Genomic DNA, 70,322 nt, shown 5'->3' on the forward strand with positions numbered 1-70,322 from the left:
CAGACATCCCCAGGGCTCCCTCCGCCTCCTCAGAGACATTTGGGCCATGAGCCGCAGGATTCGCCTTGCCTTTTGATTTTAATCTGATAGACCCAAATCAACACTCGACCCTGGACATCACCCGCTTATTAATAACATTTTATTGTATCATATTACTATATTGTCGCTATCACATGTTATTGTAAATTGTTCTCAGTGCTGCCACTTACCTCGCTGACTTCACCATGACCCCACCTCCTCCCATCTACCCTCCCAATCTTCCCCTTCCCCTTCCCCTCTCCCGCCCAGCGCTTTCCCGCACTCTCCTCTGCCTCCTCCCCTCCTCCCCTCCCCCTCTCTAGAATCCCACTTTACCAGCGCCATCCCGCATCCCCCTCCCCTTGCACCTTTCTCCACCGAACCCCCTCCTCCCACCCCCTTCCCTTCCCTCTTCCCCGCCCACGTCCCGTCCCAGTTCTCCTGTCCCATCGCCACCCCTCATCCCCCTCTCCCCGCCCAGCTCCCCGCCACCTCATCCCCATCCAAACCCTGCCCTCCCCCTGCTCCCTTCCCCCTCCCTCCGCCGCCCCCATAGCTGCTGCCAAGTGTGGCCTATGGAATCCCCGCTCCTTGATAGGTAAGCTCCCTTTCATCCTTGACCTTTTCCTTTCCCACTCTCTCCTCCTCCTCGCCCTTGGGGAGGCAGGGCTCACCCCTGAAGACACGGTCTCTTCTGCTGCTCTCTCCAGCGGAGGCCTCTCCTTCTCCCACTCCCCCCACAGACTCAACGGGAAAGGAGGAGGCGTCGGCGTCCTTCTCGCACCCCAATGCCGCTTCCGCACTATTCCTCCTCCCCTTTCCCTCTCCTTCCCCACCTTTGAAGCCCATATAATTCGCCTCTATCACCCCCTCCAGATTCTTGTAGCTGTCATCTACCGCCCCCCTGGTCCCACCTCCAACTTCTTTAACCACCTTGACCCCTTTATCGCCTTCCCTCTCTCCTTCTCCCTGCCCACTCTGATCCTCAGAGACTTCAACACCCACATGAATGTACCCGGGGACCCCTCTGCCGCCCGCCTGCTATCACTCCTTGACTCTGCCAACCTCCTGCTCCACCACACCTCATCCATTCTCCAACTTGGTCACACCCTCCATCTCATCATCTCTCACCGCTACACTGTCGCCACCCTCACCAACTCTCAAATCCCTCTCTCGGACCATAACCTTCTCACCTCCCTCCTCTCTCACACTCCCTCCCCCTGCACATCTGTATGACTCCCCCACAGAGACCTCCGCTCTCTTGACCCCATCCATCTCTCCCAAAGCCTGACACCCCACCTTGCCTCCCTGTCCTCGCTTCACACTCTCGATGATCAGGTTACCGCTCTCAACTCCACCCTCTCTACTCAACTCAACTCGCTCGCTCCCCTTTCCCTCCGCCGCCCTCGCTCCACTAGCCCGCAGTCCTGGATCTCTGCCTCTGTCCTCCTCCTTCGCACTTATGCTCGTGCTGCTGAGTGCTGCTGGTGAAAGTCTAAGCACCAAGCCAACCTTATTCACTTCCAATTTATCCTTTCCTGCCTTACCTCTGCCCTCTCCTCTGCCAGGCAAAGCTACTTTTCTTGCCTCATTGACGCCCATGCCTGTCACCCCGCCAATCGTTCTGGACTTTTAACTCTCTCCTCAGGCCCCCTGCTCCTCCCCCTCCCCCCTCCCTCACCCCCAACGATCTGGCCACCTACTTCGTTACGAAAATGGACACCATCAGGTCTGAGCTCTCCAAAGTCACCCCTGCCCCTTCTCCATCCCCCCCGCTCCCAACCCTCTCCCCTACTTTCCCATCCTTCCCTGCAGCGTCCACAGAAGAGAACTCCTCCCTCCTCGCAAGTGCCACCCCTTCCACCTGTGCTTCGGACCCCATTCCCGCTCACCTTATAAAAATTATCGCCCCTGCCCTCCTCCCCTCCTTAACTTCAATCTTAAACCACTCACTCTCCAATGGCTTCTTCCCCTCTGCCTTCAAACAGGCCCATGTATTCCCCATCCTAAAAAAAACCTCTCTCGACCCCACTTGCCCTTCCAGTTATCATCCTATCTCCCTCCTACCCTTCCTTTCCAAACTCCTAGAATGAGTCGTCTACACTCGCTGTCCTGAAGTCCTCAACTCCAACTCTCTCCTGGACCCCCTCCAATCTGGCTTTCGTCCCCTCCACTCCACCGAGACTCCCCTCTCAAGGGTCACCCATGACCTCCTTCTTGCCAAATCCAATGGCTCCTACTCTATCCTGATCCTCCTCGACCTCTCAGCTGCCTTTGACACTGTCAACCATCCCCTTCTCCTCCACACCTTATCTCACCTTGGCTTCACCAACTTCGTCCTCTCCTGGTTCTCCTCTTATCTTTCCAGCCGTTCATTCTTGGTCTCCTTCGCGGGCTCCTCCTCCCCCTCCCATCCACTAACTGTAGGGGCTCCTCAAGGATCAGTTCTTGGCCCTCTTCTGTTCTCCATCTCTACTCACTCCCTTGGTGAACTCATTCGCTCCCACGGCTTCAACTATCATCTCTAGGCAGATGACACCCAAATCTACATCTTCTGTCCTGTTCTCTGCTCCTCCCTCCAGGCTCGTATCTCCTCCTGCCTCCAGGACGTCTCCACTTGGATGCCTGCCCACCACCTAAAACTCAACGTGTTTAAAACTGAGCTCCTTATCTTCCCTCCCAAACCCTGTCCTCTCCCTGACTTCCCCGTCACTGTGGCTGGCACTACCATCCTTCCCGCAACCTTGGAGTCATCCTTGACTCAGCTCTCTCATTCACCCCACACATCCAATCTGTCACCAACACCTGCCGGTCTCACCTTGACAATATTGCCAAGATTCGCCTTTTCCTCTCCATCCAAACGGCTATCGTGCTGGTACAAGCTATCGTAATATCCTGACTGGATTATTGTGTCAGCCTCCTCTCTGATCTCCCTTCTTCCTGTCTCTCCCCACTCCAGTCTGTTCTTCATTCCGCTGCCCGGATCATCTTCCTACAGAAACGCTCTGGGCATGTCACTCCCCTCCTCAAAAACTTCCAGTAGTTGCCTATCAACCTCCGCATGAAACAAAAACTCCTCACTCTTGGCTTCAAAGCTCTTCCATCACCTTGCCCCCTCCTACCTCACCTCCCTTCTTTCTTTCTACTGCCCACCCCGTACACTCCGCTCCTCTGCCGCTCACCTCCTTACCGTCCCCCGTTCACGCCTATCCCACCGTCGACCCCTGGCCCATGTCCTACCACTGTCCTGGAATGCCCTTCCTCCTCACGTCTGCCAAACTAACTCTCTTCCCCTCTTCAAAGCCCTTCTGAGTGCTCACCTCCTCCAGGAGGCCTTCCCAGACTGAGCCCCCCTTTCCCTTTGCTCCCCCTCCCCTCCAACCCTCTGCTCTTCCCCCTTACCCTCCCTTCAGCACTGTGCTCATTTGTATATATGATTTATTACTCTATTTATTTTGTTAATGAGGTGTATATCTCCTTGATTCTATTTATCTTGATGATGTTGTCTTGTTTTGTTTTGTTCTGTTTTGCTTTGCTGTCTGTCTCCCCCGTTTAGACTGTGAGCCCGTCACTGGGCAGGGATCGTCTCTATCTGTTGCCAAATTGTACATTCCAAGCACTTAGTACAGTGCTCTGCACATAGTAAGCGCTCAATAAATACTATTGAATGAATAAGATGAGGTAACTGAGGCACAGAGAAGTTAGGTGACTTGCCCAAAGTCACACAGCTGATAAGTGGCTTAGCCGGGAGTAGAACCCATGACTCCTGACTCCCAAGGCCGGGCTCTTTCCACTAAGCCACGCTGCTTCTCTAGTAGACCCAATCTCTGCCCTCAAGTCGCTCACAGTTTCGTGGAAGAAACATGATAGTAATAATAATACTGGGAGTTCTGTGCTTTCTCTGTGCTAAGCATGGTAGAAGGTCCCAGATAATCAGAGCGGTAGAAGAGGAAGGGAAAACTGCTACTTATATATCATTTATTTGTATCGTTTATTCTGTGAGGGAAGAGGCCTTCCCGACTAAGTCCTCATTTCCTCTTTTCTCACTCCTTTTTTGGTACCCTGACTCGTTCCCTTTCTTCACCACCCCGCCTCCCATCTCCACAGCACTTATGTACATATCCACGATTTACTTATCTGTCTTAATGTCTGTCACCCCCTCTAGACCTTACGCTCTTTCGGGGCTGGGAAAGTGCCCATTCTATTGCCATGTTATACTCTCCCAAGTGCTTTAGTACAGTGCCCTATGCACCGTAAGCACTCAGTAAATCCAGGTGATTGATATCAATGACTTCTAAGCCATTTATTTACATCAGTGTCTTAAACGATTTATTTCTAAGTTTGTTGTGGGAAAGGAACCTGTCTACCGGCTATTTTATATTTAACTCTCCCAAGTGCTTAGTATCGATCCATCGCATTTATTGAGCGCTTACTATGGGCAGAGCACCGTACTGAGTGCTTGGGAGAATACCATGCAACAGAATTAGCAGACACGTTCCCTTCCCATAACGAGCTTAGCGTCTAGAGGGAGAGGCAGAAGTGACTATGAGTAAGTCATTTATAATATATAATTTAAAGATATGTACGTGGATGGGGTTGGGGGTGGGGAGAGTATCAGGTGTCCCAAGGTCACAATTTGAAGTGCACAGACGAGGCAGAAGGGAGAGCGAGGTGGGGAAAAGAGGACTTAATCAGGGAAGGCCACTTGGAGGAGATGTTCAGTCATTCATTCACTCAATCCTGTTTCTGAAGCGCTTACTGTATGCAAAGCACTGTACTAAGCGCTTGGGAAAGTACGGTACAACAACAAGCAGACATATTTCCTGCCCACGACGAGCTCACAGTTCAGAGGCGGAGACAGATGTTAATATAAATAAATAAATTACCGGTAAATACCTATGTGCTGTGGGGATGGGAGGGAGGATGAATGAAGGCAGCAAGTCAGGGCAAGGCAGAAGGGAGTGGGAGAAGAAGAGAGCAGGGCTTAGTCAGGGAAGGCTTCTTGGAAGAGATGGGCCTTCGATTAGGTTTTGAAGTGGGGGAGAGCAATAATCTGCCTGATATGAGGAGGGAGAGCGTTCCAGGCCAGAGGGAGGATGTGGGCGAGAGCTCGGGGGCGAGATAGACGAGATGGAGGTAGAGTGAGACGCTTGGCGTTGGAGGAGCAAAGTGAGCCAGCTGGGTTGGAGTAGGACGTTAGCGAGGTGAGGTAGGAGGGGGCAAAGTGATTGACTGCTTTAAAGCCAATGGTGAGGAGTTTTTGTTTGAGGATGTGACCTTAGTAATGTTTTGAGGGCGAAGAGAGTTGGGGTCTGGCATATATGGAGGGGGAGGGAATCCCAAGCCAGGGGGAGGATGTGGGAAAGGGGTCGGTGGCGAGATGGACGAGATCGGGGCGCAGTGAGTAAGCTGGCGCCAGAGGAGCCAGAGTGTGTGGGCTGGGCTGGAGTAGGAGATCAGTGAGGCGAGGTAGGATGGGGCGAACCGATGGAGTGCTTTAAAGCCGATGGTAAGAAGTTTCTGTTCGATGAGGAGGTGGATGGGTACTCATTCACTCATTCATTCAATAGTATTTATTGAGTGCTTACTATGTGCAGAGCACTGTACTAAGCGCTTGGAATGTACACCATTGGAGGCTCTTGAGGAGTTTGGAGACATGGACTGAACGTTTCTGTTGATGAGTGATTCGGGCAGCAGAGTGAAGTAAGGATCAAAGTGGGGAGAGACAAGAGGACGGGAGATCAACAAGGAGGCAGATGCAGTAGTCAAGGTGGGATTATTAAGGTCACATCTCCTCCTCCAAGACGCCTTCCTCGATGAAACCCTAGTTTCCCCAGATATCTTTCTCTCCTCTGGGCCATCTAAAGCACTGGGTTCTGGGACATTTGGGCAGTTGGTATCCGCCTCACTCTCGACAATCGTATTTATGAGCGCTTACTATGTGCAGAACACCATAGTAAGCACTCGAGAAAGTACAATACAGCAATAAAGAGAGTTGACCACCCCCTTCTCCTCCAGACGTTGTCCAACCTTGGCTTCCCTGACTCTGTCCTCTCCTGGTTCTCCTCTTATCTCTCTGGCCGTTCATTCTCAGTCTCCTTCGAGGGCTCCTCCTTTCCCTCCGGTCCCCTAACTGTGGGGGTCCCTCAAGGTTCAGTTCTTGGTCCCCTTCTAGGCTCCATCTACACTCTCTCCCTGGGAGAACTCATTCGCTCCTACGGCTTCAACTACCATCTCGATGTGGCTGAAACCCAAATATCTCTCTCCTCCCCTGTTCTCTCTCCCTCTCTCAAGGCTCACATCTCCTCCTGCCTTCAGGACATCGCCAGTTGGTTGTCCTCCCGCCACCTCAAACTCAACATGTCCAAGATGGAGCTCCTTATCTTCTTTCCCAAACCCTGTCCTCTCCCATCCTTCCCATCTCGCAAGCCTGTACCTTGGTGTTCCCTTTGACTCTGCTCTCTCATTCACCCCACATATCCAATGTCACCAAATCCTGCCGGTCTCACCTTTGCAATATCGCCAAGATCCGCCCTTTCCTCTCCATCCAAGCTGCTACTGCTTTAGTACAATCACTCATCCCATCCCGACTGGATTACTGCATCAGCCTCCTTTCTGACCTCCCAACCTCCTGCCTCCCCCGATTTGAATCCACACTTCATTCCGTTACCCAGATCATCTTTCTACAGAAACATTCAGGGTGTGTCACCTCCATTCCTCAAAAATCTCCAGTGGTTGCCCCATCCACCTCCGTATCAAACAACCACCCCTCTATTGGCTTACAGCCCTCCATCACCTTGACCCCTCCTACCTCACCTCCCTCCTCTCCTTCTCCATCCCAGCCCGCACACTCCACTCCTCTGGTGCTAACCTTCTCACTGGGCCTCCATCTCACCTGTCTCGCCGCCGACCCCTGGCCCGCATCCTACCTCTCGCCTGGAACTCCTCAAATCAGCCAATCACCCTTCTCCACTTCAAAGCCCTACTGAAGGTGCACCTCTTCCAAGAGACCTTACCAGACTAAGCCCCACTTTTCCTCAGCTCCCCCTCCCTTCCACGTCATGACTCGCTCCCTTGCTCTTCGCCTGCCCCCTCCCCGCCCCCCCGTCTGCCCCACACCACTTATGTATATGTGTATAGCTCTATGATTCTATTGATTTATATTGATGCCTGTTTACTTGTATTGATGTCTGCCCACCCCACCACCCCACTCTGGACTGTCAGGCCCTCATGGGCACGGATTGTCTCTCTTCATTTGCTGTACTGCACTTTCCAAGTGCTTAGTACAGTGCTCTGCACACAGTAAGTGTTCAATAAATATGATTGAGTGAATGAATGAACCATCCCTGCCCACAACGAGTTCATGGTCTAGAAGGGGGGAGGCAGACATCAGTACAAGTAAACAGGCATCAATATAAATAAATTTACAGATACATGCCCAAGTGCTGAGGGGTGGGGAGAGGGGGGAAGAGCAAAGGGAGAGAGTCAGGGTGACACAGAGGGGAGTGGAAGATGCATATCTTTATTTGGCTTTCAGTTGAGATTGATTAAGAGACTGGGAACGACAGCACAGCTATTGCCTGTGGAGGTGGACAACAAATGTGGAGACACTGAAGAGTGCAGGCTTAAGTTAAAAGGCGAACTGGCCAACAATGTGACTACCTGACTCACGTCGTATCCATGTCTCTAATAATAATAATAATGTTGGTATTTGTTAAGAGCTTACTATGTGCAGAGCACTGTTCTAAGTGCTGGGGTAGATACAGGGTAATCAGGTTGAGCCACGTGAGGCTCAGAGTCTTAATCCCCATTTTACAGATGAGGTAACTGAGGCACAGAGACGTTAAGGGACTTGCCCACAGTCACACAGCTGACAAGTGCTTGTAAGCCCGTCAAAGGGCAGGGACTGTCTCTATCTGTTGCCGACTTGCACATTCCAAGCGCTTAGTACAGTGCTCTGCACATAGTAAACGCTCAATAAATACTATTGAATGAATGAAGTGGCAGAGCCGGGATACGAACCCATGACCTCTGACTCCCAAGCCCGTGCTCTTTCCACTGAGCCACGCTGCTTCTCTAATAATAATAATAATAATGTTGGTATTTGTTAAGCGTTTACTATGTGCCGAGCACTGTTCTAAGCGCTGGGGTAGACATAGGGGAATCAGGTTGTCCCACGTGGGGCTCACAGTCTTAATCCCCATTTGACAGATGAGGGAACTGAGGCACAGAGAAGTTAAGTGACTTGCCCACAGTCACACAGCCGACAAGTGGCAGAGCTGGGATTCGAACTCATGAGCCCTGACTCCAAAGCCCGTGCTCTTTCCACCGAGCCACGCTGCTTCTCAGGAACCACACCATCAGATTCTTGATCTTCAACTGACTGTGGAGTTCTCCTTTCACTCCAATGCCTTTAGACTTCACACATGCTCCATTAGAGGGAGGTGGTGGCTACCATTTTGGTCGTTTTAGCCAGAAGCTCATAATCAGGTCAAACCTCATGTGCAACCTAAGAGCCAAAGATGTGCCCCCTTACATTCCTCAGGGAAGTGGAACACCTGGGAATTTGTGTGCCGTTCTTCAGAGAAATAACTGGGTTTCCCACACCATCTTTCCAAGAGGGCCGTAATTGGGTGAATCATGTATACAAAGTCAGTTGTGTTTTTGATGGGGGTTTTGGATCTCGTGAAACTTTTAATTCGAGGTTTAAGAGCCCTGAGGGTAGTAAAGTCAGAAAAGTAGGTAATGCCATATGTACATATTTCCAAATTTAAGGCAGGATGGTAGGCTGTTGAATAAAAGAATCAAGAACATAAAAATTTAAGAGAACTGGCAATGTATAATTCTGGCGGGGGAGGGGAGGGCAAGTAGCGCAAGTGTAGTTTCGCAAGCCAGAAATGTTTCATGAATGAAGATACTCAAAAAGACTACTCGGATAGCACTTTCAGAACAGAAAAAAACCTTTATATTTAATAGTAGCAACTCATTTAACTTACTTAAGATAATTGACTTAGTTGGTCAAAAGTGTTTTCCATTTCTCTGTCATACATCAAGCTAGAAACTAAGCAAATGTGTCTGAACCATGGGCTACCTTTTCCCCTAGAATATAACTCATTCTTAGGTAGTAAGTTTGGTTCTTAAATGACTTAGGCAAAAGGACATTTTTAACATTCAACAAACTACTTCGTTCACTAAGAATATTGTTTAACCATCAATTCGACTAATACATCAAAAAGGCTATTTAAACATTTACTGGCTTCTGCCCTTCTTAGTTGTTGTCTTTGGAAAAACCAGAAGGCAAATTCTCAAAGAAACATTTAAAAGGAGCGCACACTAGTGTGTTTTTTCCTTTTCGGCAGGCTTCTTGAACAAGCTCAGCAAAGGTCTCTAGAACTCATGCTACCACAAACCCCTTTAAGGAACAGTATGACTGGGCCCCCATCTGAATATCATGCCGTGAAACTAATCGCGAACGGCAGGACAGCTTTTGCTTAAAACAAAGAACAGTTACATTTTAAAAAAATTCTCTACCAAAAAAACTCTTTCAAGAATTACATATCATTCAATTTTTCTAACTTGCAGATTTTAGGGGACAGATCCACTGAAGTCTTCCTTCCTGGGTAAGCCCATGAAGTTGAATTCCAGTGGTTTCCCGGTTTTTTTTTTACTGTAGTTCAGCTGTTGGCTTTTTCTTCTGCACCTTCTTGGCCAATTTTTTGGTTGTTCTGCAATCATTACATATGTGAGATGAATGGTTTTCTCAGTCTCTGTATCTGCAGGACCTATCGAGCCTTGTGTCCGTCCATCCATCCCTCCGTCCACCTGCCCGCCCGCTCCCCCCAACCCCCGCCTTACTAGAACAGTCATGATGGGCGAGAGACTTGCCCCCACATAGCAGGTGTCAGGAGGGGCAATGTCTTCCCCACGGAGCAGCGTGCAGACAACCCTCTGGAGCACCTTCTTCTGGTGCCGTGGCTAGAAACAAGCCAGCTGGGGGATGGGGAATAGGGACCGCCAACAATTCTGCAACCAGCATAGCTGCCCACGCTCCATTTCCTTCAACGGTTTACCAGTACGCGTGAGAGAAATGTGTAAGGGAGTGCAGAGCACCGGGCAAGGAAGGAGGTGGTTTTCACCTCCTCTAATGTTCAAGGGTGGGGTGTAGCATGCTTGACGGTTCAGGCAGGAGACTAGGGCTCCTTAGGACTAATATTTACTACCTGAGAATAAGTAGGGCCCTCTTAGAAGAAGTGCTTATGTTCATCCCATGTTACTCTACCACTTCCTCGTACCAATAATATTTTTTAGGGTCTGTCCCCACAGCCCCGCTTGATTTAAAGTTCCTTGAGGGCAAGGGTCACATTTACTAACCCTAGCGTGCTCCCCCAAATGCTCAGTTCAGTGCCTTTGTACCCAACAGAAAATGTTAACGCTGCTGCTGCTGAATCCTAATTTCACTTCTTCTCAGTGTAATGAGTTCTCAGTTCCCTGTAACTCTTTGCTGTAATTTTCATATGAACCGAAGTAGCTCAAATTTCCAAGATCTTACAGCTAAGCCAAGCGGGTGGAATGAACTTAACCAAAACTGTGAGGGGGCTTCACGAGAAGGATTTAGAAGATGAAATTGAACTCCACAGCTACAGCTATGCTTCCGAATCCAACCAGGTATCTGGGAAACTCGCTGGCTTATTTGATCCCATCCAGAATGATGGTCTGGAGATTTCCTAGGCCTGAACATTTTTCTGCTTGGAAAGGGATTCGCTATTTCAAATGGATTTACAATGCTTGTCACAATCATAAAACCACAGAGCTGGAAGGGAATTCAAGAGAACATTTGATTCAGCTCCTTGTCCCTAGAAGCTTGTGACGAAGGGGATAGTTCAGTGAGTAGTTAGGGGAGAAAAGCTTAAGATGACAAAGTTACTCGATTCGTTTTAGAATTAGTATAGATGGGTCCATTCTCTTCAAGGGTGTTGCTGCTCCGGACTGTAATGGACAGTGAGAACGAGGAACTCTGACTGTAGCATGACCCAGCAGAAAGAGCCCGGGCCTGGGAGTCAGAAGACCTGGGTTATAATCCTGGCTCCACCACTTGTCTGCTGTGTGACCTTGGGCAAGTCACTTAACTTCTCTGTGCCTCAGTGACCTCATATGTAAAATGGGGACCGAGACTGTGAGCCCCATGTGGGACAGGGACCATGTCCACTCCGATGATCTCGGATCTAACCCAGTACTTAGTACACCGTCCGGCACACACTAAGTCCTTTAATGAATACCATAAAAAATTCTGACTGGATCCACTGCTTGGCTGTCACATCACTGAACTAAAACGTGGAAAGACCTCACCAGTATGATCCTAAATTACGGTCTGCAATTACCACCTGGGAAGATCGGGGTGAAACAGAGCAGTGAAGACACAAGGTCAGTCATACAACGTAAGTGTACCCAGTTTTTTGAGACCACAAGGGTCATATAGATGAGGAACCTCACTCTAAGGAAATCTTGTGCTGTAGTACTCACCGCTTCTGATTCACGTTGCCTGTGGAAGGGGCCTTTCTTTTAACACCCTGATGTTTTTGATCTTTTCCTTCCACTGTGGTGCTTGGCAGATTGGCTGGTATGAGAAAGAACGTTGCTGAAAAGAGCTTTTTGACTTCATCAATATGAATTTTAAATACGGTACTATCAAGTTCAGAATAACTCTAATAATGATAATAATAGTAAAAATAATAATAACTATGGTATGTATTAAGCGATTACTATGTGCCAGGCACTGTACTAAGTGCTGGGGTGGACACAAGCAAATCGGGTTGGATACAGTCCCTGCCCCATGTGGGGCTCATGGTCTCAATCCCCATTTTCCAAATGAAGTAACTGAGGCCCAGAGAAATGAAGTAACTTGCCCAAGATCACACAGCAGACAAGCGGTGGAGCCAGAAGTAGAACCCATGACCTTCTGACTCCCAGCCCTGGGCTCTATCCACTTCGCCACGCTGCTTCTCTAACCGTGGTACCCTACAGATTTTGTTTTCATTATGTGTACTTATCCAAGTCTATATATTGTCTTCATGTTTTGTTTCCCTTCTCCTCATGGGGCTGGGGCTAGGTGACCCACCCCCGGTTATGGTGTTAGACCGTGAGCCCCCGGAGAGGAACTGGGTCTAATTCTCACTTGTGTATTAATAATGATGGAATTTGTTAAGCGCTTACTATTTGCCAAGCACTGTTCTAAGCTCTGGGATAGATGAAAGGTTATGAGGTTGTCCCACTTGGGGCTCACAGTCTTAATCCCCATTTTCCGGATGAGGTAGCTGAGGCACAGAGAATAATAATAATGTTGGTATTTGTTAAGCGCTTACTATGTGCCGAGCACTGTTTTAAGCGCTGGGAGAGATACAGGGTAATGAGGTAGTCCCACATGAGGCTCACAGTCTTTATCCCCATTTAACAGATGAGGTAACTGAGGCACAGAGAAGTGAAGTGACTTGCCCAAAGTCACACAGCTGACAAGTGAGGGAGCCGGGATGAGAACCCATGACCTCTGACTCCCAAACCCATGCTCCTTTCCACTGAGCAACGCTGCTTCTCTATTGTGTATTCTTTCCCGGCACTTGGTACAGTGTTCTATGCACAGTAGGCATTTAATAAACACTACCGCTCCAACTACAAACTGCTAAGCAGATCATCTTCCTGAAGCACTACTCGGCCCACCTCTCTCCTCCACTGGCTCCCTCCCCCTGTCTTTTCCATCACTGTGGATAACACCATTACCTTCCCTGTCTCCCGAGCCCGCGACCTCGGAAGTATCCTCGACTCACCTCTCATATCTCAAATCAACTCAAATCTGTCACCAAATCCTGTTGGGCCTACCTTCATAACATTGCTAAAATCTGCCCTCACCTCTCCATCCAAACTACCACCATGATGATCCAAGCACTTATCATATCCCGCCTTGACTATGGCGTCAGCCTCCGGACCGACCTCCCTGCCTCTTGTCTCACCTCTCTCTGGGCCTTAGTTCGCTCTGCTACCCGGATCATTTTTCTAAAAATACATGCGGTCCACATATCCCCACTCCTCAGAAAACTCCAATGGTTGCCCAACTGCCTCCCCTTCAGACAGAACCCCCCTGATCTTTGGCTTTAAGGTACTCAGTCGGCTACTCCCCCTCCCACCTTATCATGCTGATTTCCTACTGCAACCCAGCCCGAACACTTGGCTCCTCTAAACACCAATAAGAATAGTAATGAATGATAATTAAGGCATTTGGTAAGCGATTACTCTGTGGCAAGCACTGTTCTAAGCGCTGGGGTAGAGACAAGGTAATCAGGTTGTCCTACGTGGGGCTCACAATCTCATTCTCCATTTTACAGATGAGGTAACCGAAGCACGGAGAAGTGAAGTGACAGCCCAAGGTCACACAGCAGACAAGTGGCGGAGCCGGGATCAGAGCCCACGGCCGCTGCCTCCCAAGTCCGTGCTCTGCCACTGTGCCATGCTGCTTCTCCATCTACTCACCGCACCTCTGTCTCATTTACCTCAGCGCCGAGACCCCCGGCCCATGATCTTCCCCTATTCTGGAACTCCCTCCCCACGTAAATATGACAGGACACCACTCTGCCCACCGTCAAAGCCTCGTTCAAATCACATCTCCTACAAGAGGCCTTCCCCGAATAACTCTTCACTTGCCCTATTCCCCTTCTCTTCGGCACTACCTACGCACTTGGTTCTGAACCCTTCAAGTCTTGCTATTCACCTACCCCTTCAGCCTCACGACAGTTTTGTACTCATCAGTAATTTCCTTTAATGTCTGTCTCCCCTCTGCAGACTGTAAACTTCTTGTGGGCATGGATCATATCTACCAACTGCACTGTATTGCATGTACTCTCCCATGTACTTAGCACAGTGCTTTGCACATGGTAAACCCTCAAGAAAAAACATTGCTCGATTAGTCATTGACTAATTCTGAAAGTAATGACATTGGATCAGGACAAAAATGATTTCCCCTCCAAAATTCATCCAAGTTCACATGAGTAAAACATCCTTGGCATTGTGTTACAGCTATTTGTCGTGAAGACATGTACTTAACTATTAACTCGCAACTACCAATGCATTTATTCAATTCATTCAATCGTACTGATTGAGCGCTTACTGTGTGCTGTGCAAAGCACTGTACTAAGTGCTTGGGAGAATGCAATATAACAACAAACAGACACATTCCCTGCACAGCTGCATCCTTCCTCTTTTGTATTTGCTTCCAGGCCTGGAACACACTCTCCACCTTGATTTTTCAACACTAGCACTTAGTTGCGCAGCAGGTTCCAAAATCAGCCCTGGTGAGGGGAGAGTGCTTCAGCGATGTGAGCTGTGCTCTTGGGAAGGGCAAGAGAGCCAGGTGCTCATCGGGGACGGGGGCGGGGGGAACCTTCATCGATACTATTGGACACAATCCCTGTCCCACATGGGGCTCACAGTCTTCATCCCCACTTTACAGATGAGGCAACTGAGGCCCAGAAAACAGTAGTGACCTACCCAAGGCCACACAGCAGACATGTGGCAGAGCCAGGACTAGAACCCAGGCCCGTCCTACTCCTAGGTCCCTGCTCTATCCACTCTATGCTGCTCATCAGCACCTCTTCGCCTCCCTACCTGACCATGCTGCTTGTTCCCATGCTCAGAGCCTGGCTGCACTCTCATGACTATTAGTGTAGCTGAATTGATTTTCTTCCATCATTCATGCTTCTGTTTGATTTGCCCTGTATCCCTGTACCCTTTGAGATAAAATAATCTTGGTTCACAGATGAAGTAGCATGCCCCAGTGGAAAGAGCATGGGACTGGGAGTCAAAAGACCTGCCTTCGAATCCGAGCTCCACCACTTGTCCCCTGAGTGAATCCAATCCAATCCAGTCACTCTGTTGCTGGAAGGCTTCAATTCAGAGGGTAAAAGGTTTATTGGGGGGTTGGGGGGGCGGTAATGGTATTTAAGTGCTTACTACGTGCCAGGCACTGTATTCTAAGCGCTGGGGTAGATACGAAGTAATAATAATACTCATAATGATGTTGATATTTAGTAAGCGCTTACTATGTGCCAAGCACCATTCTAAGCTCTTAAAGGTTGGACGAAGTCTATGGCCCACATGGGGCTCACAGTCTGAATCCCCATTTTACAGATGAGGTAATTGAGACCCAGAGAAGTGAAGTGACCTGCCCAAGGTCACACAGCAGACAAGTGATGGGGCTGGGATTAGAATCCAGGTCCTTCTGACTCCCAGGCCCGTGTTCTCTCCACGAGGCCACACTGCTTCTCAATGACACCACACGTAGTGGGAGGTAAGAGCTGAAACAGCCACATGAGATGGTGAAGAGTGAGCCCATTTTCTCCCCACAAATTCCCAGCTAAGCTTCACAAAAAGAGAAAAGATTTGTTACTGTACCTTCCTTTGGCGGTTCCTGCACTCTAATTTCAGTGGCTGGCGCTGAAACTTTAAATACATGTTCACTAAAATGAAAGGGAGAGTAGGTTAAAATAACAGAATAGATGGTTCCAGTTAATTTCAATTAATGACTAGGATGAAGGAATTCAGTGTATGCTCATTAAATTTACAGTGAATATAAAATTGGGTCAGGGGCATGGGGACGGGGCGGAAGGAGAGCGCTAACATTTTGGAAGGCCAAGTGACGCTGAAGAAATGATCCCATAAAAAGACAACAGAAGTCAGAAAGGACAGTGTGAGACAATATACATAAGGAGAAAAAAGGCAATCTAAAGGGGAAAGACTTAGCAGGCACACATTTGAGAAAGACCTGGGGTAGGGTGGGGAAGTCATAACCAACAGTGACCAAAAGATCATTCTGTGGCATTCACCGAGCTGAGCAATTTTCCAAGAACCTGGAAATGTACAATGGAAGGAAACACACACACTGCCTGCCAGAAGGCAGAGAGCTTCGATGCCGACGGTGAGTCTTCATCTAATGTGGAGAGATGTGGGAAAACAGTGGGGGGTTTTGGCAAAGGTTCCGTTCCCCATTTCTGAGATTCTACAAAGCCCAGACTCATCTCACAGAGCTCAACCTTGTCAGAATTCAATGGATTTTGGTGGGCAGGAGGAAGGGGGCAGGTAAGTTCCTTTTCCTCTCGATCACACAATGCTAAAACTCATTGAATTTTCATCCACCTGCATTTTACAGTAATCTGGTATGACTACTCTGAATTAAACCTAACTGCTGGGTTACCTTTGGTTACTGTTTACTTTCTATAAATTATGTACATATTTATGTTATAGATTAAAAATTCTATATTTATGTTTGTTTCCCCCTCTACACTATAAGCTTATAGTGGGCAGGGAACATGTCCACCAACTCTGCTGTTCTGTCCTCTCACAAGAGCTTAGTACAGTGCTCTGCACACAATAAGCACTCAATATATAACTGATTGATTGATGGATTCATTCTGATTTGTTTATGCTCACTGGACAAAGTACTTGCAGGATTCCCTCCAGGACTCTCTAATCAACCCTCAATCCATCGATTAATCAATCACATTTACTGAGCCCTATGTGCAGACCATTCATTCATTCAATAGTATTTATTGAGCGCTTACTATATGCAGAGCACTGTACTAAGCGCTTGGGATGAACAAGTCGGCAACAGATACAGTCCCTGCCGTTTGACGGGCTTACAGTCTAATCGGGGGAGACGGACAGACAAGAACAATGGCAATAAATAGAGTCAAGGGGAAGAACATCTCGTAAAAACAATGGCAACTAAATAGAATCAAGGCGATGTACAATTCATTAACAAAATAAATAGGGTAATGAAAATATATACAGTTGTGCGGACGAGTACAGTGCTGTGGGGATGGGAAGGGGGAGGTGGAGGAGCAGAGGGAAAAGGGGAAAAATAGGGTTAAGCTGCGGAGAGGTAAAGGGGGGATGGCAGAGGGAGTAGAGGGAGAAGAGGAGCTCAGTCTGGGAAGGCCTCTTGGAGGAGGTGAGTTTTAAGTAGGGTTTTGAAGAGGGAAAGAGAATCAGTTTGGCGGAGGTGAGGAGGGAGGGCGTTCCAGGACCACGGGAGGACGTGACCCAGGGGTCGACGGCGGGATAGGCGAGACCGAGGGACGGTGAGGAGGTGGGCGGCAGAGGAGCGGAGCGTGCGGGGTGGGTGGTAGAAAGAGAGAAGGGAGGAGAGGTAGGAAGGGGCAAGGTGATGGAGAGCCTTGAAGCCTAGAGTGAGGAGTTTTTGTTTGGAGCGGAGGTTGATAGGCAACCACTGGAGTTGTTTAAGAAGGGGAGTGACATGCCCAGATCGTTTCTGCAGGAGGATGAGCCGGGCAGCGGAGTGAAGAATAGACCGGAGCGGGGCAAGAGAGGAGGAAGGGAGGTCAGAGAGAAGGCTGACACAGTAGTCTAGCCGGCAGACCAGTGTACTAAGCACTTGGAAGAGTACAGTATAATAGAGTTGGTGGATACATTCCCTGACCACAAGAAGCTTACAGTCCAGAGGGGGGTCCGACATTAATAGAAACTTAAAAATTATGAGTCTGTACTTAAGTACCATTGGACTGAGGGATGGGTGAATAAAAGGTGCAAATCCAAGTGCTAGGGAGATGCAGAAGGGAGTGGGAGAAGAGGAAATGAAGGCTTAGCCGGGGAAGGCGTCTTGGAGGAGATCTGCTTTTAATAAGGTTTTGAAGGTGGGAAGAGTGATCGTTTGTCAGATGTGAAGTGGGAGGGCATTCCAGGACAGAGGAATGATGTGGGCAAGAGGTCAGATGAGAACGAGATACAGTGCGTAGGTTGGCATTAGAGGAGCCAAGTGTGCCAGCTGGGTTGTAGTAGGAAAGCAGCAACATGAGATAGGAGGGGGGTAACGTATGCTTGAAAGCCAACAGTAAGGAGTTTCTGTTTGATGTAGTGGTGGATGGACAATTGCTGGAGGTTCTTGAGGAGTGGGGAAATATGGGTTGAATGGTTCTGTAAAAAACTGATCCAGGCAGCAGGGTGTACAATGGACTGGACTGAGTAAGGACATGAGGCAGGGAGGTCGGCGAGGAGGCCGATGCAGTAGTCAAGGCAGGATAGGATGAATCCTTGGATTAATGTGGTAGCAGTTTGAATGGAGCAGAAAGGGAGGATTTCAGCGATGTTGAGAAGGTTGAACCGATGGGATTGAGTACGTGAGTTGAATGAGAGAGATAAGACAAGGAAAATGCCAAGGTTAAGAGCTTGTGAGACAGGGAGAATGGTGGTGCTGTCCACAGTGATGGGAAAATCAGGAGGACGACAGGATTTTGGGTGGGAAGATGTATTCTGTTTAGGACAAGATAAGTCCAAGGTGTCTGCGGGACATCCGAGGAGAGATGTCCTGAAGGCAGCAGGAAATGAGAGACTGCAGAAGAGGAGATATAATAATAATTATAATAATAATAATGGGATTTGTTAAGTGCTTACTATGTGCCAAGCACTGTTCTAAGCACTGACATCAGGGCAGGAGATGTAGATTTGGGATTCATCTGCATAGAGATCGTAGTTGAAGCTGTGGGAACGAATGAGCTCTCCGAGGGAGTGGGTGTAGATTGAGATTAGAAGATGGCCCAGAACTGAGCCTTGAGGGACTTCTAAAGTTAGGGGGAGGGTGGCAGAGGAAGAGCCTGTGAAAAAGGCTTAGAATGAGCGGCCAAAGAGAAAGGAGTAGAAACAGTAAAGGACCATGGCAGTGAGGCCAAAATTGGTTACTGTTTCTATTTGCCAGCTCATCGTTAGCAGGTGTGGGGTAAATCTGAACACCCAACTCAGAACGTTGCTTTTGACGCTTCTTCTTTTGGTTGTTGCTGTTCACCACAGAAACTCCAATGGTGCTTTTTTTTTAGAGCCTCGATCCTGAAATACAAAACACCACAGTAATGGTTCTAAAAAGGCAGGCTCACCTTTGGATCCCCTTAGCACTTCCCTCACAGAATGTGGAAAATGAGTGGCATTTGCTAGCAGAAAGACAATTTCTAAAACCAAAGATTATGACTTGTAATTCTACAGTACTCTCCAAGGGCTCAGTACAGTGCTCTGCATGCAGTCGACGCTCACTGAATATGACTGACCGACGGAGCGGTGGGCTCATAATCAATAATAATAATAATAATGATGTTGGTATTTGTTAAGGACTTACTATGTGCAGAGCACTGTTCTAAGCGCTGGGGTAGATACAGGGTAATCAGGTTGTCCCACGTGGGGCTCACAGTCTTAATCCCCATTTTACAGATGAGGAAACTGAGGCACAGAGAAGTTAAGTGACTTGCACAGTCACACAGCTGACAAGTGGCGGAGCTGAGATTCAAACCTATGACCTCTGACTCCCAAGCCCGTGCTCTTTCCACTGAGCCACGCTGCTTCTCTACTTTTGGAAAGCTCACAATAGCAAGAGGCCAAATCAAAAGCAGGGCCAGGATGTGTAAATAACAGAAGACCAGAGAAGGGCTTCCTTCAGACGCATGGAGTGTGGATGGGGTTGTCACTTGGGTGTCGGTAGACAAGATCCCTGCCCACTGGGAACTTACACTCTACAACTCCACTCACCTGGACAAACTCTCATCCAGGGCAGAGTCATTTCCCAACTTGAAGAAAGACTAAACAGATGTCCTTCAAACTACCACAAGCCTATCAAATGATATTTAATGAGTGCTTACTATGTGCAAATTCACATGTGAAGTTGTTCCCGGCTGCACTGGCTGCAAGTTCACGGGGACCTAATTATTACCCCCCCATCACACCATCCTAGGACTAATTCCTTCACGCTGGAGTATTTTTGCCCTATACCTGAGCACGTGCTATCGTGGCAGCGGGTCACTTAAAAAGCCAACCAATAGCAGCATCACTGTTACTTTTTGGCCCTCACTCCTCCCAGAGGTACCCCAGGAGGGGCACGGCCCATGGCCTCCCACATGTGCTGTCCCCCTTCCCCACTCTGCCCTGCCTCTTACGATGGGTCTCGGGCTCATCAGCAGAGGTGGTTCCTCCCTCCCCGGCCAAGGGATCCCAGAGAGCTATCCGCAGGAGGAGCAGCAGGGGAGAGAAGGGGCACCAGGGACTCGAGTGCATGGCTTCATCCTTCGACCCCCTCTCCCGCACGACAGCAGCTGTCCAGAACTCCGTTCCCCAGGAGGGGTGGGGGTCCCCAGGAGGAGCGATTGGCCCAACGGATCCTTCCTTACGAAGGGCCAGGAGGCCCTTCCCTGAAAGTCTCCCTTCATCTCATATCTATGCAGAAAATAACAGAATGAAAAGCCTGGAGAATTGGCGATTCAGTTTTCTATCCTTCCCAAACTTATCATTCACACACACCAAGAATGATTAGGCCTTCCCTAAAAGTTTGGGAAGGAGATTTATAAACTTTGAAATAAACAGGCAAACCTTATTTCCTTTTTTTTGAAGTTGTTCTTTAGGCAGGGTATCTTTTGTTTTCTTCGAGTCGCCACCAACTTTACTTTGGTTTTCTAGTGCAGAAATCCCTTGTGAAACATATGCAAAAAATTTACCGAGTAATTTCTCAGCTATGTAAAGGGTCAAAAAAAAAGAGTTGGACATTATTACAAATGTTTTAATGTTAATGCTTTATTGTCATAAAAATCAAATTCACAAAACTTGCCCACCTATCACGTTAATGTCACCAAACTTCAGTTCACAAAGCATCACATAACACACTAAACCCACATCATATTCCATGTCATGGAACCCCAATTTTCCTTCGGAAATGACGTTAAGAGTAAAAGACACAATCTGCTAGACCGTAAGCTCATTCGGGGCAGGGAAGATGTCTACCAACTCTATTGTAATGCTTAGTACAGAGCGCTTAGTACAGGGCTCAGCATATTGTAAGTACTCAATAAATACTATTGATGGATTGATCAATCTCCTTAAAGGAAACAGGGGCAGTAACAAGGGTCATCCTTATTCAGTCTATCATTTACAGAATAATAATTGAAATCCAAGTCATTGTCCTGGTTAGTTATGCGGTATCAAATCTCATAGCTCTTGTGTAATGTTGGTATTTGTTAAGCGCTGTTCTAAGCGCTGGGATAGATACAGGGTAATGAGGTTGTCTCACATGAGGCTCACAGTCTTGATCCCCATTTTACAGATGAGGTAACTGAGGCCCAGAGAAGTTAAGTGACTTGCCCACAGTCACACAGCTGACAAGCGGTGGAGTCGGAATTCGAACTCATGACCTCTGACTCCCAAGCCCGTGCTCTTTCCACTGAGCCACGCTACTTCAAACCAATATGCTAACAGAACATGAAAACATTTTTCTCCCACTTTCTAGCCAAATTAGGGTTTCACTTACAGATGTCTAATGCCTGTTCTTTGAAATAAACCAATGATTCCAGCAGCCAACACTTGTCTTTCTTAAAGTAGGTGAGAGACACTTCTGCTGCTAAATCCTGCCACTCTTCCTCCAACATGCTGCCCAGGCATCCCCCCTTCCTCTTCAACCAGTCACGATTCTGGTTCTGATTGTGGGAAGAGAAGTTGTTGCCAACTCTGTTGCACCGTACTCTTACAAACACTTGGTATGGTGCTCTGCACATACTAAGAGCCAAAAAACTACCATTGCTAATGATGGCTCTCAAATCTCCCACCTCCATCCCCGCGGCTCAGGCTGTTTCCCCGAATTCCAATTCCCTTCCCGGTCAAATCATTTATTCAGTGCTTATTGTGTGCAGAGCAATGTGCTAAGCACTTGGGAGAGTTTGACAGAAGCCTTGGTAGATAGGTTCCCTGCTCATAAGGAACTTACTGTCTGAAAGGGGAGACAGACATTAATATGAAAAAAATATATTACTAATATGTACATAACTGTCGCAGGGCAGAAGGTGGGGTGAATAAAGAGTGAAAATCCAAGTGCAAGGGCAGTGTGGGAAGGAATGGGAGAAGAGGAAAAGAGGGCTTAGTCAGGAAAAGACCACTAGAGGAGATGTGCCTTCAATAAGGCTTTGAAGGTGGGGAGAGTAATTGGCTGTCAGTTTTGAAAAGGAAGGGCATTCCAGGCCAGAGGTAGGATGTGGGCAAGAGGTCAGCGGCAAGGTAGATGAGATGAAGGTAGAGTGAGTAGGTTGGCATTAGAGGAGCCAAATGTGCAGCCTGGGTTGCAGGGGGAATTCAGAGAGGTATAGTAGGAGGGGACAAGGTGATTGAGTGCTTTAGGGTGGATAGAGCTTTAGGGTGGATAGTACTGTGTGGCCTTTGGTAAGTCACTTCAGTTCTCTGGGCCTCAGTTACCTCATCTGTAAAATGGAGATTGAGACTATGAGCCCCATGTAGGACAGGGACTGTGTCCACCCTGATTTGCTTATATCTAAACAAGTCCAGAGGGTGCCTGGGGCTGGTTACAAGAGCAATCAGCTGGTATTTGCCTTACCCACCTTGGGATCAAATCTCTTTTCTTTCTTGAATACACAACTTAAAGCACACCACAGTACTTAGTCATTAAATGGAAAAAGAACCACATAATTTTAAAACTGAGTTTATGCAGGATAATTATCATTTATCCAACAATGATTATTAACTCACCAAAAATCTTACTGTTGAGCATGACGATAATAATAATGTTGCTTATAACCTCATACTGAGCTTCAGAGAAGGAGTCTACAATCAGTTTAATGCCATTGTTCTGGAGCAGAAGATTGAGATTTTCCCCTGCAGAAAATAATAACGTTAAAGTCTCTATTTCCACCAAGTGCTAATACTTTCCTTGCAGGACATTTGCACCCAGTTCAAAGATTCTATAATGATAATAATATCAATAATACCAATGATAATGATAATGATAATGGTATTTGTTAAGCAGTTAACATGTACCAAATACTGAATGGAGCACTCGGGTTGATAAAAAATAATCAGGTCAGATGGAGTCCCTGCTCCATATGGGGGCTCACGGCCTAATGGGGAGGGAGAACTGGTACTGAATTCCCATTTTACAGATGAGAAAAATGAGGCACAGACTTGCCCAAGAGACTTGTCCAAGGCCACAGAGCAGGCAAGTGGCAGAACCAGGATTATCATTATTATTGTTATTATTAATGATAACAAATAATAATGCTATTTGTTAAGTGCTTACTATGTACCAAGCACTGTTCTAAGCGCTGGGGTAAATACAAGGTAATCAGGTTGCCCCACGCAGAGCTCACAGCCTTCATCCCCATTTTACAGATGAGGTAACTGAGGCACAGAGAAGTTAAGTGACTTGCCCAAGGTCACACAGCACACAAGTGGCAGAACCAGGATTAGATCCCATGTCCTCTGACTCTCAAGCCCATGCTCTTACTACTAGGTCATGCTGCTTCCAACTAGAACCCAAGTCCACTGACTTTCAGGCCTGTGCTGTTTCTACTGCGCCATGCTACTTCTTTATGTGAAGAATCAATTTGTCTATTTATTGAGCACTTCCTGTGTGCACAGCAATGTACTAAGTGCTTGGGAGAGTCCAATATAACAGAGTTGGTAGAGATACTTCCTATCTACAAGGACCTTACAGTCTAGAAGGGGAGACAGACATCAAAAAAAATTCTGGATATGTACCTAAGTGTTGGGGGCTGAGGGTGGGGTGATTATCAACTGAATAAAGGGTACAAATGAAAATGCAAGGGCAGTGTGCATTGGAGAGGAAGTAAGGGTAATGAGGGATTAGTTGGGGAGGGCCTTTTTAAGGAAATGAGATGTTCATAAGGCTTCTAAGGGGGAGGGAGTTCCAGGCCAGAGGGAGGATGTGGGCTAGGGGTCAGAGGTGAGATAGATAAGATCGAGGTATAGTGAACAGGTTGGTATTGGAGAAGTGAAGTGTGCGGGTTTGGGTGATGGAAAGACATCAGCAAGGTAAGCTAGGAGGTGGTTAACTGATCGAGTGCTCTACAGCCAATGCTAAAACGTTTCTATCTGATGTGGAGGTGGATTGGCAATCACTGGAGGTTCTCCCAGTGGGGAGATGTGACTGAATGATCTAGATAAATTATCCAGGCAATAGAGTCAGATAAAAACTGGAATGGGGAGAGACAAAAGGCAAGGTGGTTAGCGAGGAGGACGATGCAGTAGTCAAGGTGGGATATGGTAAATGCTGGGATCGGCGAAGTAGTAGTTGGGATGGAGTCTAGTGGCTACAGCATGGGCCTGACAATCAGAAGGACCTGGGTTCTAATGCCGGCTCCACCACTTGTCTGCTCTGTGATCTTGGACAAGTCACTTCTCTGTGCTTCAGTTAACTCAAGTGTAATATGGGGATTAAGAAAGGGACTCTGTCCTATCTGACTACCTTGTATGTAACCCAGTGTTTAGAACAGTGCTTGGCACATAGTAAGCCCTTAACAAATACCATTATTATTTGTTATTATTATTATGGAGAGGAAAGAGTGGATTTTAGCGCTTGTTTTCGGCAGTGAACTTGTCTGTCAACTCTGTTGTACTGTACTCTCCCAAGCTCTTAGTACAGTGCTCTGTACACAGTTACTGCCCAATAAGTACTACTGATTGATTGGCAGTGGTGTCTTTTTCAGGAACGAAGGATGCATATAAGCTCTGTGGCCTAGTATGGCCACATGGCCATAAAAGCAGCATGGCCTAGTAGATAGGGCATGGGCTTGGTAGTCAGAAGGACCTGGCTTCTAATCCCAGTTCTGCCATTTGTCTGCTGTGTGACCTTGGGCAAATCCTTTAACTTCTCTATGTCTCAATTACCTCATCTATAAAATGGGGACTGACACCGTGAGCCCCATGTGGGGCAGGGACTGTGTCCACCCTGATTTGACTGTATCCACTCCAGAGCTTAGTACAATGCCTAACACGGAGTGGGCACTTATTAAATATCGTTATTAATATTATTATATACATGGACCTCTCCCACTGCAAACAGAAGAGTAGAAAATGTATTCCACTGTAGAGTCAAGCCCAGAATATTAACCATGTACTTACCACATGTCTCTATGCAACGCCCAAGGGTAACCAGAATGCTAGCTTTTTCCTCAGAATTCAGAGTCTCCAGAACCAGCAAAGTCAGAAGCTTGGGCACTACTTGATGCTTCGCTACAACAATACCACCAAGGCCTAGTAGTATAAAATGTTTCAAAACATAAATATAATGGAGACAAACATTTTTAATTGGGGTGAAAAACACAACTTAAATAGAGATCTTTCAGGACATCCTCTGCCTCCCTGTGAGAATTCTGAACACTTCCCCATGTGTTAATCCCTAAACTCTACCAAAACCGGAACCATTCGATGACAGCACTCTTCAGCAAGCAATGGATTCCTATCAGGCACATGGGTGCTGCTGCACAGCTGATTGTCTCGGGGGCTATTCCTATCGAGCCATGGATGACGAGCTACTTCCACCCAGCATACAACGGTGCTATTACACAGGGCTCCTCCACCTACCGATCCTATCACACTCAACGACACCCCTGGACCCCTTTGTCCTGGAGAGAGTGCTTTCAAAGTATGCCATAAACTCTCTCCCTCTTACTCATTCACTCTCTTGTCACACTAGACCCCAGCCTGCGTTCTTCATTCCTCCCCAAGTTGGCTTTCTCACTGTGCTTTGTTTGTGGCTCTCTGGCCTCCAACCCAAAGCTCATACCATTCCCTCTGCCTGGACCTCCCTCCCCCTTCAATTCTGCCACATTACAACCTTCCCCATCTTCACAGCCTTCCATAGTCCTGCCGCCAACAGCCGTAGCATTGGTTATTTCTTCCTTACTGTTTGTGAACTCATTTTTGGCTCATTTTCCTTATTCCTAGTTGTCACGATCTTGTTCCTTCCCTTCCCACGTTAGATAGACCATCCCCACCCAATAAACGGCACTGACTGACCAACAGGAACATTGTCAAGGTAAACAGGAAACATGGTGTAGTTGGAGCAGTAACTAGAGGGACGGAGGAGATGATCTGTGATACGACACCGAGAGAGAATCAGCAGGTAGGGGTGAGGATTTCAATGTGGGTAAAGAATGAGAAGGAGGCATCTAAGAAAATTTCAGTGTTACGAGTGAGGCGGGTCAAAAGGACAGTTAGTGCCTTTGCCGATGATGGGAAAGATGGGAAGAGTTAAAAGAGGGGATAGGATTAGCTCAGGGGAACAGGACATTAGAAACACTGACCCAGGGTAGTTAAGGGGGTAGCTTCTCCCTACCACAGCGTTAGGACTATTGGGACAGTTTCCAAGGCCTTGGGAGCAGATGGGGATGGACCGACAGGAAATGGACCTGCAAGATGGCGACTCCACTCGTAAATAATGTTGGTATTTGTTAAGCGCTTACTATGTGCAGAGCACTGTTCTAAGCGCTGGTGCCTGGCTTCCAGGGCCAGGAGAGGGTGGGGTCGGTCGGTGAGTGACCGGAGCAGGGGTCTTGACCTGTTCCCAACAAAGGTCTCCCAGAGGTATTTTGCATCCCCACTGGAACCTAGGGCGGCAGCAGGTGTTGTGGCAGGGGGTGGAGAGTATTGAGTTTGTGATCCCACAGAGAGAGCGGCAATATGAATGACAAGACATCATAAGCCCTTCACAGCATTTGTGTGTAAATCAAGTCTATAAAAGCACGCCCTGAACTGTGGAACAATCATGCAAAATGGAATTACTGGAAACCTAGCCATGCAAGTAACTGAATCACTCACCGTTATCAACAATGCAGGCACCTATGGCATTTGTCACCGCTACTGCCATCTTAACATTAGAAATATTCAGATGTGAAACTCCAGCCAGCTTGGTAAGAATGTCAGCCAAAACATCCAATCCACCACGAAAGGTGAAGGATTTCTGAACTGATGCTTCAAGAATAAAGTTATAGAACAATCAATACTTTTATCAAGCAAAAGGATGATCACTATCCTGTAGCTTTCAATTCTCTAAGCTAGTTTTACATCAGTATTTCACACATCCATTTACAAAACAGATACAACTACATCGCCATTTCTAGGACAGAATTTTGGGGTTAAAATGGTACTTTTCTGGGTGCCTCTCAATATGTATTTTTTTTGTGTCAAAAAAAAATGTGGGAATTAATGGTATGATCCAGGTCAGGTTATTTATCAGAGAATCCCACTGAATTGGTTCACTTTTATTGTAATTAGCAGGCTGCCAATTTTCTAAATTCCCACTCAAATCAATCAATGGTATTTATTGAACTCTTAAAGAGTGAGGGCACAACACTGGGATTCAATCGAGTTCAGAGGCAAAGACCAAACACATCCATGAATCAATTGTATTTATTGAGCCCTTACTGTGGGCAGAGCACTGTACTAAGCAGCTGGGCAAGTAAAATACAACAGGGTTGGTAGACAGGTTCCCTGCCTGCAACGAGCCTAAAATCCAAAGAGGGGAGACAGACATTAACATAATTAAATACGGGTCTGTACATATGTCCTGTGGGGCTGAGGGAAGGGTGAATAAAGGGAGCAAATCCAAGCGCGAGGCAACACAGATCCAAGTGCAGATCCTGTCTTGACTACTCCATCAGGCTCCTGGCTGACCACCCTGCCTCTATAATTTACTCTAATGTCCGTTCCCTCTCTAGACTGTCAGCTACTTGTGGTTGGGGAACATCTCTGCTAACTCTGTCGTATTGCACATTCCCAAGTGCTGAGTACAATCCTCTCCACACGGTAAGCGTGCGTTTCATAAACACCATCGAATGAATGACAGATAGAGACAAATTTCTTTCATTCACTTATTCTAGCCTGGGCTTCTGTTACTTTCTGGGGTGCATGAACCTGAATAGACAAGTCTAACAATATATCACCTTAGGAACCACTTCACATATACCTCGTCTCTTCACCACTTGCTGCCCAAGTAGCCTCACGGTGACTAACAAATGTACTGTGCTGCTAGGTGATGCTTCCCGGGACAGAGAAAGACACCCGTTTTGTTTAACGGAGCATGAAGTTGGCTCGGAACCAGGATCCTCCACCTCCTCGTCCTTGGGGCCTACTCATGGGCAAGCAGATATCCCGTCCCCAAATATGGACACCCCTCCACGGGTTCACATCTTGGGTGGAGCCTCCAACTCTGTTCCCCCCAATCCAACACTAGCTCCAACAAGAAGTTCCCCAGACATCCGTAGACCATAAGCTTCTTGCAGGCAGGGATTGTGTCTACCAACCCTACTGCATTATACTTGGCCAAGCAATTAGTACAAGTGCTCTGCACACAGTAAGCACTCAATAAATACCATTCGTTGATTGATTAACATTTTCTGAGGCATCAGATTATTTTAGAAACCGCTTTTAATGCAAAACACGCAAAGCATGGAAAGCAGCATGGTCTATGGAAAAAGCACGAGCTTGGGAGTCAGAGGCCCTAGGATCAAGTCCTGGCTCCATCACTGCTGGTGGAGCTCCGCCAGCTCTACACTGCTGTGTGGCCTTGGGCAAGTCACCTAATTTCTCTGTGCCTCAGTTCCCTTATCTACAAAATAGGGATTCAGTACTTGTTTCCCTCTTACTTAGACAGTGAGCCCCATGTGGAACCCAATAATCTCAAATCTGCCCCATCACTTAGTACAGCACCTGGCAAATTTATACAGTACTTAACAAATACCATAATGATTATTGTCATCATTAAAATACTTCCAGTGAAAGATGGAAACGTTGGAAGTGTTGTATTTAAATGCAAATGAGAAAATAGTATATTCAAGGTGCATGTGCCCTAAATAAAGGAGACTTAGGCTAATGATGTGTTTACCGCTTGACCCACTGTACTCACAAGGCCTGGACTTTCCCTTTCTTTTTCCTAGAATTCACTGGCTGTAATTTAGGAATAAGAGCTTTCTTCACTTACAAAATACAATCGTTTCCTTTAAGCCTCTAAGTAGGGTCGATTCCCTGACTGCATTCCACTTTAAGGTTTATCCAGACTTTTCGACAAAATCCATCTAGCACATCTTGCTTTCAAACTCCCTGAAACTCCCCCTTCAAAATGACTTCATTTACATTCTGTCATTGCGCTCTACTTTTTAAAGTGCTGACAAGCTGGCACCATTATGTCGGTAAGCTTTATCCTAAACAAACTTAAGTACTGGAGGGAATCAAATATATCCAGCTTACGGTCCCTCTCTGGACTTTAAGCTCATTGTGTGCATGGAACTTGACTACCAACTCTGTTGTATTGTACTCTTCCAAGTGCTTAGTACAGTGCTCTGCACACAGTAAGCACTCAACAAATACTGCTGATTATTTATTATACCATCAGAATAGTTTTCCTAAAGCCATCTCAATCATGAAATAGTGGATACTCACTGTTTCCTGTTACCGTAACTCCAATAAATAGGCAAATAGGGCAGAGTATCTCGGGGGTCAAAGATGCTTCTAACATGGCCCAGGCATGCGGCAAAAGGGAGGAGCAAATGTTCTGATTTTCCTCTGACACAAATAGAAAACAAAATTGAATCAGGTCAAAGTTGGACTTGGCACTGGTACTCTACTGAAGAAACTCAAATAAGCTGTGAGCAATTCACTTAGTTTCCCATTTTCCTTATGCTCGTATCAAATGCCACAAATACAGTTGGAAATTTAAGATCCTTACCATTTCGAGGACAACTAACAGCGGCGCACAAGGTATTGCACACTGCATACCACAGGTGATGTTTCCTCTTAAAGGTTTCATCTGAGAAATCAATTTCAGATGTTACAATAGTTACTCTGTGAGGAAACAAGCAATTAAAGTGGTCAGAATGTTTTAAAATTCTCAAATGCTTATTATTTACTACCTTAACAGAAGCTTAGTTTGCTATTTGTTTACCTGAATAAGTTTTGCAGAACAGGAAAACAGCCTGATTCTCTCAAAAATATTTGTCCAGTCTCTAAAAATAATCAAAAATTGAAAAGATATCATTTTAGTTCTTTATGTAAGTCTTCAGGGATTCAACGTGCTCTAAGAGTTGTTTGATCTTAGCACTTGTCAGCACTTAGCACATAGTTCACATCGGGGAAGCAGCGTGGCTCAGTGGAAAGAGCCTGGGCTTCCGAGTCAGAGGTCATGGGTTCGACTTATGGCTCTGCCACTTGGCAGCTGTGTGACTGTGGGCAAGTCACTTAACTTCTCTGTGCCTCAGTTACCTCATCTGTAAAATGGGGATTAACTGTGAGCCTCACATGGGACAACCTGATGACCCTGTATCCGCCCCAGCGCTTAGAATAGTGCTCTGCACATAGTAAGCGCTTAACAAATACCAACATTATTAATAATAATAATATTAATAATAATGGCATTTGTTAAACGATTACTATGTGCCAAGCACTGTTCCAATAATAATGATAATTGTAATAATAATCATGGTATTTGTTAAGCACTTACTATGTGCCAAGCACTGTTCTAAGAGCTGGGGTAGATACAAGGTTATAAGGATGTCCCACGTGGGGCTCACACTTTTAATCCCCATTTTACAGATGAGGTAACAGAGGCACAGAGAAGTTAAGTGACTTGCCCAAGGTCACACAGCAGACTACTGGCAGAGCTGGAATTAGAACCCACATCCTCTATCTCCCAAGCCCGTGCTCGTTCCACGAAGCCACACTGCTTCTCATCTTGGCACTTGTGGAAAAAATGAGGACTGCAGATAGATAGTAATTATGATGGTATTTATTAAACGATTACTATGGGCAAAGCACTGTACTAAGCGTTGGGGTAGGTACAAGATCATCAGGTTGGACACAGTCCCTGTCCCACATGGGGTTGACAGTCTAAGTAGGAGGGAAAACGGGTATTTAATCCCCAGTTTACAGATGAAGAAGAAACTGAGGGCCCAAAGAAGTTAAGTGACTTTTCCGAGGTCACGCAACAGACCAGTGTCAGAGCCAGGATTAGAATCTAGGTCCTCTAGCTCCCAGGCCTGTGCTCTTTCCCCCAGGCCATGTTGCATCCCTGAATGACAGTGAATATTGGGCACTCAGTGACAGACACAGATAAAGCAGGAGCAGATCTAATTTTTTAATACACGAAAAAGCTCATTCTGCATATTGTTTCGAAACAAAAGGTACAGATTTTACTGAAAGATTGAAACTGATTTCTGATCTTCTGATCATCTACTTTAGAATTTCAAGTTACTTATAAATTGTATGAGTCCAAGAAAACAACCTAGGCAATGAGCCACCTGAACACCACTCCAAAGCACTTCAATCAATCAATCAGTGGTGTTTCTTAAGTGCTTAAATGTACTCTGCTAAGTGCTTGGGAGAGTACAATACAAGATAGAGTTGCTCCAGCAGGACAGAAGCAGCGTTGTCTAGTGGATAGAGCATGGACCTGGGAGTCAGATGGACCTGGGCTCTAATCCCGGCTCTACCACGTGCCTGCTGTGTGACGTTGGACAAGTCACTTCAGTTCTCTGTGCCTCAGTTACCTCATCTGTAAAATGGGAATTAAGACTGTGAGCCCTGGGTAGGAAAGGGGCTGCAGGGAACCAAATTTTCTTCTATCTACCCTGGGGCTTAGAACAGTGCTTGTCACATTGTAAGCACTTGATAAATACCACAACTATTATTAGTATTATTATAGAGCTTACAATCCACTGGAGGAGACAGACATTAAAAGAAATTACAGATAATCAATTAATCAATGATATTTAATAATGTTGGTATTTGTTAAGCGCTTACTATGTGCAGAGCACTGTTCTAAGTGCTGGGGTAGATACAGGGCAATCAGGTTGTCCCACAAGAGGCTCACAGTTAATCCCCATTTTACAGATGAGGTAACTGAGGCACAGAGAAGTTAAGGGAGTTGCCCACAGTCACACAGCTGACAAGTGGAAGAGGCGGCATTCAAACCCATGACCTGTGACTCCCAAGCCTGGGCTCCTTCCACTGAACCACACTGCTTCTCCTAATTCTCCAATTCTCATATTTATTGACCCCTTACTATGTGTAGAGTACTGGAACAAGCGCTTGGGAAAGAACAATAAAAAAGAGATGCTAGAAATGTTCCCTGCCTTTTAGGAGCTTAAAGTCTGGGGCGGGGGGAAAGACAGACATTAAAAAAATTATGGATATCAATCTTACTTATTGAGCACTGACTGTGCACAGAACACTGTACTAAGGGCTTGGGAGAGTACTATATGACAGAGTTGGTAGATGCATTTCCTGTCTTGATGTGTACATATGTCTAGGAGAAGTCTAGGAGAAGCAGCGTGGCTTAGTGGCAAGAGCACCGGCTTGGGAGTCAGAGGACTTGGGTTCTAATCCCAGCTCCGCCACTTGTCTGCTGTGTGATATCGGGAAAACCACTTCATTTCTCTGTGCACCAGTTACCTCATCTGTAAAATGGGGATGAAGACGGTGAGCCCCATGTGGGACAACCGGATTACCCTGTATCTATCCCAGCATTTAAAACAGTGCTTGGCACAAAGTAAGGGCTTAACACATGTCACAGTTGTTATTATTATTATTAGTCCTCTGGGGCTGAGGGTGGAGTGAATAAAGGGTGCAAATCCAAGTGCAAGGATGATGCAGAAGGGAGAGGAAGTAAGAAAAATGAGGGTGTAGTTAAGGAAGACCTATCTTAGGAGATATGATTTCAGTAAGGCTGTGAAGGTTGGGAGAGTGACCGTCTATCGGATAGAAAGAGGGAGGGAGTTCCAGGCCAGAGGCAGAACATGGGCGAGGGGCCAGAGGTGAGATAGACAAGATCGAGCTACAGTAAGTAGGTTGGTGTTAGAGGAGAAAAGTGAGCGTGCCAGGTTGTAGTAGGAAATTGGTGAGGTAAGATAGGGGGGAGGAAGGTGATTGAGTGCTTTAAAGCCTATGGTAAGGACTTTCTGTTTGATATAGCGCTGGATGGGAGGTTTTGGAGGAGTGGGGAAACCTGCACTGAAAGTTTTTGTAGAAAAATGATCCGGGCAGCAGAGTGAATTATGAATTGGAGTGAGGAGAGACAGGAAGCAAGGAGGTCAGCAAGAAGGTCAGCAAGAAGGCTGATGCCTCAAGGCACGGTGAGATAAATTCAGGATGACTGAAGTAGAGATTTGATAAAAAGGGGCTGAGATCTGCTCTAATACATGGATAGAATAAAATGGAAAACAAAATATTCATGTACTATGGAGCTAATTCTCAATGAAAAATCCTCACTTACCATTCTTTGAAACCAGGGCCAATAGAAGGCAGACAGACATTATCTGCAATTTCATGCTGGAATTCTTATCAACTATGAAAGTCATTATTTCCTTAAAATATTTAGCAGTACAGAGACTTTTCTGACAAACGGCTGAAAGAAGAACAAAAACCACAAGAATGGTGACTAAAAGCACAAAATATTTTTAAAAATACATTCAATAGGTTACAAATTGGCACCTTGGAAAATGGACCTAATCTCGTTTGTGTGGCTCCAATAGAACTGTGGATTGTTACAAGGCCAACTCTACTATAATCCAGAACAAATGAGTCATATCTAACCCATTCCCCTATAACTGGGCAATTCCTTCCACACCAGGAGCACATAAATCTTGCTCAAAACTGGGTCCTTCCACCCTCAAAAAGGAAGTCACCTGGAGAAAATGCCCCCCAACCCACCCTCAAAAAAGATAATCCTACAGAGTGGTAACACAATAAAATAACTTTCTGTGGTAAGCAAACCACACACAAGAGAAAAGAAAAAAAAAGTAATTTTTCAAACTGAGACTCCAAATACTATTCTGGAAAACAATGGGGCACATGACAGCGAGACTGTTTTTCTACATCCCTTCGATAACTTTACACAGACAGGGGACAGTATCAGGAGTTAGCAATGAATTCTAGTTATCCCAGTAATAATGAGGTTAACAGTTCTACAGTGAAAATCATTTTTAATCATCTGGATTTTGAGCAATGTGGAACTGAATTCAGATGAATAACCACAATGCTTTTGAAGCTTAATGATCAGTTTGGTTTGACAGATTAAGGTTTCAAATCAGGTAACTTACACATTAAAGACTGTGCTGTTGACGAGTATTTATTGACTGTCAATAAAACACACAGAGCTCTGATGGGTTCTTTAGTTTAATTTGCTGTTTTGGGGGCAAAAATATGACTTCAAAATGGTGGAAAATAGAGAAAAGAAGAGTAAGAAGGTTCTGCAGGTGTATTAGTGTGCAACTGCGTGATAAAATGATCTATCTTACCATTAATGTCGGCCAGAGATCCTAGGGTATACAGGGCGGCTTCTTTGATCATGCTGGGCACATCTGACTTGACAAGATTATGGAGAGACTTCAAGCCACCCATATATTCAAAGTGAACCCCTGCGCTGACTGCAGCATTTGCAAACAAAATGAAAGATTAAACGAGGTTTCCAAATTATTGGGATGAATCGGGCAATCAATCAAATGATGGCATTCATTGAGCGCCGACTCCATGCTAGGAGTTGTGCAGCTATCAGTGTTCAAGGCACTTATCTACATGGAAAGGTCCCGGGACCATAGACTGCCGAGGTTGAGCCTGACTGGGGAACTGGGGGAAGGGAAGAGGGTAAGAATGGGGGCTAAGGTTTCTCAGTTATGTTGGTTTCTGTGACCAGAAACCAGGGAACGGGGGCGGCTTAGAGTGTGACGTGGTGGATGGGGAAGGGAGGGAGGCACAGTCTCCGCACGGCTATTTGGTGGTGGCAAGGGCAGGGTGGCTGTTGACTAAACCTCCTCTGTAGGCCTATTTCTCTTTAATAATAATAACAATAGAATAATAATAATAATAATAATGGCATTTGTTAAGCGATTACTATGTGCAAAGCACTGTTCTAAGCGCTGGGGATGATACAAGGTGATCAGGGTGTCCCACGTGGGGCTCACAGTCTTCATCCCCATTTTACAGTTGAGGGAACTGAGGCACTGAGAAGTGAAGTGACTTGCCCAAAGTCACACAGCTGACAAGCAGCAGAGCTGGGATTTGAACCCATGATCCCTGACTCCACAGCCTGGGCTCTTTCCACTGAGCCACGCTGCTTCTTTAGCCTGTGCTAGGATGACAGATTAAAATGTGATGGGACATAAGTTTCTTTTAATGCAAAATTGTACACCATCTGGGGTTGAGAGCAGAGGAAAGCGGATCATAGTTAACAACAGTATAGGAGCAAAACCCTTTCATCCTCTGTCCTTCCACTGCTCTCCTGAGAATAGGGGTAGAGTGGCCCAGTAGCACTAGGGAAGAGGGGAGTTTTGTTTCATTTTCTTTTTTTTCATTTGGTTGGTTCTTTTAATGATATTTGTTAACCGCTAACTACGTGGCAGGCACGGTACTCTGGCGCTGGGGCAGATACAAGTTAATTATGTCCAACACAGGGCTCACCCTCTTCAGCCCCAGTTTACAGGTGAGGTGACTGAAGCACAGAGGAGTTAAGCGACTTGCCCAAGGTCACACAGCAGACAAGGGGTGGACCCTGGATTAGAACACAGATCCTTCTGACTCGCAGGCCCACACTCTATCTGCTAGGCCGTGCCAAGACTGGGAAGATCAAACCCAATAGTGGAAGGGTCTGTCATTTCATCGGCACCCCCTACCTATGCCACATCCTATTCCTAGCACATTTCCCTGCTTAGAAGATAGCCCACCTTCACTTTGCCTCCATTATTTCAAGTGAATTCTCCCATTTCCCCAGTACTGTCACCCCTAACTGGGAAGCAGCATGGCCTCGTGGAAACAGCACTGGCCCAGAAGTCGGAGGACCTGACAGAGTTAATGATGACTCTGCCAGCTGCTTGCGGTTCGACTTTGGGCAAATCACTTAACTTCCTCATACCTCAGTTTCCTCACCAGCAAAATGGGGATACAGTACCTCTTCTCCTTCCCGTTTAGACTCTGAGTCCCATGTAGGCCAGGGACTGTGCTCAACCTGCTTATCTTCTAACCACTCCAGGGCCTAGTACAGTGTTTGGCACCGACAGAGTGCTTCAATACCCCAATCATGACTTCTTCCTGCAGTCCAGGCCAGCTTTAGCCTACTCCAGCCACCACTTGCACTCGCTCTCTCTCTCTCTCTCTCTCACTCTCATTCTTAATTCTCTCTTTTACTCTTTCCTATTTCTGTTCTCCCTCACCTCCTCTCCAGAATCTGAGAATTCCATCATCCCTCCCAGTAGGTTCCTCTCACCCTGGCTCCCGGTTCCTCCCCCTGCTGGTGGCAGCAGACCATTTGACCCTACCGGACTACTACTCGGCTCCCCTGCAGATGAAGGTGAGGATGAAGTGTACTACATCCTCGCGGGCAACTCCAAGGAGCACCCAGGAAGCGACAGAGCAATTGGCTGAGCAGGGTGGGGAGCGCTGGAACTGTGCACCAGGCCCGGAGAAGGAAGAGGGGTGGGAGAGGGGCAGCGACAAAGCGTGGCCTAGTGGATAGAGCACGACCCTGGGTGTGAGGAGGGCCTGGGTTCTAATCCTGACTCCGCACTTGTCCTTGTGTGACCTTGGGCAAGTCACTTTCCTTCTATGTGCCTCAGTTACCTCATCCGTAAAATGGGCATTAATAATGTGAACTATTATCATGTGGGAGTGCTTTACACACAGTAAGCGCTCAGTAAATACGACTGAACTGAATGAATGACACTGACCATGTCCAACTTGATTAGCTTGTATCTCTCTCAGAGCTTAGCACAGTGTCAGTTACAAAGTAAGCACTTAAATACCATTCAAAACAAACCAACAAAAACCCCCGAGTTGCTCATGTCTCCCTCCACCTTCATTCATTCATTCAATCGTATTTATTGAGCACTTACTGTGTGCGGAGCACTGTACTAAGCGCTTGGAAAGTACAATTCAGCAATTGAGAGAGACAATCTCTGCTCACACCGGGCTAGACTCCCAGGTGGGACAGGGACTGGGTCAGATCTGATGGTCTTGTACCTATCCCAGCTCTGAGTACAATGCTTGGTACATAATCATATTCCTACTAATTATTATCATTATTACAATAATTGTGGTATTTTTAAATGCTTACTATGTGCCAAGCACTGTTCCAAGCACTAGGGTAGATACAAGATGAACAGGTCAAATACAGGCTCTGTCCCAGATGGGGCTCAAAGCCCAAGTAGGAGGGAGAATGGGTACTGAATCACCATTTTAGAGCTGAGGAAACTGAGGCCACAAAAAAGGCATGCGGCAGAGTGGAGTTAGAACTCAGGTCCTCTGACTCCCAGGCCCAGGTTCTTTCCACTAGGTCAGGAGACCTCTCAAGATAAGTGGTCAAGCACCGTTATTATCATCATCATTATCATCATTATTATTATTATTATCATGATTAGGTCATAATGTCAACCTAACTTTCATTCATTCAATCATATTGATCGAGTGCTTATCATGATTGGGTGAAAGCCTGTGGAGGCCAATTCTCACCTCAAGGACACCCGTTTGACATCCCTACAACCTTAGGTCCTTGCTCTCCTGCAACTATTGACTCTACTGTCACCCCTTCCCATTTAAGAGTAGAACAGATACTCCATTCCTTTGGAATGATAATAATGGTCTTTGCTAAGTGTTCACTCTGTGCCAAACACTGTGGAAGTCTTGGGGTAGACACAAAATCATGAGACTAGGCACAGTACTGCTCCTTCACGGAACTCACAGTCTTCCTTTACCCCAGGTTCTTACAGGAAAAAAAGCCCTCACGTTCCCACCTATTCCATGTCCCAAAACTCTTTTTTGCAGAGGCAAGAAAGTGACCTACTCTACCACCAACTTTGAAAATAAAGAAGTTGACATTTTTGCATCATGAGATCTCACAATGTAAAATAAAGAGAACCCCAGATCAAATTTCAGTGAATCATCTTACTGTTTCCTTGACAAACTGAAATGATTGACAACAAAGAATGCTTTACAACAGGAAAGTTGTCTAGATTCTGCTCAATGCGCTGCAGCAGTATGTCCAGATCGATATCAGCTGTTTCAAAAGACAAACAAACAAACAAAAAAAACACAGTTAAAGAAGGCTGTACCTCCTTTCATCATTGAAAATGAACCTTTTAACATTTGGAGTTATTATTCCTCTTACATAATATCTCCGAGAGAAACAGAAAATACACAGTGTCCTCCTACACTGGGGGACTCCATCTTTTAGGAAAATAACTGCTCCACAAATGGTATTATGAAATTAATATATTCTGTTCCCAAATTAAATAGAAAAACACCGGAAGCAGTCATTAAAATAGCTTTAACTGATCTCTTACATTTATACACAGAAGCACAGAGGGTTTTGAGTGAGATCTTGAGCCAAGCCAACAGGTGAGGGGTTAGGTGTTTGTGTAGGTGGAGGGGAGAATGAGGTCAAGAGGGGACGGAGGATATTGAGGGACTAGAACTGAGAATGGAGGTAAACTCATGCGTTCATTCAGTCGTATTTATGGAGCGCTTACTGTGTGCAGAGCACTGGACTGAGCGCTCGGGAGAGTACAACGATAAAAAGACACCTTCCCTGCCCACAGTGAGCTTACGAGGGTGAGCATGAGGAGAGAGGGTGCAATAGATTAGAAAGGGCAGGTAGTTGGCTTGAGAGGATACGGTGCAAGAAACCATCACCAACAAACTACAATAAAATTTTTTTTAAATGGGGGGCTACCCGGGGATGCAGAGGACTAATAATAATAACAATGATGGCATTTGTTAAGCGCTTACTATGTGCCAAGCAGTGTTCTAAACGCTGGGGAGGAAACAAGGTAATCAGGCTGTCCCACGTGGGGCTCACAGTCTTCATCCCCATTTTACAGATGGGGTAACTGAGGCCCAGAGAAGTTGAGTGACTTGCCCAAAGTCACATGGCTGACAAGTGGCTGAGCGGGGATTTGAACCCATGACCTCTGACTCCCAAGCCCGGGCTCTTTCCACTGAGCCACGCTGCTTCTCTTAATAATAATGCTGGTATTTGTTAAGCGCTTACTATATGCCAACCACGGTTCTAAGACCTGGGGTAGATACAAGGTAATCACATTGTCCCATGTGGGGCTCACAGTCTTCATCCCCGTTTTACAGATGAGGTAACTGAGGCACAGAGAAGTGAAGTGACTTGCCCAAGGTCACACAGCAGATAAGTGGCGGAGCCGGGATTAGAACCCATGACCTCTGACTCCCAAGCCCGGGCTCTTTTCCTAGTCTTCCTTCTGAAAAGATAAGGCTGATCATTTGCCCTAAATTCGAAACAGCACGGATACAATATTGACAACCTAACTTCCCTGTCTGAGAAACTGGTTTCCCTATCATCTTCCTTCAGGGTAGCCCCATTAACACGAAAATCGCTGCCCCTGCTTTGCTCCATTTCCCCAGGGAGACTGTCTCCCGAATGGACACCATTTATTTCCTGCAGAAAGGTAAGTAGCCATCGATGATTATAGATCCTTTATCCTTAGCAACCACTCAGTCCCTCAAGTCTCTCCGTGCACATAGACATATGTCTATTTTTATTTGCATATTCCACTATTTTCTCAGCTATTTAGTCCTGATACAGCTCTACTACTTTCTGCTCCCAGCCCTGCTGTTGGTCCTGTGGAGAGAGCCTGATTCTGGGAATCAGGAGATGTGGGTCTTAGTCCCGGCTCTAACTGCTGGGACCAGGCTAGGCCAACAGTGGGGAGAGTTGCGGAACAAAAACCCCACCATGGGTACTTCACGAGGTGGACAGGCTCAGGAGGAATCCTGGAAAACAGTGGACTAACGTGGGCAGAGAAGACTGCAGTGGCTACTGTGTCCAATACGATTTGCTTCTATCCTCCCCAGCGCTCAGTACAGTGCCTGGCACACAGTAAGCACTAAACATACACCACAAGTATCTTTATTAATATTATTATTATCATTAAGTGCCAGCTGAGGGCTGGCAGGGTGCCGTGGTCAATCTGGCCATCAGTAGGGCCTGAATATAAAAACGTTTGCATTCACTTTGTCACGGGATGCCCCCTTGCCCACCAACTCACTCGTTGCCCTCCATGCTCAACTCCACCACACAGCCTCACAGCCCCAAAGTCGACGTGCCATGCACAGCAGAGACTCAGTAGCCACCAGTGATTGACTGAAGTCAGAAAGAACTTCGCCTTTGCTCAAAAGGAGAATTAACGTATACTTTGATCATGGGGACTCCCATTGCCAACACTGGATGTGTCTTGGTCCTGAGACTTCAGGACAGAGAACGTGCTTGAAGGAACTGATTAGAGGAGTGGAGGGCCACACTATAAGGCTCCCTAAAACTGGGACACCAACACGGGTAGCTTGAAATGTCTCGAGAGGAGATGTGAATCAATCAATCGACTGTACGGATTAAGCTCACAATGAGTGCAAAGAGAAGGGAAAAATGCTAAGAGTAGCTGTTGGGTTGACTGACTGGAAGGTTTGAATTAACCCGAGAAGGCCTCCTGGGGAAGGTGGCGATACAGGAGAGCTTTAAGGATGGGGAGAGCTGTGGTCTGGTGGATTTGGAGGGTGGGGAGTGGGGAGGAGAAGGAAGCTATATGCCAGGGAGCAGTGAGGGGGCAAGGTCGGAGGTGTAAGACCTGAGAGAGAGGGACAGACGGTAAGGTGGTGAGCTTGGGCAGAACTGCAGTCACGGGGAAAGAGAGTCAACATGTAAATTGGAGAGAGCTGGTGAAGAGCTTTGAAGCTAATGGTCAGGACTCGGAGTTTAGTGTGGCAGGAGATGGGTAGTCTTTGGAGGGTTTTTTTCTTTTTTTGACAAGCAGAAAGATGTATGCTGAAGTCAATGTTCAAGAAGATGATCCGGGTAGCAGCCAGGGAAGCAGTGTGGCCTAGAGTAGAGTACAGGCCTGGGCACCGGAGGCCCTGGGTTCTAAGCAGCGTGGCTCAGTGGAAAGAGCATGGGCTTTGGAGTCAGGGCTCATGAGTTTGAATCCCAGCTCTGCCACTTGTCGGCTGTGTGACTGTGGGCAAGTCACTTCACTTCTCTGTGCCTCAGTTCCCTCAACTGTAAAATGGGGATGAAGACTGTGAGCCCCACGTGGGACAACCTGATTCCCCTATGTCTACCCCAGCGCTTAGAACAGTGCTCGGCACATAGTAAGCGCTTAACAAATACCAACATTATTATTATTATTATTAAAACCCAACTCTGCCACTTGCCTGCTGGGTGACCTTGGGAGAGTCACTCAACTTCCCCGTGCTTCACTTGCCTCATCTGTAAAATGGAAATTGCACACCTTGTTTTCCCGCCTACTTAGAATGGAACAGGGGCTGTGTTGGACTTGATTATCTTATCTCTACCCCAGGGCTCAGTACGGGGCTTGGCACATAGGATGTGCTTAAAAAGTACAATTCTCAGTAATTCTTATTTCCATTCTAGCATACTGACAAAATGTGAGAGGCTGGATGGAGGGAGACCTACCTAAGTGCATTAAACAAAAATACGTTCACAAGAAATAGGAAAACTGGTTCACAGAACATGACCAAGGAGATTATACCAGAAGTGAGTCCCTTTTTCTTACCTTGCATTTTTTCCTGCGTATTATTCTTTTATCTACAAGAAAAATGTAGTTTTTCAAATCACTCGAATCAGCTGGCCTCAGAACACTGAAAATACAGTAAAACATGTCAAGAGTGCAAGCAAATTTCATATACGACACTCCTTATCGGGCTATATGGTTTTTCAATCTCGTATATGGGAGATATTTTCCCAGGAACAAAAACCTATGTTCTTTTCACAGGTCTGGTATTCATTCCCCGGACATGCTTTAGATCTCAATTTAATCAAAAAATTTCCCTGTGCCTGATTTTCTCCCATCAAGAAATGGAAGTTGGGAAATTTTCCAACTATCTAGCTAATGGGACTGTTGTTAAAATATGTTGGATTTTAAAATTTAAACCTCTGAACATGGGGACATACATATACATACATACATATATGTGTGTGGGGTGTGTGTGTGTGTGTGTGTGTGTGTGTGTGTATAGGTTTAGGACAGTGAGTCCTCCAATCATTCACCCTTTGTTGAGCACTGTAATAATAATAATAATAATAATATTTGTTAAGCACTTACTATGTGCCAAGCACTGTTCTAAGCACTGGGATAGATGCAAGGTTATCAGGTTGTCCCACGTGGGGCTCACAGTCTTAATCCCCATTTTACAGATGAGGTAACTGAGGCACCGAGAAGTTAAGTGACTTGCCCCAAGTCACACAGCAGACAAGTGGTGGAGCCGGGACTAGAACCCATGTCCTCTGACTTCCAAGCCCGGGCTCGTTCCACTAAGCCACACTGCTTCTCTAGTAAATCCTCTGGAAGTTACAGAGGAAGTACATAAAGCAATCCCAGTCTTTGATGAGCTTCCTAACCCAGAGACAGGAAAACCCAAATCAGTGCTCTACATGTACACATGACAAAGAGAAAAGTATAGACCCAAACCACAGCCTGGTAGATAGGTTCCCAAAAAAAATCTTCTAGCCCTTAAAAAGATCCCACCCACCCACAAAAAGTCCTTGGATTTAATCAATCACTCAATGGTATTCACTGAGTGCAGACTGTGCTACTGACCACTGTACTAGGCACTTGGCAGAGTACAGTAGAGTTGGTACATGCATTCCCTGCCCACAAGGAGCTTTCAATCTAGAAAGGGGGGGGAGACAGTAAAATGAATTTCAGATGGGGGACATGAGAGAGTATGAGGACGTGCATCTAAGTGCTGGGGGGCTAGGGATGGACTAATCTTTCCCCTTCAACACGTGGGCAGCTCTTCTTATTGCTCCACATACTAAAGGCTAAGAAAAGCCCCCACCCTCTCAGGAGAAGCAGCATGGCTTAGTGGAGAGAGCCACGGGCCCGGGAGTCAGAAAGACCTGGGTTCTAATCCCGGCTCCACCAAATGTCTGCTCTGTGACCTAGGGCAAGTCACTTCACTCCTCTGGGCCTGTGACCTCATCGGTAAAATGGATTAAGAGTGTGAGCCCCATGTGGGGCAGAGACTGTGTCCAAACTGATCAACTGTACCTGCCCTAGTGCTTGGAACAGTACTTGGCTCACAGTAAGCGCTTAGCAACTACCATTATTACGATTATCATTATTATGAAGGATTACTATTATTATCTATCTACCAGACCTCAGCCCTCCCCAGCTTCAGAGCCCTCCTAAAATCCCAGCTCCTGGATCAAGTCTTTCCTGATTAACTCCCAACACCCCTCGTTTTTTCAAACCAATGGCCACTAGTTTTTAATGGTATTTCTTAAGCACTTACTATGCGCCAGGCACTGTACTAAGCGCTGGGGTAGATATAAGATAATCAGGTAGGACACACAGTCCATGTCCCACTTGGGGCTCTCAGGCCGAACCCCCACTTTACAGATGAGGTAGATGAGGCACGGAGACTCAGTTCCGTGACGGCCCAAGGTTACAGAGCGGACAAGTGGCAGAGCCGGGATTAGAACCCAGGTCCTCTCACTCCCAGGTCCGTGCTCTTTCCTCTAGGCCACGCTACTTCCCTCTGGGACTTACTGATGTATCTATATCTTTATATCTTTTATATTATTATCAGAGATTATATTTATATCTTCCCTCAGCACCTGGAGGGGTGTGAATATATCTGACTGTACTCTCAATAATGCATTCCGATTCTACTGTTAGTAGGTATTTTCACATCTGCTTCCCCCATTACAACACAAGCTCCTCAGGGTCCGGACACGTGCCTTATTTTTTCTATCGTACTTAAATTGACGCTATTTACTGAGCACTGACTGTGTGCAGAGCTCTGTACTAAGCATTTGGGAGAGTAATAATAATGTTGGTATTTGTTAAGCGCTTACTATGTGCAGGGCACTGTTCTAAGCGCTGGGGGAGATACAAGGTCATCAGGTTGTCCCCCGTGAGGCTCACAGTTAATCCCCATTTTCCAGATGAGGTCACTGAGGCACAGAGAAGTGAAGTGACTTGCCCACAGTCACACAGCTGACAAGTGGCAGAGCCGGAATTCGAACCCATGATCTCTGACTCCCAAGCCCGGGCTCTTTCCACTGAGCCACGCTGCTTCTCGTGGCTCAGTGGAAAGTACAATACGACAGAGTTGGAAGACACATTCCCTGCCCACAAGGAGCTCTAACGAGTGTGCAATGACTACTAACTTACTACTATCTACTACTAAAGCAGGAGATACTTGACCTTCGACACAACTGGTTTCTAAAACTCATGAGCCAAGTATAAATATTTTTCGCTGGAAACAATTTTCTCATGGGAACAATGTTGTGAATTGAGGACAGGTTCCAAGGTCAGCAGCACGGAAGCAGCTCCTCTCCTCTTAAACATCAGAGGGGCATGGGTTCTAATCCCGGTTCTGGCACTTGTCTGCCGTTTGACCTTGGAGAAGTCACTTCACTTCCCTGGGTCTCAGTTACCTCATCTGTAAAATGGGGATTGAGACTGTGAGCCCCATGTCGACAGGGACTCTGTCCCACCCGATCTGCCCATATCTGCCCCATCGTTTAGTTCAGTGCCATAATTGTGCAGTATAGTAAGCGCTATGCGTTAACAAACCATAATTATTATTACCTTGTTTTTAAACATTATGCTTCTTTTCATTCAATCGTACTTAGTGAGTGCTTGCTGTGTGCAAATCACTGTACTAAGTGCTTGGGAGAGTGCGATACAACAATAAACAGACGTGTTCCCTGTCCACCATGAGTTCATAGTTTGCGGGGGGGGGGGGGGGGAGGGGGTCAGACATTGATATACAAAAATAAATTTTAAAATGAATGAATAAATACATTAATTAAAGAGATACATTAGACATAAGTACCATGATGGGGCGGGGCGGGGCGGGGCGGGGAATGAATGAAGGGAGCAAGTCAGGGTGATCTGAAAGGGAGTGGGAGAAGAGGAGAGGAGGGCTCAGGCAGGGGAGGCTTCTTGGAAGAGTTGTGCCTTCAATAAGTCTTTGAAGGGGAGGGTGGGAGCAAGCTTCTTGTACAGCACTTACTATGTGCCAAACACTGTACTAAGCACTGGGGTAGAGCAAGATAATCAGGGCAGACACAGCCCCTGTCTCACAGTCTAACTGGAGGTAGCAGAATGCAATCCCCATTGTACAGGTGAGGGGATTGCGGCACAGAGAGGTTAAGTGTCTTGCCCAAGGTCACACAGCAGGCAGTGGGAAGCAGCGTGGCCTATCGGATAAAGCACGGGCCGGGAAGTCAGAGGACCTGAGTTCTAGTCCCAGGTCCGCACCTCGCCTGCTCTGTGACCTTGCGCAGCTCATTTAATTTCTCTGTGCTTCAGTTTCCTCCACTGTAAAATGAGGATTCAGTGTCTGTTCTCCCTACTACTTGGACAGTGAGCACCATATGGGACAGAAACTGCATGTGGCCTGATTAACTTGTATCTACCCCGGAGCTCGGAACAGCGCTCGATACATAGTAAATACTTAACAAATACCATTTTTAAAAAAAAAAAAAAGTAGTGGCAGAGACAGGATTAGAACCCAGGTCCTCTAACTCCCAGGCCCGTGATATTTACAATAAGCTACTTGGAACTTTGTACTTAATTATAGATGAGTAACATGGCTACAGAAACTACAGACTCTAAGCTCACTGTGGGCAGAGAACATGTCTACCCACTCTGTTATACGGTACTCTCCCAAGAGCTTAGGACAGTGCTCTGCTCTGCACACAGTAAGTGCTCAATAAAATACGATCGACTTATTGACGATGCTGGGTCAGATAGCTCTTTCAGTGATATAATGCTTTGAGGTGCATCTCTTCTAGGCTGTAAACTCATTAAGGGCTGAGAATGCGTCTATTCATTCTGTTGTATTGTACTCTCCGAAGCGCTTGATACAGTGCTCTGCACATAGTAAGCACTCAATAAACCCACTGAATGACAAATATATTTATATTGAAATCTGGTACCAGGCTGATCCGACCACTCGTATCCCATCTTGACTACCGCATCCGCCTCCTCACTGACCTTCCTCTCCCGCCTCTAGCCTCTCCTCTCCCCAGTCCCTACTTCACTCTGCTGCCAGGATCAATTTTCTTAAAAAACAACAACAAAAAACCCAAAACACTGAGTCCACATTTCCAATACACCTCCGACAGTTACCCGTCCACCTCCACCTCAAGCAGAAACTCTTCACGGTTGGCATTAGAGCACTCAATCCGCTCTCTTCCCTCCCACCAAGTCTCACTCCTCTTCCTCTACAACCCAGCCCAAACGCTTCACTCCTCTACCACCAGCCTATTCACCCGTGTCTCCGACTCCTTGGTCTAGCTCCGATCACTGGCTCGCACCCTACCTACCCCTTCCCTGGAGCCCCCTCTGCGCACCTTCAAAGTCCTGCTAGAAGCCTATCTTCCCCAGGATCTCTTCCCTCACGAATCTCTCATCACCCCCATCCTATTTTCTCTCTTTTCCGTGGCACCTATGCTCTTCAATCGTATTTATCGAGTGCTTACGGTGTGTGCACGGCACTGTACTAGGCGCTTGGGAGATTACGGTACAGCAATATAACTGACACATTCCTTCCTCATCAGGAGCTTATAAGTCTCTCACCCCTTCAAGCACTAAGGATTTACCACCACAGACACAGAGCACTTATGAGCATATCTTTACAGTCCTTTGCTTCCCCTACCTGTAATTCACAGGTCTCCCCCACAGTCCTATCCCTCTTGTGGCGTCTATCACTGTCCTCGTCATTTATACTGTTTTTCTGTCTGTACCGTTTCACTTTCCCCTTTGTGCCTGTCACCTTCTCCCCCCTTAGTCCTAGATCTAAGTCCCTTGAGGGCCAGGGCCTGTATCTAATCTTCACCTGTGTTGTTAGTACAGCTCTCTGCATGTAGAAAAGCACTTAAATACCATTACGATGACGATACCACTTGCCACACTCTCCTTTCGATCGACCTTCCTGGATTTTCCTTCCTCATTGACGGCCGCAGTGGGTTCAGTGTCTCACCCGCTGGACTGGGTCAATCTGCCTCAGCGCCCTGAGTCCTGAGGCCTCCCCCCAACCCCGACCTGAGGATGCGACCCCGTGATCGGTCCGGCCAGGCCTTCCCACCGAGGCCTCAGCCGCCCCGCCTCCCTCTGCCGGACCCTCAACCGCCGCCCGCCCCTAATGGCCGCTCAGCTCGGATGACAGTGTCCGTCCGCCCCCCTTCTCCTGTGGAGGACGTCAACTCTGCCCAAAGAGCCTACCCGCAATCCTTGTGGTGGGGGCAAACTCCCGAGTGGCCCTCAAAACCCCGTGGTGGACAAACTCTGCCCAAAGATTTCACCAATTCCTGTGGTGGAGGTAACCTCTGCCCAAGTAGCCCCAAACCCTGGGGAGGCAAACTCTGTCTAAAGCGCCCCTCAACCCCTGTGGCGGGGGCAAACTCCACTCCCACCCAAGACGGACGGCTCCTCGCCCTTCCCTGGCCCCGTGGCCTCACGTCCTCATCGGGGTCCCTCCCCGCTGGCGGCTCCTCCTCGGCCTCGGCCACACCCGCTCGGCCGACCCGTCGCCTCACCTTTCCCGCGCCCCGAGCTTCTCCCTGGGCCCGCCCGACGACGGCACATGTGCGCGACGGCCCCCGCCCCCCCAACCAACTGCCAAAACCTGCGCGCGACGTCCCCCGCCACCCCCCGCCCCCAACTGCCAACGGCCGCTCTCCCCTCCCCACCCCCGACCGCCACGGCCCTCTTCCTTCCATTCCCCCTCCGGCCGCACGGTGGCGCGCCGCCCTAGGAAGCCCCAGCGCTCCCTATCGCCCCCTACCGCCCCGAGCTGCGCCTCCCCAGAGAAAGCCGCGCCCCGGCGCTCTCCGCAGTCCAGCTCCCACACTGTCAATCGATCAGTCAATCAGTGGTGCATATAGAGCGCTTATTTTCTGCAAAGCACTGCAATAAACGCACGTGAGAATAAACAGTGGCCTAAATTGACCGGATCCCTACCCTCCCGAGAAGCAGCGTGTTTTAGCGGAAAGAGCCCGGCCTTGGGAGTCAGACGTCGTGGGTTCTAATCCCGACCCCGCCACTTGTCAGCTGTGGGACTTTGGGCAAGTCACTTCACTTCCCTGTGCCTCAGTTACCTCATCTGTAAAATGGGGAGTAAGCCTGGGCGCCCCATGTAGGACAACCTGATTACCTTGTATCTACCCCAGTGCTTAGAGCAGTGCTTGGCACATAGTAAGTGCTTAACAAATACCAGTATTATTATTGGGGGAGTCATAAGAGTAATAGGAATGATACTGATAATGAATTACAATAATAATCACTGACAATAACAGTTACCCTGGGCTTCCTCTGGGCCAAGCACTTTGGTAGATAGCAGATCCCACATGGGAGTCACGTTCAAAGTGGAAGGGAAACCTGCTATCTAGAAATCATTATTTTCTAAAAATGCCTGGGTCCCCCACTAGACTCTCAGCTCGTCGTGGGCGGGAAACTGGTTTACTAACTCTGTTGCACTCTACTCTCCCAAGTGCTTAGTTCGGGGCTCGACACACGGTATGCGCTCAGTAAACACCATTGATTGATATAATCCCCGGTTAACAGACGAAGAAAATTGTACATAGATCCTAAGGGACACGTCTGCATATTCGTAGATATTCATATATATACACGCACATATTCATCACTTAGAACAGTGCTTGGCACATAGTAGGCACTTAACAAATACCATAATTATTAGATATGTATGATTTTCAGTAATGCATTTTGATCCACTATTAATAGACATTTTGACATCTGCCTAGCTCCATTACAATGCAGGCTCCTTGTGGGCAGGGAACCTGTCTTGTTCTTCCACTGTACTTGCTCAAGCACTTAGTAGGTGCTCAGTAGGTTTAGTTATCACTACTACTTCGACGACGACCCCTAATCACGCTGCCTGCAGTCTTCAGACCAATGACACAATTGGTTCCTGAAAATTGCGCGTTAGTGGTGGAGACGTTGGAAGTAATAATACATTTTCTCATGGAAATAGTTTTGTAAACAGAGGACAGATTCTAAGGTCCCATACCTTATTTTTTACCTGAAACTATTAAGAAGGCCCGACTTCACTCTGCTGCCTCGATCATTTTTCTAAAAATCCTTTCAGTCCATATCGCCCCATTCCTCCAAAACAGCCAATGGTTGCCCGACCTCATCCCCATCAAGCAGCAACTCTTCACCACCGACTCGAAGGCACTCCATCAGCTCTCTTTCCCCAGATCCAGCCTCACTCCTGTCCCCCACCAACCCAGCCGGTGCACTTCACTCCTTCAACGCCCACCGATTCCTTCGGCCTCCATCTCTTCTCTCTCGCCTGCAATCACTGACTCATACCCCGGATGTCCCCCCTCCTCCCTGGCCCCGTTCTTTCAATCAATCAATCAATCAATCAATCAATCAATCACGTGTACTCAGCATTTGCTGTGTGCAGAGCACTGTGCTAAGTGTTTGGGACAGTGCCCTTGTACAGAGTTGGTAGACCCATTCCCTGCCCACCTATCTGGCTGAAGATCCCGAGCCCCATCTTCAATGTCCTGCTAAAATCCCATCTCCCCTGGGAACCGTTCCTTCGCTAACCTCTCATCTCCCCATCTGATTCTCCCTTTTACTGTGTCACCGAGGCACTTGAGACCGCACCCCCTCAAGCGCTTGGGGCCTCTGTCAAACACAAAGAGCACTTAGGTGCATCTCTTTACAATCGGTTGCCTCCACAACCTTTCTCTCCGTCTGATACCGCTTGTTTTGTCTCTCCCCGTCCACGTCTTTCCTGGTTGCTTTTGGGCTTCTACTGTACCATCGCTCGCTTTGTGCCTGTCACCATCTCTCTCCCCTTTTCTCTAGATTTAAGCCCCTTGGGGGATCAGGGCTTGGGTCTAATTTTCACCTGTGCCTTCAGTAGAGTGCTCTGCACAGTGTGTACTTAAATACCATTATGACCACTACTCCTACTACTTACCACAACCTCCTCCCAAACGTGGTATCCGCATAGGCCTTCCTGGATGCTCCTTCAGTGTTGACTGCTGCCCCCCGACCCTGCCCTGAGGATGCGGCCCCGAGATCGGTCGGGCCCGGCCTTCCCACCGAGGCCTCGGCTGCCCCGCCTCCCTCTGCCGGACCCTCGACCGCCGCCCGCCTCTAATGACCACTCAACTCGGACGACAGTGTCCGTCCCTCCGTTCGTCCCTCTCGGAAGAGAGTGTCCGTCCCCCGTCCCCCTGCCTTCTCCTGTGGAGGAGATCAACCCTGAGCGCCCTCCAAACCATATTGAGGTAAATTCGGCCCCAAACCCACCACAACTCCTGTGGAAGAGGTAAACTCTGCCAAAAGTGCCCCTCACCTTCTGTGGAGGAGATCAATTCTTCCCCAAGCGCCCCTCAACTCCTGTGGCGGGGGCAAACTCTACTCAGAGGGCACCGTCCCTCGGTCGCGCCTATCCCGCCGTCGACCCCTGGGTCACGTCCTCCCGCGGTCCTGGAACGCCCTCCCTCCTCACCTCTGCCAAACTGATTCTCTTTCCCTCTTCAAAACCCTACTTAAAACTCACCTCCTCCAAGAGGCGTTCCCAGACTGAGCTCCTCTTCTCCCTCTACTCCCTCTGCCATCCCCCCTTTACCTCTCCGCAGCTAAACCCTCTTTTTCCCCTTTTCCCTCTGCTCCTCCACCTCTCCCTTCCCATCCCCACAGCACTGTACTCCTCCGCTCAACCGTATATATTTTCGTTACCCTATTTATTTTGTTAATGAATTGTACATCGCCTTGATTCTATTTAGTTGCCATTGTTTTTACGAGATGTTCTTCCCCTTGACTCTATTTACTGCCATTGTTCTCGTCTGTCCGTCTCCCTCGATTAGACCGTAAGCCCATCAAACGGCAGGGACTGTCTCTATCTGTTGCTGACTTGTTCATCCCAAGCGCTTAGTACAGTGCTCTGCACATAGTAAGCGCTCAATACTATTGAATGAAAGATGGACGGCCCGGCCCCCTCCCCCCCCGCCCCCCGCCCCTGAATCCCAACGTCCCCAAGCCCCAACGCCCTCGCAGGGGCCGGCCCACCTCCTCTGCACCCTGGCGGGCGCTGCCAACACCACTACCGGCTTCTCGCCCTTCGCCGGCCCCGCAGCCTCACGTCCTCATCGGGGTCCCTCCCCGCCGGCGGCTCCTCCTCAGAGAGGCGGCTCTTCCTCCTCGGCCTCGACGCCTCGGCCACACCCACCTCGGCCGGCCCGTCGCCTCGCTTTTCCCGCTCCCCGGGCTTCTTCCCGGCCCCGCCCGCCAACGGCGCCTGCGCGCGACGGCCCCCGCCCCCCGCCCCCCACTTGCCTTAACGGTCGCCGCGTGCCATGACCCTCTCCATGCCTTCCCCCCTTCGGCCGCAAGGTGGCGCGCCGCCCTCGGAAGCCCCAGCGCTCCCTACCGCCCCCTACCGCCCCGAGCAGCGCCTCCCCAGAGCAAGCCCGGCCCCCGCGCTCCGAGCAGCAGCCACGCTCCTCAGTCAATCAATCGATGCCCCACAGCACTAAGGTAATTATTTTTTATCAAGTGCCGCCGAGTCTTTTCCGATTCATAGAGACTTTATGGGTAGATTTTCTCTTCTGCCATAATCCGTAGCCTGGCTAACGGTTCTTCCGTTATCGTTGTTCTGATCTCTATCCATCTAGCTGCTGCTCTGCCTCTTCTTCCACGTTGTCCCTGGACTTTTCCTAGCAGTAGTGTTTTCTCCAGAGAATTAGTCCTCCTGATAATGCAGCGTGGCTCAGTGGAAAGAGCACGGACTTAGGAGTCAGAAGTAGTGGGTTCTAATTCCCACTCTGCCACCTGTCAGCTGTGTGATTTTGGGCAAGTCACTTCACTTCTCAGTGCCTCAGTTACCTCATCTGTAAAATGGGGGATTAAGACTGTGAGCCTCACGTGGGACAACCTGATTACCCTCTATCTACCCCGGCGCTTAGAACAGTGCTCGGCACACAGTAAGCACTTAACGAACACCACCATTGTTATTATTATGTACCCAAAATATGCTCATCCAAGTCGAGTCATTTGGCCTTCTAACGACCGCTTTGGCTTCCTTTACCCCAAAATCCATTTCTTTGTGTTGATTTTTTTGGGGCAGTCCACGGGATTCGGGAACATCTTCTCCACCCCCACATTGCAAAAGAACCCATGTTCTTTCGATCCTGTTTTTTCACTTTCCGGCTTCCAGGACCATACATTGTCAATGGAAACACCAGAGAATTGTTGACGGCTTGTATTTTTGTGGCAATTTCACATCGGCACGTTTCATGACTTTTTCCAGGCTCTTCATATCAAGTCTTCCTACCATTAATCTTTGGCGTATTTCTCGACCACTAGCTCCTTTATTATCGATTAACCATCCCAGGAGAGAAAAATCGTCAATCATTTCAATCTTCTCTCCGTCCACTACAGGTGTGTTCAGTTGCCACGATCTTTGTTTTTCTGACATTCATATGTAGGCACATCTTTCTGCTCTGTTTCTTAGCATGTAATAATAAGCCCTTCGAATCTTCTTTATTTTCTGCTAGCAGGGAAGTACCATCAACCTAACTGAGGTTGTTTATATTCCTTCCTCCAAATTTTACTCCCAGTTGTCTTCATCCAATCTGACTTCTTTCATTATGTATTCGGTATAAAGGATGAACTGATGAGTGCGATAAGATAACGTCCTTTTCTTACATCCTTACTAATGGGAAACCAATCTGTTTCTCCATTGAGAAGCAGCGTGGCTCAGTGGAAAGAGCACGGGCTTGGGGATCAGGGGTCGTGGGTTCTAATTCATTCATTCATTCAGTAGTATTTATTGAGCACTTACTATGTGCAGAGCACTGTACTAAGTGCTTGAAATATACAATTCAGCAACAGATAGAGACAATCCCTGCCCAATGCCGGGCTTACAGTCTAATCGGAGGAGACAGATGGACAAAAACAAGATAGCATAATCACGATAAATAGAATCAAGGGGATGTACACCTCATTAACAAAATAAATAGGGTAATAAAAATATATACAAATGAGCACAGTGCTGAGGGGAGGAGAAGGGAGAGGGGGAGGAGCAGAGGGAAAGGGGACTTAGCTGAGGGGAGGTGAAAGGGGGAAGGGGGAGGGAGCAGAGGGTGGAGGGGGAGCAGAGGGAGCAGAGGGAAAAGGCGAAGGGGGAAGGAGCAGAGGGCGGAAGGGGAGCAGAGAGGGAGCAGAGGGAGCAGAGGGAAAAGGGGAAGCTCAGTCTGGGAAGGTCTTTTGGAGGAGGTGAGCTCTCAGGAGGGCTTTGAAGAGGGGAAGAGAGTTAGTTTGGCGGAGTTGAGGAGGGAGGGCATTCCAGGACAGCGGTAGGATGTGGGCCAGAGGTCGACGACGGGATAGGTGTGAACGGGGGACGGTGAGGAGGTGAGCAGCAGAGGAGTGGAGCGTGCAGGGTGGGCAGTAGAAAGAGAGAAGGGAGGTGAGGTAGGAGGGGGCTAGGTGATGGAAAGCCTTGAAGCCCAGAGTGAGAAGTTTTTGTTTCGTGCGGTGGTTGATGGGCAACCACTGGTGGTTTTTAAGGAGGGGAGTGACATACCCAGAGCGTTTCTGCAGCAACTTGATCCGGGCAGCGGAATGAAGAATAGACTGGAGTGGGGAGAGACAGGAGGAAGGGAAGTCAGAGAGAAGGCTGACACAATAATGCAGCCGGGATATTATGAGAGCTTGTACCAGTACGATCGCCGTTTGGATGGAGAGGAAAGGGCGGGCTATTGTAAAGGTGAGACCGGCAGGCACTGGTGACGGATTGGATGTGTGGGGTGAATGAGAGAGTGGAGTCAAGGATGACACCAAGGTTGCGGGCTTGTGAGACGGGAAGGATGCTCCTACTGTCCACAGTGACAGGGAAATCAGGAAGAGGACAGGGTTTGGAAGGGAAGATAAGGAGCTCAGCTTTGGACATGTTGAGTTTTAGGTGGCAGGCAGACATCCAGGTGGAGACGTCCTGGAGGCAGGAGGAGATACGAGCCTGGAGGGAGGGGAAGAGAACAGGCGAGGAGATGTAGATTTGGGTGTCATCGGCATAGAGATGATAGTTGAAGCCGTGGGAGCGAATGAGTTCACCAAGGGAGTGAGTGTAGATGGAGAACAGAAGAGGGCCAAGAACTGACCCTGGAGGAACTCCTACATTTAGAGGATGGGAAGGGGAGGAGGAGCCCGCAAAGGAGACCGAGAATGAACGGCCAGAAAGATGAGAGGAGAACCGGGAGAGGACGGAGTCCGTGAAGCCAAGGTGAAATAAGGTGTGGAGGAGAAGGGGATGGTCGACAGTGTCAAAGGCAGCTGAGCGGTCGAGGAGAATTAGGATAGAGTAGGAACCATTGGATTTGGCCAGAAGGAGGTCATGGGTGACCTTTGAGACAGCAGTCTCGGTAGAGTGGAGGGGACGGAAGCCAGATTGGAGGGGGTCCGGGAGAGAGTTGGAGTTGTGGAATTCAAGATAGCGAGTGTAGATGACTCGTTCTAGGAGTTTGGAAAGGAAGGGTAGGAGGGAGAGAGGGCGATAACTGGAAGGGGAAATGGGGTCGAGAGAGGGTTTTTTAGGATGGGGGAGACATGGGCATGTTTGAAGGGAGAGGGGAAGAAGCCATTGGAGAGTGACTGGTTGAAGATAGAAGTTAAGGAGGGGAGGAGGGAAGGGGAGATGGTTTTTATAAGGTGAGCGGGAATGGGGTCCGAAGGACTGGTGGAGGGGGTGGCTCCTGGCGAGGAGGGAGGATATCTCCTCTGAGGATACTGCAGGGAAGGATGGGAAAGTAGGGGAGAGGGTTGGGGTGGGGGGGAAGCAGAAGGGGAGGGGTGACTTGGGGGACCTCAGACCTGATTGTGTTAATTTTTGTGATGAAGTAGGTGGCCAGATCGTTGGGGGTGAGGGATGGGGGAGGGGGAAGAACAGGGGACCTGAGAAGAGAATTAAAAATCCTAATCCTGCCTCTGTCACTTGTCAGATATATGACTTTGGGCAAGTCACTTCAGTTCTCTGTGCCTCAGTTACCTCATCTGTAAAATGGGAATGAAGACTGTGAGCTCTAAGTGGGACACCCTGATTACCTTGTATCGACCCCGGCTCTTAGAACAGTGCTTGTCACATAGTAAACGCTTAACAAATATCATTATTCTTATAAGTGGACACATTTCCTGCCCACAACAAGTTTACAGTCCAGAGGGGAGAAAGACATTAATATAGATAAATAAATTGCAGATATGTACATAAGTGCTGTGGGACTGGGAGGGGGGTGAATAAAGGGAGGAGGTCAGCATGACTCAGATGGAAATGGGAGAAGAGGAAAGGAGGGCTTTGTCAGGAATGGCCTTTTGGAGGAGAGGTGGCTTCAGTAAGGCTTTGAAGGGGGCGAGAGTAATTGCCTGTCGGATTTGAAGAGGGAGTGAGTTCCAGGCCAGAGGCAGGACATGGGCAAGGGGGTGGCGGTGAGACAGACGACATCGAGGAACTGTGAGAAGGATGGCATTTGAGGAAAGAAGTGTGCGGGCCGGGTTGTAGAATAAGAGAAGCGAGGTGAGGTAGGAGGGGGCAAGGTGATGGAGTGCTTTCAGGTCAATGGTGAGGAGTTTTTGTTTGCTGTGGAGGTGGGTGGGCAACCACTGGAGTTCCTAAAGGAGTGGGGTAACGTGGCCTGAAAGCTTTTGTAGAAAAATGTTCTGGGCAGCAGAGTTCAGTATTGACTGGAGTGGGGAGAGATAGGAGGCTGAGACGTTAGCAAGGATAATACAGTAATCAAGGTGGGATAGGTTAAATGATATTGATTTGATAGCAGTTTGGATGGTTCCAGGAGAAGCAGTTTCCAGGTTTGTTTCCAGGAGAAGGGGGTGGTCCATTTTGTCGAGGGCTGCTGAGAGGCTGAGGATGATTAGGATAGAGTAGAGGCCCTTGGATTGGGCAAGAAGGCGATCATTGGTGACCTTTAAGAGGGCGGTTTCTGTGGAGCGAAGGGGATGGAAGCCAGATTGGAGGGATTCCAGGGGAGAATTGGAGGAGAGGATTTTGAGACAGCAGGTGTAGACAACTCGATCAAGGAGTTTCGAGAGGAAGGGTAGAAAGGATATGGGGGATAACTGGATGGAGCCGTGGGGTCAAGGGAGGGGAATCATGGGCATGCTTGAAACCAGTGGGGAAGAAGCCATTGGAGAGCCAACAGTTGAAGATGGCTGTTAAGGGAGGGAAAAAGGTAGGGGTCAAGAGTTTTGATAAGGTGCAAAGGAGTGCAGTCAGATGTGCAGGTGGAGGGGTAGATTTTGGAGAAGGCAGATCTCCTCTAGAGATCTGGATCTCATATCTGGGAAAGATATGAGAGATGAAGAAGGGGTAGAAGGGGAGAGGGACTGGGGAGGGGCAGGGGAGATTTTAGGGAGTTTACACCTGATAGTGTTAATTTTCTTAATAAAATTAGGGGGCCAAGTCACTGGGGGCAAGGAATGGGGGAGCAGAGGGAGTTTGAGGAGGGATGTTAAAGTCTGGAACAACTGGTGAAGGTGATAGGCATGGGTGTCCATAAGGGTGGAGAAATAATTTTCCCAGGCAGAGGAGTGGGCAGATTTAAACCGTTCAAGGATAAACATGTAGTGATGTCGGCCTGTTATCTAGGTTGCTGCCAGCAGCGCTCTGTGGCTTGTGCATAAGAGTGAAGGAGGCAGACAGTGCAGGTGATCCAGGGCTGTGGGTTAGTGGTACGAGATTGACAAAGGGATTAGGGGAGCGAGTGAATTGAGTTCAGTAAAGAGGGTGGGGGTGAGAGTGTCAATTTGGTCATCAAGGAAAGGTAGTTTGGGTATGGAGGCTAAATTCAATTTAATTCAATCGTATTTATTGAGTACTTTCTGTGTGCAGAGCACTGTACTAAGCGCTTGGAATGTACAATTCAGCAACAGATAGAGACAATCCCTGCCCAACAACGGGCTCACAGTCTAAGAGGGGGAGACAAAACAAGTAGTCAGGCATCAATACCATCAACATAGATAAATAGAATCGTAGATAGAGAAGCAGCATGGCTCAGTGGAAAGAGCCCAGGCTTGGGAGTCAGAGGTCGTGGGTTCTAATCCCCGCTCCACCGCTTGTCAGCTGTGTGACTTTGGGCAAGTCACTTAAATTCTCTGGGCCTGTTACCTCATCTGTAAAATGGGGATTAAGACTGTGAGCCCCACGTGGGACAACCTGATCACCTTGTATCCCCCCAGCTCTTAGAACAGTGCTTTGCACATAGTAAACGCTTAACAAATACCACTGTTATTATTATCATTAATGAAATAGAGTAATAAATGATATATACAAATATACACAAGTGCTGTGGGGAGGGGAAGGGGGTAGAGCAGAGGGAGTAGGGAGAATGGGGAGGGGCAGTTTGGGAAGGCCACCTGAAGGACATGATGAATAGAGAAAACTGGATGGGGTCAAAAGATCAGAGGTTTTTCAGGAGGAATAGTACAGATTTATGGGGAAGAAGTGTGTGGGAGAGGAGGCAAGTGAGGAGGTTAAGGTCGGACAGAGGAATTTCAGAGCCGGTGAGGTAGAGACTGTGACTGAGGTAGTGGTTAGAGATGATGAGATTGAGTGTGTGTCCACGTTAGTGAGTGGGAGAAGAAGGGTGGAGCGGGAGGTCAACAGAGTTGAGGAGTGATAGAAGACAGTCAGCAGAAGGTTCATCGGGAACATCTATGTGGATGTTGACCTCCCCAAGGATCAATCTAGGGGTGGAGAAAGAGAGAAGAAATATGAGAAAAAGATCAAAATGGTTTGCCACCTGTAGGTTAGGCAGTCACACCCTGATCTGACCTGGTGGGAGGTAGATGACAGTTACTAGAACCTGGAGTGGGCAGTAGAGGCGGATTATATGGGCTTCAAAGGAAGGGGAAAAAAGGAGTGGGAGAGGTGGAATGGTGCGAAAGCGGCTTTGGGCCGTGGAAGGAAGCCATGACCGTCTCCTTTGCCAGTGAGTCTGGGGAAATGGGAGAGAATGAGGCCCCATCTGAAGAGAGCAGTAGGGGAGACCCTGTCGCCTGGGGAGAGGCAGGTTTCAGTGATGGTGAGGAGAATGAGTGACTGAGTCAGGAATAGATCAAGGTTGAAGGGAAGAAGCCCCATGATGGAATGAGGGTTTCACAGGACACACTTAGCTGAAGCTCTATGGTGGTGGGGGGTGGGGGTAGGGGGCAAGGGGTAGGGAATGTTTGGTTGGGAGTGAGTTGATGGGGCCCAGCGTGGGGGTTGGAGGATGAGGGGTGGCGCTGGGGCAGGATTACAGGGATGGGGCGGTGCACGGGGTGGGGAAGGATTGGGCAGCAGAGGGGGCAGAAGAGGTGTGGTGGGAGGAGAGGACTGGGATGGACTGGGGGATTGACCTTGGGACCTTGAGAGCAACGAGGCCAGTGTTCAGGAGAACCCTGAGGAGATAATTATAATAATAATTATTATGGTATTTGTTAAGCACTTACTATGTGCCAGGCACTGTACTAAGCAGTGGAGTGGACACAAACAAATCGGGTTGGACACAGCTCCTCTGTCACACAGTCTCGATCCCGATTTTACAGATGAGGTAACTGAGGACAGAGAAGTTAAGTGATTTGCCCAAGGTCACACAGCAGATAAGTGACAGTGGTGGAATTAGAAGCCATGACCTTCTGACTCCCAGGCCCGTGGGAGTCACTAAGCCACGATGCTTCTCAGCGTAGAGCTGATTGAATTGTCCTTGGGTCTTTGAGAGTGAAGAGTCCAGTGTTTAGAGGAACCCTGAGGAGATGGTTGAATTGTCCTTGGGTCCTTGGGAGTGAAAAGGCCAATGAATAGGAGTGAACAGCCTGGGGTGGTGTGAACGTAAAGAAAGCAGAGGCTGAGGATTCATTCATTCAATCATATTTATTGAGCGCCTACTGTGTGCAGAGCAATGTACTTAGCGTTTGGGAAGTACAGTTCAGCAACAAATAGAGACAATCCCTGCCCACAACAGGCTCACAGTCTACAAGGAGGGAGACAGACATCAAAACAAGTAAACAGGCATCAGTAGCAGGTGTGGAGACAGGAGCCACTGAAATGTCTGTCTCCCCTGACTAGACTGTAAGCCAGTCACTGCGCAGGGCTTGTCTCTATTATCTCTATCTGTTGCTGAATTGTCCATTCCAAGCACTTAGTACAGTGCTCTGCACATAGTAAGTGCTCAATAAATACTATTGAATGAATGAAATATAAAAACATATGAACCTGGACCTCTGTCACCTGGTGATTAGGCAGCCACACCCTGATCTGACTGCAGGGAAAGAGGGAAGATGAAGTAAAAGGCCACTTCTTGGCTGCAGCAGATCGGGAATGAAATGTCCTATAATCCTGGTGGGAAGGTGATGGCTGATGACTTGGTCAGGCTGAGGACCCTGAGTAGAGATCTTGTCATCTTCGGGAAGGTCTCTGTCCCAGGCACTCAGTGTGCAATGCTGCCCGCATCTCGCTGCACCTGCATATGCCACTTCTAACATTATGTGCTGTAATCAAACTCACACTTCTGCTGATACTGTGCTGGAGCACCATGACTCGGAAGGCAGTTGCCTTGGTAGCCACTGCAGTCTTGGCCACCTGGGTTAGCCAACTATTTTCCAAGTTTCCTGCTGGACCTGTCCACCTAAAAGAACACTCTAGGTCCTTAACCACCCAGCCCCAGCAGGCAGAACTAGAACCCAGGCCTCCTGACTCCTAGAGTTGGGCTCTTTCCACTGGACCAACAGCAGAGCAGAAAAGGTAGACTGTCATTATTTGTTCTAGGAAGACTGAGGAGGTGAGAGAGGCAGGGAGAAGAGTGCAGGGGATTGGAAGAGTGGAAAGTAATTGTTCAACTCTGAAGGCTGTCTAGGAATTCTTCCCCACCTCCAAGGAAGGTGTTGTGGAAGGAAGGGGAGAATCATTTGGAAGCCAGAAGAGTCCAGCTAGGGAAGGCCTGGGGGCTAAAAGCCTGGCTCAAGCCCAGGAATTCACTCACTATCTCTGCCCCCTGCCAGGCCTTCCTTTCCTGCCAGATTTTCCCTATTCAGGACTTCCTCACACCCAGGAATTTCCTTCCATCCCTTGTGTGGGTAAGTGTGGTAGGTATAACTATGTGTGAACTTTCCTGTGCATCTGTGAGAAGGTGTGTACATTTGTGTGCATACATGAAAACATGTCTGGGGTATCATCTAACAGCAATTCTGCTAGACCAATCAATCATATTTATTGAGAGCTTACTGTGTGTAGAGCACTGTACTAAGTGCTTGGGAGACTACAATACAGCAGAGTTGGTAGAGACATTCTGGTACAGGAGTAAAAGAATCCTACTATCCCTACTAGAGTTGGACAGACCCTTAGTAATAACAATAGCAATAATAACAGTAATAATAATAATAACAGCAATAATATCTGTTAGAGAAGCAGCGTGGGTCAGTGGAAAAAGCCCGGGCTTAGGAGTCAGAGGTCATGGGTTCGAATCCCAACTCTGCCTCTTGTCAGCTGGGTGACTGTGGGCAAGTCACTTCACTTCTCTGTGCCTCAGTTACCTCATCTGTAAAATGGGGATTAACTGTGAGCCTCACGTGGGACAACCTGATTACCCTGTACCTACCCCAGCGCTTAGAACAGTGCTCTGCACATAGTAAGCGCTTAACAAATACCAACATTATTATTATTATTATTAAGTCACTTGACTTCTCAGTACCTCAGTTACCTCATCTGTAAAATGGGGATTAAGACTGTGAGCCTCACGTGGGACAACCTGATTACCCTGTATCTACCCCAGCGCTTAGAACAGTGCTTGGCACATAGTAATCGCTTAACAACTACCAACATTATTATTATTATTATTAAGTGCTTACCACGTGCCAAGCACTGTTCTTAGGCTAGGTTAGTTACAAGACCATCAAGGCAGACTTAGTCCCCGTCCCACATGGGGCTCAAGTCTAACAGGGAGGGAAACCAGGTATCGGAGCCCGGGCCCAGGAGTCAGAAGACCTAATAATAATAATAATAATTGTGGTGTTTGTTAAGCACCTACTATGTGCCAGGCACTGTACTAAGAGCAGTCAAGTGGTGGAGCTGGGAAGTGTGGCCTAATGGACAGAGCATGGGCCTGGGAGTCAGAAGGACCTGGGTCCTGATCCTGGATCTGCTGCCTGCCTGCTGTGTGTCCTTGGGCTAGTCACTCTGCTTCTCTCTGCCTCAGTTTCCTCATCTGTAAAATGAGGATTAAGACCCTCAGCCCCATGTGGGACAGAGACTGTGTCCAACTTGATGAGCTTGTATCTACCCCAGCAGCGTGGTTCAATGGAAAGAGCAGAGGCGTGGGAGTCGGAGGACGTGGGTTCTAAACCCAGCTCTGTCACTTGAGTGCTGTGTGACCTTGGGCAAGTCGTTTAACTTTTCTGTGCCTCAGTTACCTCATCTGTAAAGTGGGGATTAAGACTGTGAGTTCCTCGTGGGACAACCTGATTACCCTGTACCTACCTCAGTGCTCAGAACAGTGGTTGGCACATAGTAAGCGCTTAACAAATACCGGCTCAGTGGAAAGAGCCTGGGCTTCGGAGTCAGAGGTCATGGGTTCGACTCCCAGCTCTGCCACTTGTCAGCTGTTTGACTGTGGGCAAGTCACTTAACTTCTCTGTGCCTCAGTTACCTCATCTGTAAAATGGGGATTAACTGTGAGTCTCACGTGGGACGACCTGATTCCCCTGTATCTCCCCCAGCGCTTAGAACAGTGCTCTGCACATAGTAAGAGCTTAACAAATACCAATATTATTATTATAATTATTGTTGTCATTATTCCTTCAAGATTTCCAGGAATGGAGACTTCCCCCGGAAACAGAGTTTCCCCTCTAGACTGTAAGTAAACTCCTTGTGGGCAGGGAACGTGTCTGCTAATTCTGTTCTATTGCACTCTCCTTCTAGGTTAGAGGTGAGGTAGGAGGGGGCAAGGTGATGGAGTGCTTTCAGGTCAATGGTGAGGAGTTTTTGTTTGCTGTGGAGGTGGGTGGGCAACCACTGGAGTTCCTAAAGGAGTGGGGTAACGTGGCCTGATGCGAAAGTCAGGAGTATGACAGGGTTTGCGTAGGAAGAGGAGTTCTGTTTGGGACATGTTAAGCTTGGGGTGACAGAAGGACATCCAAGTAGGGAGGTAGTGAAGGCAGGAGGAGATGCAAGACTGCAGAGAGGAGAGAGATCAAGGCTGGATAGGTAAATTTCAGTACCAAAATTGTTGCTATTTGTTAAGCGCTTACTATGTGCAGAGCATTGTTCTAAGCGCTGGGGAAGATACGGGGTAATCAGGTTGTCCCACGTGAGGCTCACAGTCTTAATCCCCATTTTACAGATGAGGCAACTGAGGCACTGAGAACTCAAGTGACTTGCCCACAGTCACACAGCTGACAAGAGGCAGAGCTGGGATTCGAACCCATGACCTCTGACTCCTAAGCCCAGGTTCTTTCCTCTGAGCCACGCTGCTTCCCGTCGCATAGAGGTGGTTGTTGAAGCCATGGGAGCGAATGAGTTCTCCAAGGGAGTGGATGTAGATGGAGAATAGAAAGGGACCCAGAACTGAACCTTGAGGGACTCCCCACAGTTAGGGGATGGGAGGCAGAGGAGGAACCCACAAAAGAGACTGAGAATGAGCAGCCAGAGAGATGAAAGGAAAACCAGGAGAGGACAGTGTCAGTGAAGGCAAGGTTGGATAATGTTTCCAGGAGAAGGGGGTGGTCCATATTGTCGAGGGCAGCTGAGAGGCCGAGGATGATTAGGATAGAGTAGACGTCCTTGGACTGGGCAAGAAGGCAGTCACTGGGGACCTTTAAGAGGGTGGTTTCTGTGAAGCGAAGGGGATGGAAGCCAGATTGGAGGGGGTCCAGGAGAGAATTGGAAGAGGATTTTGAGACAGCGGGTGTAGACAACTCAGTCAAGGAATTTGGAGAGGAAGGGTAGGAGGGAGATGGGGGACAAGTGGAGGGAGCCATGGGGTCAAGGGATGGGAATCATGGGCATGTTTGAAAGCAGTGGGGAAGAAGCCATGGGAGAGCAAAAGTTGAAGATGGCTGTTAAGAGAAGGAAAAAGGGAGGGGTCAAGAGTTTTGATGCAGTCAGATGTGCAGGTGGAGGGGTGGATTTTGGAAAAGGTAGATCTCCTCTAGAGATCTGAATTTCATATCTGGGAAAGATATGAGAGTTGAAGAAGGGGCAGGAGGGGAGAGGGACTGGGGAGGGGCAGGCAAGATTTTAGGGAGTTTACACCTGATAGTGTTAATTTTCTTAATAAATTAGGTGGCCAAGTCACTGCGGGCAAGGAATGGGGGAGCAGAGGGAGTTTGAGGAGGGAGCTTAAAGTCTGGAACAACTGGTGAAGGTGATAGGCATGGGTGTCCATAAGGGTGGAGAAATAATTTTCCCAGGCAGTGGAGAGAGCAGATTTAAACCATTCAAGGATAAACATGTAGTAGACGAAGTCAGTCTGATATCTAGGTTTCTGCCAGCAGCGCTCTGAGGTTCGAGCACGAGAGCGAAGGAGGCAGACTGTGCAAGTCATCCAGGCCTGTGAGTTAGTCGTACGAGATGGATGAAGGGATGGGGAACGAGTGCGCTGAGTTCAATAGAGAGGGTGGTGCACACAGTAAGTGCTCAATAAATACGATTGACTGTTTATTGAGTGCTTACTCTCTGCAGAGAACGGTAGTGAGAGCTTGGGACACAGTGGAGTTAGTAGACCCGATTCCTGCCCTCAAGGAGTTTCCGTCTAGGCGGGAGAGACAAAATAATAATCTTGTTTTACGCCATCGAGTCGTTTCCGACCCACAGCGACATCACGGACATGTTACTCCCAGAACGCCCCACCTCCATCTGCAATCATTCTCGTAATGTATCCATAGAATTTTCTTAGTATAAATGCGGAAGAAGTTTACCATTATCTCCTTCCGCACAGTAAACCTGAGTCTCCGCTCTCGACTCTGCCAGGCCGCTGCTGCCCAGCACAGGTGAGTTTTGACTTGTAGCAGATTGCCTGCCACTCACGAGCCACTGCTCAAGCTAGGAATGGAATGGCCATGCCTCTATTTGATTCTCCATCCAGTAGCCGAGACTGGTAGAGTCCTGAAAACTCTCCAGGTGCAACCCTGAGAGGAGAAAATAATAGTGGTGATATTATAATAATAATATGAATATAATAATGATAACAGTTGCTCTGTGCTTACTTTGGGTCTGGGCTGGGTTGTAGTGGGAGAGGAGTGAGACCTGATATGGAGGAAGAGAGCTGATGGAATGCCTTACACCCGATGATGAAGAGTTTCTACTTGATGTGGAGGTGGACAGGTAACCATCGGATGGTCTAATCCTGGCTCTGCTGCTTGTCTGTTGTGTGACCTTCAGCAAGTCATTTAACTTCTCTGTACCTCAGTTACCTCATCTTTAAAATGGAGAGTAAGACCGTGAGTCCCATGTGGAACAAGAACTGCATCCAACCTGATTAGCTTGGATCTACCTCATTGCTTAGAACAGTGCTCCACCCATAGTAAGCACTTAACAAATGCCATTATTATATTATATTAATATCATATTATTATTCTGTGCCAAGCACTTAGGTAGATAAAAGATAATTAGAGCAGATCCAGTCCACTCCCACGTAAGACTCACAGTCGAAGAGGGAGGAGAATTGGTATTTAATCCCCAGTTTAAAGATTTTCTTTTATGGTGCTTGTTAATTAATTAATTAATTCATTCATTCAATAGTATTTATTGAGCGCTTACTATGTGCAGAGCACTGTACTAACCGCTTGGAATGTACAATTTGGCAACAGATAGAGACAATCCCTGCCCATCGACGGGTTTACAGTCTAATCGGGGGAGACAGAAAGACAAAAACAATAGCAATAAATAGAATCAAGGGGGTGTACATCTCATTAACAAAATAAATAGGGTAATAAAAATATATACAAATGAGCAGACGAGCACAGTGCTGAGGGGAGAGGAAGAGAAAGGAGGAGGAACAGAGGGAAAGGGGGGGAAAAGAGGGCTTAGCTGAGGGGTGGTGAAGAGGGGGCAGAGAGGAAGCAGAGGGAAAAGGGGAAGCTCAGTCTAGAAAGGCCTCTCAGAGGAGGTGAGCTCTCAGTAGGGCTTTGAAGAGGGGAAGAGAGTTAGTTTGGCAGAGTTGAGGAGGGTGGGCATTCCAGGACAGCGGGAGGATGTGGGCCAGAGGTCGACGACAGGATAGGTGTGAACGGGGGACGGTGAGGAGGTGAGCGGCAGAGGAGTGGAGCATGCAGGGTGGGCAGTAGAAAGAGAGAAGGGAGGTGAGGTAGGAGGGGGCAAGGTGATGGAGAGCCTACAAGCCTCGAGTGAGAAGTTTTTGTTTTGTGCGGAGGTCGATAGGCAACCACTGGAGGTTTTTAAGAAGGGGAGTGACATGCCCAGAGCGTTTCTGCAGGAAGATGAGCCGGGAAGCAGAATGAAAAATAGACTGGAGCGGGGAGAGACAGGAGTAAGGGAGATCAGAGAGAAGGCTGACACAATAATCCAGCTGGGATATTATGAGCGCCTGTACCAGTAAGATAGCCATTTGGGTGGAGAGGAAAGGGTTTTGTGTTAAGTGTTTGCAATATGCCAGGCACTGTACTAAGTGCTGAGGCAGATACAAGATAATCATGTAGAACACAGTCCCTGTCCCACATGGGGTTCACAGTCTTAATCCCCATTTTACAGATGAAGTACCTGAGGCTCAGGGAGCTGAAGCAACTTGCCCAAGATCACCCAGCAAGCAAGTGGTAGAGCCAGGATTAGAACCCAGACTTCCCGACTCTCAAATTCCAGGGTTTTTCTATTGGGCCACACCATAGTGCTTCTCCAATACATTCCAGGGAGGGGAAGGACCAGAGTACAAAGATATGGAATCAATTGTTGTGGGGGTAGGGAAGGGGTCAGTGCCCAAATACTAAGGGTCTTCTAACTCAAGTTCATGGGTGATACAGTAAAACTGGGACACAGGGTGGAGAAATGAGAAACTTGTCAGGAAAGGGCTCATGGAGGAGATGAGGTGTGATTTATGTTAGGGCTTTGACGATGGGGAGTCTGGAGGTCTGTAAAATGTGAATGGGGAGAGAGTTCCAGGTAGGAAGGGGGTGCTGTGAGCCCCCAGTCCCTGACCTCCAGTTCCCAGCCCCCTCCTTAGACCCAGCCCCAGCCTCCCCTCCCTTGAGCAGGAAAGATATTTCTCTCCTCCCTGGCACTGCCAGTCCTTTCCTTGCTGCTCCTTGGCCTCAGAGGGTACACCCCCACCCAGTGCCAGAATTTGAAGGAGAGTCATGGAGCATCTATAGCCATCGTGGGGTGGGGAGTAGTTACCACGTTATTACAATCACTCATCCTATACCGACTGGATTACTGCATCAGCATCCTTTCTGACCTCCCAACCTCCTGTCTCTCCCCACTTCAATCTATACTTCACTCTGCTGCCTGGATTATCTTTCTACAGAAACGTTCTGGGCATGTCGCCCCCCTCCTCAAAAATCTCCAGTGGTTGCCTTTCAACCTCCATATCAAACAAAAACTCACTATTGGCCTCAAAGCTCCCTATTGCCTTGACCCCTCCTATCTCACCTCCCTTCTCTCCTTCTACATCCCAACCCGCACAATCCGCCCCTCTGGTGCTAACCTTCTCACTGGGTCTTGTTCTCACCTGTCCCACCATCGAGCCCTAGCCCAAGTCCTACCTCTGGCCTGGAATGCCCTCCCTCTTCAAATCCACCAAAAAATCGCACTTCTGGCCTTCAAAGCCCTACTGAAGGCTCACCTCCTCGAAAAAGCCTTCCCAGACTAAGCCCCCCTTTTCCTCAGATCTCCCTCCCCTCTCCATTGCCCTGACTCGCTCCCTTTGCTCTACCCACCCTCCCCGCCCCACAGCACTTTTGTATATATGTACATATCCATAATCCTATTTACATCAATACCTGTTTACTTGATGTGTATATATCTATAATTCCATTTATTTATATTGATAATATTGATGCCTGTTTACTTGTTTTGATGTCTGTTTCCCCCCTTCTAGACTGTAAGCCCGTTTGGGGCAGGGATTGTCTCTATTGCTGAATTGTACTTTCCACTGAATGAATGCTCACCTCCTCCAGGAGGCCTTCCCAGACAGAGCCCCCCTTTTCCTCTCCTCCTCCTCTCCTTCCCATTGCCCCTACTCCCTCCCTCTGCTCTACCCCTCTCCCTGCCCCACAGCACTTGTGTCTATGCACATTTATTAGTACAGTACTCTACACACAGTAAGGGCTCCATAAATATGATTGAATGAATGAATGGGCACCTTATCAGTGAAATTTAGTGAGTGCTGTGCGCAAAGCACTGTACTATTATTCTATTTATTTTATTAATGATGTGTATATTTATAATTCTATTTATATTGATGCCTGTCAACTTATTTTGTTCTGTTTTGTTGTCTGTCTCCCCGCTTATAGACTGTGAGTCCATTGTTGGGTAGGAATTGTCTCTGTGGCCGAATTGTACTTTCCAAGCGCTTAGTACAGTTCTCTGCATACAGTAAGTGCTCAATAAATACGATTGAATGAATATCCCTAAAATCTCTCCTGCTTCTCTACTGTCCCTGCATCCTACTACATCCTCTTTGACTCTTCCCATATTTCCAGCAATATCTCAAGAGATCTCCAGCCTCTGCTTAACTTCTTCCCCGTCCATCTGTGCCTCTGACACCATCCCTTTATATCTTATTAAAAGACTTGTCTCCTCCCTTTCCCCTCCTTGACCACCACCTGCAACTGTTCATTTTCTAACAGCTTCTCCCCCAGTGCTTTCAAACATGCTCGAGTCTCCCTTTTTCTAAAAAAAACCCTCCCTTGACCCAATGGCTCCTTCCAGTTAGCACTCCATTTCCCTCCTGCCATTCCTCTCCAAACTCCTTGATTGAGTTGTCTACACCTGCTGTCTCCACTTCCTATCCTCCAATTCTTTTCTTAATCCCCTCCCATCTGACCTGCCCCCTTCACTCCTCAGAAACTGCCTTCCCTATGGTCACAAATGACCCTGACAAATCCATCCTAATCCTCCTAGATTTCTCAACTACCTTTAACACTGTGGGCCACACCCTTGTCTTTGAAACATTATCTAACCACGGGCCTCACTGACACTGTTCTCTCCTGGTTCTCCTAACTCTCTGACCTCTCCTCTGTCTCTTTTGCAGTCTCCCCCTCGGCCTCCTACCCCTTGACAGTGGGAGTCCTTCAAGGTTCAGTTCTGGGTCTCCTATTCTCCATCTTCACTCACTCCCTTGGAGAACTCATTAGGTCCCAGGGCTTCAGTTACGATCTTTATGCAGATGATTCCCAAATGTACCTATCCAGCCCTGATCTCTCTCCTTCGCTGCAGTCTTGCATGTCCTCCTGCCTTCAGAACATTTTACCTGCATATCCCGCTAATGCCACAAATTAAACAGGTCTGAAACAGAGCTCCTTATCTTCCCACCCAAACCCTATCCTCCTCGGCTTTCCTTTCACTGTAGACAACACCAGTATGCTCCCTATCTCACAAGCCCAAAACCTTGGCATAATCCTCATTTTAGCTCTCTCATACAACCCCCATCACCAAAATCTGCCCTTTCCTCTCTAAATTAGCGTGGCTCAGTGGAAAGAGCACGGGCTTTGGAGTCAGAGGTCATGAGTTTGAATCCCAGCTCTGCCACTTGTCAGCTGTGTGACTGTGGGCAAGTCACTTCACTTCTCTGTGCCTCATTTACCTCATCTGGAAAATGGGGATTGACTGTGAGCCCCACATGGGACATCCTGATTCCCCTCTGTCTACCCCAGCGCTTAGAACAGTGCTCAGCACATGGTAAGCGCTTAACCAATACCAAAATTATTATTATTATTAAATTGCTACTATGCTGATCCATGCACTTAATCCCACTTTGACTGCTCTTTCAGCCTCCTCCCTGACCTGCCTCCTGCCCCTCCCCACTCCAGTCAATCATATTTATTAAGTGCTTACTGTGTGCAGACCACTGTACTAAGATCTTGAATAATCATGGTACTTGATAAGTGCTTCTAACCACTGGGGCAGATACTAGTCAAGCTAATCAGGTTGGCAGGCAGTCTTCACTCCTCTAAAGTCAACCTACTCACGGTACCTTAATCTTGTCTATTTCACTGCCAAACTCTCGCCCACGTGCTACTACTGGCCAGAAACACCCTTCCTTTTCATAATCGACAATTACTCTCCCCACCTTCAAAGCTTTTTTGAAGGTACATCTCCTTTAAGAGGCCTTCCCTCACTAAAACCTTATTTCCTCTCTCCCATTCCCTTCTGTGTTACCGGGATTTGCTCCCTTTTGGCATAGTGGATAGAGCATGGGCCTGGGAGTCAGAAGGTCATGGGTTCTAATCCCACCTCTGCCACTTGTCTGCTGTGTGATCTTGGGCAAGCCACATTACTTCTCTGTGTCTCAGTTACTTCCTCTGTAAAATGGGGATTGAGACTGTGAGCCCCATGTGGAACAGGGACTGTGTCCAACCCGATTTGCTTGTATTTACCCCAGCACTTGGTTCAGTGACTGGCACATCTGTTGCCGAATTGTACTTTCCAAGTGCTTAGTATATTGCTCTGCACACAGTAAGCACTCAAAAAATACAACTGAATAAATGAATGGCACATAAACGCTTAACAAATACCAGTCATTATTATTATTCACCCCTCCCTCGACCCCACAGCACTTATGTACAGATCTGTAATTTATGTTGATTTCTGTCTACCCCTCTAGACTGTAAGCTCGTTGTGCACAGGGAATGTGCCTATTATATTGTACTCTCCCAAGTGCTTAGTAATAATAATAATGGTATTTGTTAAGCACTGTGTGTCAGGGACTATACTAAGTGCTGGGGTGGATGCAAGCAAATCAGGTTGCACACAGTTCCTATCCCATGTGGGGCTCACAGTCTCAATTCCCATTTTATATATGAGGTAACTGAGGCACAGTGAAGTGACTTGCCCAAGGTCACATAACAGACAAGTAGCAGACCTGGCATTAGAACCCATGACCCTCTGACTCCCAGCCCCATGCATTATCCACTACGCCATGCTGCTTCTGAACAAAGTACTCAATAAATCAAATTGATTCTATTGTACTCTCAAGCATTCAGTACAGTGCTCTGCTCACAGCTGGTAAATACCAACAGCTAATGATGATGCTTGAGGATGAATGAATGGCTGGGTGGCTCTATGAGAAGAATGGGTTGTTTCCTGAGGCACTTGAGGTGGGTGCCTTTGTAAGCGCCTTAATATCTAATAAACCATTCTCCATCAGTTTTTGCTCATGGATATGTCCATAGATGCTTCCGTGCCTAGTGTGTGACCCAGGGTTCTGGGTGGGGGCGCAAGGTGAGAGTTAGGAGCAT

General features: G+C 47.7%; 1 protein-coding gene across 3 annotated transcripts; it reads right to left on the reverse strand.

Moving 5' to 3' along the window:
* Positions 1–8,954: 8,954 nt before the first annotated feature.
* On the reverse strand, positions 8,955–51,138 carry LOC103170269 (telomere repeats-binding bouquet formation protein 1-like). Of its 3 annotated transcripts, none has more exons than XM_029057327.2 (16): positions 50,940–51,138; positions 41,421–41,505; positions 37,775–37,882; positions 34,137–34,265; positions 33,113–33,244; positions 29,789–29,849; positions 29,573–29,688; positions 29,287–29,409; positions 26,668–26,820; positions 24,970–25,101; positions 22,579–22,704; positions 20,422–20,561; positions 18,810–18,897; positions 15,454–15,518; positions 11,539–11,632; positions 8,955–9,743 (listed from the first exon to the last, which is right to left on the reverse strand). In XM_029057327.2, exons 2-13 carry the CDS (start codon positions 41,425–41,427, stop codon positions 18,853–18,855), a joined length of 1,272 nt encoding a protein of 423 aa, XP_028913160.1. In that variant the 5' UTR covers positions 41,428–41,505; positions 50,940–51,138; the 3' UTR covers positions 8,955–9,743; positions 11,539–11,632; positions 15,454–15,518; positions 18,810–18,852. The 3 variants fall into 3 exon arrangements, with proteins under 3 accessions (XP_028913160.1, XP_028913161.1, XP_028913163.1); XM_029057328.2 differs by lacking the exon at positions 50,940–51,138 and adding an exon at positions 47,423–47,499; XM_029057330.2 differs by lacking the exon at positions 50,940–51,138 and adding an exon at positions 47,345–47,406.
* Between the last annotated feature and the right edge of the window lie 19,184 nt (positions 51,139–70,322).

This window comes from Ornithorhynchus anatinus, unplaced genomic scaffold (genome assembly GCF_004115215.2).
Source record: "Ornithorhynchus anatinus isolate Pmale09 unplaced genomic scaffold, mOrnAna1.pri.v4 scaffold_93_arrow_ctg1, whole genome shotgun sequence".
Classification (NCBI taxonomy): domain Eukaryota; kingdom Metazoa; phylum Chordata; class Mammalia; order Monotremata; family Ornithorhynchidae; genus Ornithorhynchus; species Ornithorhynchus anatinus.

Bases quoted from the DNA above. Each gene is read 5' to 3' on its own strand.
- LOC103170269 (XM_029057327.2), bottom strand. The intron at 29,850-33,112 runs GTAAGTGAGGAT...GATTATTTTTAG, and splicing joins GGCCCTGGTTTCAAAGAATG to AGACTGGACAAATATTTTTG. The intron at 26,821-29,286 runs GTGAGTATCCAC...TTATTCTTGAAG, and splicing joins AGTTACGGTAACAGGAAACA to CATCAGTTCAGAAATCCTTC.